We start from the raw sequence: 72,089 nt of genomic DNA, 5'->3' as shown, positions 1-72,089 counted from the left end.
GCTTAAAAGGTTTCTCCAGTAAAATGGGGTCTGAGCACTCCCGGCTGGTGTGGCCCAGTGAATTGAATGCTGGCCTACGAACCGAATAACTGGTTCCATTTCCAGTCAGGGCACATACCTGGGTTGCAGGCAAGATCCCCGGTAGGGGGCGTGCGAGGGACAACCACACATTGATGTTTCTCTCCCTCTCTCCCTCCCTTCCCCTCTCTCAAAAAATAATCTTAATTTAGCAAATGCATCATTTGTCAGTAAACAGCCAGTCTTGGAGACCTGTCCAGCCAAATGAACTTCCCTATGGAGTAATACAGTGGTCCCCAACCTTTCTGGGGGGGCAGAATGGGGGCGGGTAACAGGAGGCGGAGCTGAGGTAGGGTGGGGGCAGAATGCAGAGCTCACATCCGCTGTCCTTGCTCACTGCCCCTCGTCTCCTGATGACAGGGTGGGGGGTGGTATGGGATGGAGACAGGAGAGGGAGCTCAGGCAAGCTTCCTCATGGCCCCAGTCTCGAGAGGCTATAGACCAGTGCTGGTTCTCCACGCCGGGGGCTGGGAACCTCTGGAATAATACCCTCCTCCAACGTCCTAGCTGCAATCTGAGGTTACTTTGGGACCCAGAACATGTAAAATTCACTAATCTGTGTTAAATCCTACTTAGTAGGTTTTGGTATTACCGGTTTTTCTATTTCCAGATTATGAAAATGAGGCTCAGAAAATTTATTTGCTGGAGGTCAGATTGGAGGTAAGTGGCTAAACTGGGATTTCTCTGTCCATCTGACTAGAGGGCTTTATCCACTACATAGCAGGCCACCTACAAAAGCAGTCTGGAGTCCACACATATAATCTAGCTTGAGAGTTTAAAACTGAGGCAAAAATAAAATATTCCCATCGCCTATCTTTAAAATTAAGAACCAAGAATATAAAATGCCATTAAAATATTTTTTTTTAATTTAAAGGCAATTTCAATGCTCTGTGATGGCCAGTTAAGGAAGAGAGAGGCAGGAGGAGGTGGTGTGTGAGAGGGGAGACAGACAGACAGACGAAAACAGACACAGATCACGACACTGCCACCCTCCCACCTCTGACCCGACCTCAGGTTGGGGAGAGGAGCGTCATGTAGCTGGTCCAGAGTGGCTCCCTGACTGAGGTCGAGGACTGTGTCTTACTCTGCTCTGTACCCTCAGGGCCCAGGGCAGGCAGGCCTGGCACAGAGCGACATTAGTTAAGTGCATGTGGAATACATGGCTAGAGAGAGACGCTGGAGCAAACCAGATGAGTCGTGAAAAACAGAAGAGGGGAAAGGCAACTTCAGAACTGATGAGGCAGAATTGTGGAGAAGACACCAAGCCCATGGGACTTAGGGGATAAAATGATACAAAGACCCAGTAAAAATACCAACATAATTTAGGGAACTAAGCAAGATGATTCTAAAGTTCATATGAAAAACAAACAAATAAGAATAGACAGAAAATCTCTGGAGATGAAAAGATAAAGAGAATTGGTCCTATCAGCTGTTTTATTATATTATAAAACATCAATAATTAAAGCTATGATACTGGCAAAGATAGATTAAAAGTAGAGAATAGAAAGCCCAGAAATAGATCTCAATATCTATGGGGCTTTGGTAAATAATAAGGATGGCATTTCGAGCAATGAGAAAAAGAGGAACTAGTCAATAAATGGTGTTAGCTATCCGGGGGAAATAAAGTTGGATCCATTCTCACATTTTATACACAAGGAACAATTCCAAAAGGATCAAAGATTCAAATGTGTGATATACACCATAAAAGTACCAGGAGAAAACAGGACAGAAACCCTTTACAGTCTCAAATGGGGACGGACTTTCTTACTCTGAATCAAAATCCGGAAGGCCATAAACATGCACACAGGCACGCATCCAAAATCCGCAGGGCAAATATGCCTTGTGAGCAAGGTCAAAGGCAGATGCCAAACTGGGGGGCGGGGGGAGGGTGGAAACAGCACCCACACCACACACGAAGGCTAACTTTACTAATAGAGAAGACCAACAGCCAAACAGAAAACAATGGACAAAAATAATATGGACAATCCACAGAAAAGGAAATACAAATGGCTCTTAAACACAGAAAAAGCTGCTCAACCTCACTGGTAATGAGAGAAAACAAAAGAAAACTGTGCTGAAATGCCATTCACCTGCCCCTTGGCAAAGACCCAATGCCGATGACACCCTGTTGGGGCGTGTGGGGGTGCGGGCAGTCACAGTGTGCTGCTGGTCGGGATGTAAATCAGGACCAACCCCTACGCAGAGCCAGAGCGGTTTGGCAATTTACGTAAGCGAATTCAAAAGGACATTTGCATATATTCATTTCCTGCAGCACTATTTGTAATGGGAAAAGCCTTGGAAGAATCTAAGTGTACATCAGGAGGGACCCAGTTGACAAAATGTGATGTATCCACATAATGCAATATTTCAGTGAAAAATGAAACTGAAGATGCTTTCTATGTACAGATATGGGAGATTTTTATAAGTGCGAAAATCAAGAAGAACAGTTTCTATAAAGTGCTACCTTTGGTATAAAAAGGAGGAAATAGCTATATTTGCTTGCATACATATACAAACACATAAGACTCTCTAAAAGAATATATAAAGAATGAATAACAGAGGCCATCAGTTTGAAGGGGTGGGGCTGGGGGCAGGGCAGATGGGAAGGTGTCAGTGGCGGGTAAGCAAACTGCCTGGGGGCCAAATTGATGCCCACACCTTGTCTGTGTAAATAAAGTGTTATTGAAACAGAGCCATGCCCACCCGCTCCTTTCCCTAAGCTCTATAAAAACTCTGGCAATTACTCAAGCCTGCTCTTTCCCTACAATTTTTACTTCTGGCCCTTTATAGAAAATATTTGTCAACTCTGCTCTATAACACTTTATACATACATATAAATTTATGTATATGTATATGTGTATATATATAAATATATAATATATAACATGTATATATTATACACACACACAAACACACAACAGATTTAAAGAAGCTCTAAGTGTAGAAGGAAAGGCTCCTAGGGCAGGAGCAGGGTGAGGGGTGGGCAGGGGCTCAGGGGTCCTAACGGAGCCCTGCGGGAACGCTGGCTGCATTGCTCCCCAGCCATGAGGCCCTGTGGACCACTCGGTGGGAACTTTGGTTCCCGTGCTGTGGGGTAGGAACAGCCAGCTGCTAAAAGGGGCATAAAAATGAGAGAGGACTGAACATATAAAGAGTTTCTAGCATGGGCCTGGTGCCTAGCAGGTGCTCAGTAAACAGTAGCTGTTATTATTTTTCCCTTTAGGCCACTTATAGGTTCATCTGGTAATCTAACTACCATGTATAACATTGTTGTTGCGGGAAAATGTATCTCAAGTTCTTAACACTGGGAATACAGCCCAGGAACTTGAGGCTGTAAATCATACTTGGAGTCTCATGCTTCTCTATTTTTTAGTTTGGGCCAACAGGAGCAGAGATGGAGGCTCAGGAAGGGGAAGAGGCTCAAGGAATTGGAGGTGCCCACCCTGAGAGCAGGAGGCAAAGCCAGGTCAGAATTTGGCTAGGACACTAGACATGGACTTGGCAGAAGGGTGCCTATTTTCTGCTACTAGACTGGCCTCTTCCAGCTTGGCTTGAGCTCAGCAGGGAGGGAAAAGCTGCGATAACCCACCTCCCATGGAGCTCGGTAAAGCAAGTTCCTTTCCCACCAATACCAGGCTCCACTGCCAGAGACAGCACCCACAGCACAGGCGGAAGAGCAAGGCCTCCTGCCCCACAGAGGGCGCTCTGGGCTTTACAAAGCTTATGTCAACCCTGGAAACCCGACCCGAGGAGCTTCAGTGCAACTCCAGAGTCTGCAGATGAAGCAAAATTGCACCTCATCTCCTGCTTCGGCGCCCCAGGCCACTCAAGCCCCTCTACCTGACTCTGCCCAGGCCTCTCCTTGCCTGGATTGTGCTTTCTGCTCCTGACTTCCTGAAACCTTTTTTTTTTTTTTTCCTTCAAACATCACCTGTCTGGTGTCTCTCATGTTCCAACCCTGCTCTTAGCTAATACAGATGATCCGCAGTCAGAACCTGGACTAACTTTGGACAAATCATTTCCTTTTCCTGGGCCTCAGGTTCCTCAAGTTCTAAATGAACGGGAGCTGATCTAGATCCTCAAACTTCCCCACGACGCACGCAGCAGAGAGTGGAGAAGGAGCACCCACAAGCCTGGGGACTCAGCCTCAACCAGTTCCAGCTCCAGGTTCCTTGCAATCTTATTCTTTCATTTTTAAAGAATTCATATGACTGCATTCTACCCACTGATACATCTGTGTTACAACTTAAATGCAGTAGGTTCCCCTGTAAATCTTCAAGTAAACTCGATTCTCCTGGAAGTTAAATAATTGTGTTTATCCTAAGGTGGTATGTGATGTGACCACATACACTGAGAGCATAGTCCAGGGTGGGAGCCAGCGGGCTCTTTAAGGGTGCCCCTAGGACAGACGTGGGGAATAGGAATCCTTTCTAATGTGTCCCGGGTAACTCTGAGTTTTAACAGAGGATTCTAGATCTAGTGTCTTAACCCAGAGGGGTCATTCTAATGGTGGAGTTTTATTTTATTATTATTATTTGATCCTCACCTTAGGACACTTTTTCATTGCTTTTAGAGAGTAAGTAAGGGCGGGGGAGTGTGTGTAGGAGAGAGAGAGATGGATGTAAGAAACATCGACCGGTTGCCTTCTTATTTGTGCCCTGACCGGGACTGAACACACAGCCTGGGCGAGTGTCCAGACTGGAATCAAACCTGCGAGCCTTCAGTCTCTAACCAACTGAGCCACACTGGCCAGGCCTGGCCTAATGGTAGAGTTTTATTTTATTTTAAAAGGTTTTACTTATTTATTAACAGAGGGAAAGGGAGGGAGAAAGTGAGGGAGAGAAACATCAATGTGTGGTTGCCTATCATGAGCCCCCTACTGGGGACCTGGCCTGCAACCCAGGCACGTGCCCTGACTGGGAATCGAACCAGTAACCCTCTGGTTTGCAGTCTGGCACTCAATCCACTAAGCCACACCAACCGGAGCTAATGCTGGAATTTAGACATAACAGCAGGCTGACAGTGAAGAGAGGGACTGGAACATCTGTGCAATGAGCCTCATTCACTTTATATAGGCCACCTTCCGGTTATTCTAAGGCTAAAATAAGACCCATTAAACAGTCCCCATCACTAGCCTTCCTCGGGAAACACCTTTCCTCTTGGGTTATTTCCAAACTCCATGGAATATACCAGAGCAGGCTTAGCTGCCCTTTAAAATCAAGGATCAAGGTCCCATGCGGCTCGGTGTTGGACCCACAGACCCAGGAACTAGGAGATAGACAGACAGACAGATACACTTACCATAGAACCCAGCAGAAGCTCCCTGCAGGCTGGGACACTGAGTTCTGGCCCAGGCAGAAGCTCTGTGCTTATCACAAAGCCCTTGGACACCTTGAAAGGGACACCGTCGAGGGCACTCATCCTGTGGAGGAGTGTGGAGATGGGGGGCAGGCTGAGGTGGGCTGCCGGGTGGCAGGCAGAGAGCCCCGAGGACCAGGCTCGGGCCCCTCAGGCGGCCTCAGTGCTCAGAGACTTAGCTGGGTCCCACAGCCAAGGCAGAAAAGGCGAAGTGGCCAGTGCTGTTAAAAAAGAGTTTTTCACTTAAGCAATTGAGGGAGAAATATCAAATTACAAAAACACTTCCAAAAAAGGAAGGAAGGAATACTTCCTAACTCGTTTGACATTACCTTCATACCAAACTTGACAAGAAAATTAGAGGCCATCTCTCATGAACATAAATGAAAAAAAATCATAAATGAAAATGAACAAAAATAATTACGGATAGAAAACTACGACCAGGGTTGAGTTTATTACAGGAATGAGAGGTCGGCTTGACATTCCAAAATCAACCAATGGGAATAAAGATAAACATTAATAGAATTTAAAAAAATTATATAATTATCTCTCTCCACAGATGCAAAAAAAAAAGTGCTTGACAAAATTAATACCTATTCATGATTTAAAGAAACAACAGACTCTTTAAGCAACTTAGGAATTTCCTTAACCTAATAAAAATATCTCTAAATTATCTGAAGCAAACATCCCATTTAAAGTGAAAAGCTGGATGACATCCCCAAGATCAGGAATGAGGAGGTGAGGAGTCCCCACCATTTGTTCTGTTCAGCATTGCACTGGAGGTGCTGGCCTATGCAATAAGACAGGGGGATATAAAAGTATGAGGACTGGAAAGAAATAAATGAAGCCAACATTATGAATGGACAACATAACTACATGTAGAAAATTTAAAAAAGTCCTGTATGAATAAAACTCTTAGAATGAGTTCTTTTATGAAGGTTATTGGATACACAGGCAACACACAAGAATCAATTATGTATCTATACACAAATATCAAACCATGTCAATGTTATCTTTTAAAATTTCTATTAGAGATTGAAAAATTTTAAAGGTACCATTTATATTAGCATCAACTACCTAGGACTCAATATAGCATAAGATGTGTAAGACAAAAAATTATAAAATATTAGATTAAGTGGAGGGACATGCCATAACCATGAATGTAAAACTCACTCTTATAAAGATATCAACTCTTCCTGAATTGATTTACAGATCCCACATATCAAAATTCCATTAAATTTTTTGGTGTAAATTGGCAAACTAATTCTACAATTCAAATGAAATGTAAAGGGTGAAGAAAAGCCAAGACAATCTTTACAGAGAAGCAACGCAGTGGGAAGACTTATACTTTCTGATGTCAGGACTTACTTGAAAGGTACCGGAAGTGAGACAGAGTGGCCCTGACGGGAGCACTTCTGAAGGGCCAACAGACCAGAGGAGGGGGGCCGGAGACAGACCCCCCCACACACACACACAGACCCTTGATTTATGACCCTGCGGAGCACTAGGAAAATGAAGGTCTTCCAATAAATTGTTCTGGGTCAATTAGATATCCACCTAGAACATAAAAATCTTGACCTCTCACCTCACGTCATACACAAAAATCAATTCTAGCTAGACTGTAGATCTAAATATAAAAGGCATGAAAGGTAAAGAGGTAAAGCTTAAAGATAAAATTGGAGAATATATTCATGACTTTATAATAGGCAAACATTTTTAAAACAGATTACACAAAAGACTAACTGTAAAGGAAAATACTGGTAAATTGGGTTAAAGTTAAGACTGTCCCTTCATCAGAAGATACCATTAACAGAGTAAAAAAAAAAAAAATCACAGAGCAGGAGAAGAGATTTGCAGCACATGTAATTGACAAAGGATTCATATTCAGCATAAACAAATCAATAAGAAAAAGACCCAATAAAAAATAGGAAAAAAATTGTCACAGGCACTTCATAAAAGAGACTATCCACATAGCCAATAACCAGGTAAGTCATTTGACCATATTAGCCATTGGGGAAATGCAAAATAAAACAATGAGATATCACTACACATGGACATACATGCTCAAACAGTCAAAATTTAAAAAGCCTGACAGGATCAGGGTTTGGGAATGTGGGGACATCTGGAACTCTCGTGCACCGTGGGTGAGGAAGTCAGCAAGCGTCAGCCAACAGCGTCTCCCAACACCGAAATCCAGGAATGAAAAGTCATTCCCACACAGCTTCTGGGCCTTTTGGCTAAGATCAAGTACAGTATATTTTAGTTTAATAATTACAAGAGCAGGGATTTGATTTTTTAACAATTTTAAACAACATTAAATAAAGATTCTGTCGCCTTAAAAAACAAAACAACACTCATGCACAAGAATTCAAGCTCATGACTGCCTGTAATATACGTTTTAATCCCTTGTACAGTCCTCACCGCAGTTGGGTATTTTGCAAACAACCAGGGTTTACCAGGGAGCACCTCTGGCTTAATACCATCTGTCATCCCCACCAGGATGGTGCAAAGCCCTGCTGCTAGGGGTCACTGCGGTCATCCCCATGCCCACGTGTGAGCATCTTAGGTAATCTGAGTGTGGAGAGGTCAAATGAGGCCAGATGGGCAAATCCCTTAATTCCCGCATCTCCTCTGTAAACTCACTCTTGTTGGTGTCTTATTGTCTGTAAGACTCAAAAGACTGCTTCCCAGCACATCGGAGTGTCTCTGTGCTACAGGATCAGACAGGTCCCAGGGTAATCAGTGAGTGATCTGCCCCATCACCCAGTTCTTACAGTGGGCGTTGAGGAACAGGGCGTTGTAGGGAGCACAAGAAAGTTAGCAAATCTTGGCACTCTTGGATTTATCACTCAGATTTTCTGCCATCATTAGAATTTCGAGCTATGGGGAAGCACTGCAGTTTTACTGAGATCCAAGTGTGAACTGCCTGCCTGTGACCCAAAACCTGCATCCTGCATAGATATTCTCTACTCAGTTCTAACCTTGCTCCTGAAGCAATTTAAGAGTTTGAAGATTCTGGAAATACATCTCTTAAAAATAGCAAGGGCTACAGTGATCTAGTTAGAACATACTCTAAAATGATGATCACCTCTGCTAAGTACCAGGTGAGAAGTACATACCATTACATGACAATATTCTTTAGAGGAAGGTGAGTGTCCTAGAAGCTTCGGGAAATGTGGGCCTTGACCTGGACCCTGGAGGACAGGGAACAGCCTAGAAGCAGGGAAAAGGTGGGGTGAAGAGCATTAAGTCCAGGGAGGGAGCAACTTGAGCCAGGAAGCAGAGGCAGGGCAGAATGAGGGGGAGCTAAGTGGCTTGACTCAAGCAGGTAGTGCATGCTGGGAAACAGTCTGCACTGGGATAGAGCTGGGTGGGCCCTGAACATTAGGCTGGGTGCTGACTCCATTCAGCAGGCAGCGGAGAAAACCGAAAGGGCCCAAAGGGGTGGAGTGAGGGTGGAGGATGGGATTTAGGGACACCAGTCTGATGCTTTAGCGAGCAGCATAGTACAGGATCTCTCCAACACCAGTCCCTGGGTCTGTGCCCATTTGGCTGCGTCTGAGCCTGGGAACAAGGGGCAGAGTGGCTGGAGGTTATAGTAATCAGTTTACCAGGACCCCGGGCAATGACACTAGTATTATTTTTAAAGGTCTCCATAATAGTCTCTAAATGATTTCATGCTTGCCTAAAGCTTCACTAATCGCCAACGACTTACACATAAAATTCTCCAGTTCTCTTCTGAGATCAAACTTGTCAACACAACCAACTACAATGCATCTCCTCCAAGTCGTCTCAAGGGTGCTTCAAACACAACATATGCCAAGTGAACCCCTCATTTCCTCTCCCCTGAACTGCTCTCATCCCCTAAGATTCCTTATCTCAAGGAATGTTTCAGGTACACAAGCTTGGGACTCATCATGATACTTTCTCCCTCGCTGCCAACCACCTCAAATCCCTGCCGAGTTTTTTCCTTCGATCTCCGGAATCCAGGCATTTCATCTTACCTCCACTGCTGTCACCGGACTCCAAGCCCCCATTATCTCTCTCTCTCACTTGGACAACTGGTGTCCACGTATCCTCTCATGCCCTACTATTGTAATTCTGTTCCACGCACTGGGACAAAAGGGGTCATTTTGAAGCGGCAAACTAAGCCATTCCTCTGCTTAAAAGCCTCCCACGGTTCCCAGCTGCTCTCAGAAGCAAATCAAACTCCTGACAAGGGCTTCCCAAGCCCTGCGGTGACCGGCCCCTCCCCTCTCACCTGCCTTGCTCCAGCCATGTTGACCTTCAAAGCTTTGGTCTCTTGGCCTAACGCAGTACCCTTGCATATTCCAGATACTTGCTATGTTCTTCCTTGTCTCTTCCCCACAGTTAATAGTTGTTTATTCTTCAGAGCTCAGTTGAAACATCATTTCTTCAAAAAAAGTGAGTGGTCTCTGCCCTGGGCGGTGGCTACATTGGTTAGCACATCCTCCCACACACCAAAAAGTCGCATGTTTGATCCCTGCTTGGGGCATGAATGGTAGGCAACCAATCGATGTTGCCTGCCCTGCCCTCAAATCAATAAACATATAAGCCACTTAGAACAGTAGCTTTTCGGACTTTTTTTTTTTTACTGTGACCCACAGGATGAAATACATTTGACTTTGCGTCCTAGCATATATATAGGTAAATTGAATCATGACCATTCTTATCCCTACTATGTGATATATTTCTACTATTTGACCTAAATGCATTATGGAACACTCATTATGGAAAGAAGAAAAGGCCTGATTATCCCTATAGAACCATTATTTACCCTTCAAAGCACTCAGCATATTTTTTATGATTATTGGATTATCTCTCAAAATCTGTGCTAGGATGTATTTGGTATTTTGCTTGTTGTCATGGCCCCTTATATTTAGCAAACTATTTGAGCCTCAACAGCCACTTACTATTTGAACAATGAAAAATGTAAGTTGGTAACTAAGCACTTTTTCTTCTGGCACTAACCACGATTATAACAGACTCTAAAATTCCCTGCATGATCATTAGGGTTCTCTACTCTAGACCCTAACTCCAGGAAGGCAGAAACCCTGTTGGCTCCTCTCTCTGCCTCCAGCACTTAACATAGTACCGGGCAAACGGTAAATAAAAATCGTTCCCCAAGTACACCGTCCAAATCCAGGTACCTACATTCTGTCAAGCACCAGTGAATTACAGTTGAGATGTGTCTCCTGCTCTGCACACTATGTACTTTTACACCAATTGCCTCAGACTTCGATCTTCACTTCAGAGACTGTAGGAAAGCCAGTTTTTTCCAAAAGGCAAATGGAACCTACATCAGAAACAAAATCTTCATGGATAGCCAGATGTGGAGGTCAGGAACTACCCAAAAGTAAACATTTAATTATACGGAAGGAGTTTATTGGTTATAAGTATTTAAAAAAAATATTAAGTTGGAAATGCTTCATGTGATCTCTAGTCCTTAAGATCTGTATCACTGCTAATACTTCACAGCATTCACACTCTTGCTATATATTATGTATTGTATATTACACTTATTTGAATGGAACGAGACATAGTTTGTACTTACCTTGTAATTCCCAGGATAGCTGCCCTGTAGACGAAGCTCACAGAAGTGAGTGAATTGCCCCAGCAGATGGTATAGTCCCAGCTAAGCTTCTTGACTCGTCTTTGCACGCAGTCACATGGACGCAGAAACATGAATGGTTTTAGAGCGATTAAGTTGCTTGGCTTATAGCAAAGCGTTTGACGTCATAAACTCAGCCACTTGGGGTGAAATTGTACATCTCAATTCAAATGGACTTTCAACTCAAACTCTCAATTCCAGGTGCCTAATAGCCATACATGGCTACCATATCCAAGAGTAAAGCTCTAACAACTAAATTATAAGAAATATGAAAAAGAGGAGCATGCTGTCACGAGGACGCAATTAGCAACATCCAGACTGGGAAGTCAACAGGAAAAAATGACCTGATTTTTTCAAGTAACACATCACGTGGGAGAGAAGGAGTGCAAGAGAGCACAGGGGTAAGCGGGGCCTGTAGTGATCAGAAAATTACCAGACACATCAGCCAGCAATGCAGAGGCTGCAGCTAGGTCTTGATTTGAACGAAGCGTAAGACTCACACTTATGAGACAAGAAAATTGGAACACTGACTGGAATTTGGATGTTATTAAGGAGTTGATTCATTTGTGATAGGGCACTGTGGTTAAAATTTTAAAATATCGTTTAGAGCTATATATTGAAAAACTTGTGAAGTAATGTGGTATCTGCAATCTGCTTCAAAATAATCTGGAGTGCTAGGGTTACAGATGACACAAGACCAGCCGTGAGTGGACCATTATTTTAAGCCTGATGATGGGTGCATGGAGAAAACGTATTATTCTCTTTACTTCTGATGTTTGAAATTTTCCACTTATTTTAAAAGACTGAGGGATAAAATTACAATGACACTGTCCCTATTTTCAGGTGTATAATTTGTTAAAGATACCACCATATCTTTCTTTCTAAACTCAGGAAGTAGCAGTAATTGCTGCTGACACCACTATGCAAGGCAACGAACCAAGAAAAACCTTAAAAAACAAAAACCAGACAAAGATAACACTCACTTTATTAAGACTTTGCAAAAGTTGCCAGAGGAAGGGGAGAATGGTTGCTTCCCCCTGGCATTGAACGCCTTCTCCTTGGGTTGCACTGGCCGAGTTTTCCCGAGTCCCTGCTTCATGCTCCCCGGCCAGGCCGTCTGGACACCAAACATACAACATACAAGTTCTCTTTCATTTCTACTTTTCCTGCATCAGAGAGCAAATGGTGGAGAGTTATAACGAAAGGGCTATGTGAGGCTAATCACCTCGGATTTTCAAGTTCTAGGCTTAGACACACACTCGGGAGGCGAGCTGGCTCTCACGCCCCGTTAACTATGTCACACACACACTACATAGACAGCACAGTGCAAATTAAGCAAAGGGACAAAGGTGACAGGATCTCACACCCAACAGCTTCCAACTACACGACATCATTTCCAAAGCTGATGTGTCCTTTCCGTCTATCCAGAGTTGGATTCCACAAAGTCTGGTGCTGGAGATGCTGCTGTGGCAAAAGGTTTATGTGATAAATTTGAATTTTGGAGTGAAAAATGTGTTTCATCAACGTGAAAGTGTGTGCAGTGATCTGGAAGGCAGCAACAAATTGGGGGCAGAAGCTCAAACTAAAAAATAAAAATGATATTTATTTAGCTTTTTGTAAGTATAAATAACAATAAATGACAAAAGGCAAAACAAAACAAAGAGCTGACATGTTATATACCACTGACTGACTCCAGGCACAAGAGCATTTATAAATGAGCATAAAAAAATAAACTGCATTATTTTTATCTGCTTTCCCCCTAGCTTTAACTACCGAATAGGTGGACACTTCTGGAGCTTGGGTTCTTCAGAAAAGTCCGCTCCGTAGCCATACCAGCTCCTACTGAGTGCATGAGGTCGAGGTCTCACTCCCATAGGGAAATACATTTCTATCCTCGGGAATTCTGAACTAGACCTCTAGGAAGGAAAAAAGCAGTTCCTCTCATTAGGATCCTTCTAACATGGGGGAAAGGGCGCCGTCCTCCATGAAGACACCATCCAAATTCAGGCACTGCGCAGGTGTTCCTCGTTCCCCACGTGACTACCTGACTCAGCCACCAGCTGTTCTGCCAGCCCAGCCTGCAGCCTGCAGCCTCTCAAGGGGCACTGGAAGTGGTATCCGCAAAACCAAAGATAGAGCATTTGACCTTTCTTCCTGGAAGTCAGAGGGCTATTTGGATAGGAAGGGTATGGAGGTTTTGCATCAAGCTTGGCTTCAACTCAGCACTGGGGGAAGGGCTGCTACACTACGCTGTGCACACCTGTGTTAAAGTGGATGGCGTGTACTCACCCATCGCCACTCAAGGAAGTTCAGTGAACTAACCAGTCACTCTGGACCAAGCCCCTCAAAACAGAGGCAAATTCAGTGAACCAAGGCATGCGGTCGTAGCCCCAGTTTACCTAGGTCCTTTCCTAAAGAACCATATTATTCTCCCGATTCAAGAAGCACCACTGGCCAGGACAGAGCACAGGAGGAAAATGTAACTTCTGGGTAGGGCCACGCCATGCAGAGTCACAGGCTGATGTTCAGTCTATAGCACAAGAAGATGGCAGCATCACTAATATTTAGAGCTGGAAAGAGCGCTGCCTGGTCCACACTCCTGGGGCATCTTCACTACAGCAGCTTTACGGCAGTGGCCCAGATGTCGTTGCTAGGGAGCGGGGGAAGGACCCATCCTTGGGGAACGGAGCTGCCTTTAGGATGATCAGACGGCACCAGGTACTGATCCCAATCGTGCCTTAATAAGAACATGGTAAAAAAAACTATTTATTTCTGTTTTAGTCCAAGCAAGATGTTCAGCAACTAAGTATTCTATTTCGGGACTTACTGTTTCAATGAATGACTGATATACTAGTCCACGAAAAGAACTAGATTACTAGGAATTATGCAAAAGATGGTAATTCTTAAATATGCATATAAAAGGAAAGAAACTCCAAAGAACTTATAATCTTATAGACAACCAAATAATTAATACACAAGCAATCCTTATTATCTGCAGATTCCATATTCATAAATCTGCCTATTCACTCAAATTTAGTTGTGACCCCAAAGTCATTACCCATGGAGCTTCTGTGGTCACTTGCCAATATGCACAGAGCGGTGTAAAACCTGAGTCACCGACAGGCACGTTCCTACTGAGGCCAGACAAGGTGACACTTTGCCGTCTTGTTTTTATTTCTCACATTGTAAACCAGTGTCCTTTTTGCAATCTATTTAGTGCTATGTGGTTTTTTTTTGCATTTTGTGCTTTTTATTGATGATTTTGCTATTTAAAATACCCCCAAGTATAGTATTAAAGTGCTAACTGGCTTGAGAAGGCTGTGATACGCCTTATGGAGAATAAACGGATGTTAGATAAGTTACATTCAGGCATAAATTACGCTGTTAGCTATGAGTTCAATGTCGATCAGCAAGATATGTTAAATGAGGTGTCTTTAAAAATACATGTGCAACTCTGGCTGGTGTGGCTCAGTGGATTGAGCGCTGGCCTGTGAACCATAAGATCACTGGTTTGACTCCCAGTCAGGGCACACGCCTGGGTTGCAGGCCAGGTCCCGGGTTGGGGGCTTGTGAGGCAACTGACAGACGTTTCTCTCACACATCAATGTTTCTCTCCCTCTTTCTCCCTCCCTTCCCCTCTCTCTAAAAATAAACAAACAATCTTTTACAAAATCCACCTAAAACAATATGTGTTCATGGGTTGACAAAAACGTCGTGGCCAGAGGCTCACAAAAACCTCGCCCTTCACGTCCTTCGGGAGCAGCGGTTCAGCATCCTCTGCTTCAGTGTCAGGGTTTACAGAACGCAGTCCGTACAGGACTGACTGCACTTATGTTTAAAAGCTAAAACCTGTGTATTAGCCAGAAATACGTACACTTTTCCCAAAACACAAACTTGGTGTGCAAAAGAGCATCGTGGGGGCTTTGGAAGGAACTTCGAGATCACTTAGGTCAGTGATTTTCGAACTAGGATTTGAAGACTCTTAAGCCCCAAGTAGACGCCTTGAGGAGACGCCCAGAAACAACACAGTGCTTCCCATCAGTGACAGATTTAAGCTGCCGCGGGACCCATTCGCTCACTCTAACTACTCTACACACTGATCTGTCCAAAGGCTGCGTATGGACAGTATTACTGCTCAAGTCTGAGGGCCACATTGTGGTCCACCATCTTCATTTTACAGGGGAGGAAAGTGAGACCGTGAGAGCTGCAAAGTTTAGCTCTGCAGTAACTGCATATGCAGATGAGACTCTCGTTCCTAGGTCTCCTGACTTTGACCTGCAAGAACTCATAGGTCAGCAGCACGGGTCTTAAACAGTCTCCGCAGGCAAGTCTACAGGGAGGGTCGATTTAGCAGCAAAAGAGAACTAGAAAAAGAAAAATGCTCTGAGTCAACTAACAGCACAGCCTGGGAGACTACAAAAGGGAAGGTCACACCCTGAGTTTGTTTCTTCACCTGTGAAAACAGGGACATCTACATTCATTTCAAGGATGAAATAAGACTAAACAAGATGCCTGTGGCATCCCTAAAACCTGGAAACTTTATATAAACCCAAAGGAAACATGAAAAAACCAGACACAGCGTCACGGAGAGGCCCCTCTAACCTTATCTGGATGAGTGCCGGCAGGGAGTGCTCAGCCTGGAGGTAATACTGCCGGAAAGGCTGCAAGAGGTGAGCGAGTGGGAACTCATCTGCAAAAGAAAAGGCACAGTACCACATCAGCCTGCTTCCTGTTTGGACTCTATTTCCTAAGGCAAGATAACTGGGTCTTTGATGACAATATGACCAAATGTGTTTCATCTTTACCCACGATTTCCAGGATATAGTTTGGAATTGCAGATCTTGAAGGTGTCACTGCTGCACACCATGCTTAGCTCAGGTTGAGGTCAGCCACGGGGAAAAAGTCCATCTAGTGTTTTCCTTTTCTCCACTGATGACAGAGGAACTTACCTGGATTCCCAAATAACTTGGACTCAATTTCATGCTTCTGCTGTAAAATTTTCTCTTTTTCTTTCCTCTGTTTCTTTTCCAGCTCTCTTTTCCTCTCTTCCTCTTGTTCTCCTTCCAGCATAACTCTGAGGGCTCTCTCTTCAGCTTCATATAGTTCAGAGCGTTTTTTAATGAGTTTTCTCAGCCGCTGAAGATGATGCTCAAAAGTCTCATCTGCTGAGGCCGGAGGACAGACCCCTGGGCAAAAAGACCCAAATAGCACTTTAGTTACAACTTCTTCTTATCCTCAAATCTGTGTTCTTAGTAGCAGACTCAAAGTCCTACTTATAGAGTGAATTTGTAAATTCTAACCAATCTTCAAGGGTCAATTTGATCTCTAGTCTCCAATCAGTCTGACTCTACCCTGACTTCCCTTTTTCTAAGTCCTCTCTCCGGTGCCACTTAACCTTTGATTTTGTTTATTTCTAATGGTTTTGATCCTGCAGTTGGATAGTGGGCTCCCGTTTCCCACAGCTAATAAACACTCTCCCTCTGAGTGTGAGGTTCTGGGAGAGCACATGTGGTTGCTGAGGAAGAATTAACCTTAACCAACCACAATGACCTCACGGTCTGCTGCTGAGAGAAGGGTGACCGACTGTTGAAGTCAGCCCGGTTTTAGCATTTAAACCCCAGTGTCCTCAGAGACCTGGGATGGTTAGCCACCCTCATTTATCTGTGAGGTCAGCTAATAGTATAGCCACCATAGCTGGAGCCATAACTGGGAACACTTTAGGCTAGTGCCTAGGTGATATCCAAGAATTCTTACTAATTCTATGGGATAATGGCAATTGATGATGGCTTTTTTATTTAGGTGTTGTTTTTGTGCATGCATGTTGTTGTGCATCATAGAATCTCATAAGGAAAATTTTAAATTAAATGACCACTCGAGCAGATCACAGCTGTGTACTCACTGCCATAATGGCCCTGCAATACAAAAGCCGCTGAAGCTGCCAAGTGGCTCATCCTCGAGGGGTGGGCGTGTGGTCCATCCTGCTCATCTTTGAAGATTTTAAAGGAAAACATATTTATTATGGCAGCAGTTCAACAATGCCAGATACACGAGAGAAAAAGAATCCTAATCCCACTGACATGATCAAACATTTTGATTTCCCCATGTTGATTCTCCAGGCATTTTGCCCATAGATTAGCAACTTCATGGAGTTCAACGTACTGTGTAATTTCCACATCGTCACGTCAGTCTCCTACATTCTTTCCCTCTCTTTATAATTATCTAATGGCTCCATCCTGTTTCACCAAATCAGTGTATCTATCATAAATTTACTTAATAAACTCCTTCCTTCTGGACACTGGGGCTGTTCCAAAGGTCTTGTGATCATATAATGTTACAATGAACACTCTTGGGCATGTTACTTTTTTCCTTTGTATCGATTATTTGTACAACGTAATTCTCGAGAGTGGAAATTTTATGAATACTCCCAAGACTACCTGAGATCTAAGTATATTACTAAATTGTTTCTTTAAAAAGTTACACATTTACTCAGTACCTAACACTTGACACAAAGAAAGTGATAAATATTGATTCATTTAACAAACGATGTTCAACAGGGTTCTGGCACTAAATTTTCCATTTTGGCTGATGTGCGCTCTCCCCCAAGGCTAAGATTTCTCCAGATCAAGTTCTCAGGACCACTCTGCTTGACCAGGTTTCTGTTCTCTCATCCCCGCCAGAGATGGAGATGCAACAACTCAACTCCACCTTCTACTAAAAGCTGCTGGACTATTTCCAAATACAAAATACACATAAAATTCTTATGCACAGAGAAATTTAAGCTGTCATTATGTTGTCTGTAATAATTTCATGGCTTTAGTTTCTTTACTTAGAACAGGGATTAGCAAACTTTTTTTGCAAACAGCTACATTGCCAATACTTTAGGCTTGTGGGCCATATAGTCTCTCTGCAACCATAAAATGTGCCACTAAAATGTTGGAAATATGTGACACTCCGTCGGCCCCTAAGTGCTCCAGACCACAGGAGGCGCTGCGCCTGCTCCTGTCTCGGGCTGCCGGGCCTGTGCCACCCACCCGTAGCTCCCTCCCCCTTCCACGGATCACTCCTGGTTAACTTGACACATCTGCTCGGAAATGGCACTCCTCGCTCAGTCTTCCTCTTGACCCCAAGTGCTGACAAGGTCTGGATCTCCTCCACCTCCACCACTTACTCCTGCGGTTCCAGCAGCTCCTAGGTAACAGCCGCCTTTACTCCCCTTCTGCTACCTACACCTTGGGGCCTCATTCAGTCTTCGGACCTTGGCATAATCAGAAAAAACTTTCCCCCCTGAAATCTGAAATCCGATTAATCTCTCCTCTGACAATTTTCTACCCTTCCAGTCTTCTCACCTTCTTCTCCCACCTCATGTATGAGATCCCACCCATTTTCCAATTGTTCTCTCCAAAACTTGTGGTCATCCACAAAGCAAAACCCCAGCAGCCCAGTGCTCCGTGCTCATGTGTGAGCGGAAGTTCTCCTGGAAGAAGCCATCTCATCATGCGACCGGAGCCAGCGTACAGCATACGGCATCTCCCTGCAACCGCACTCCTGCGGGTCTCTGTGTGACTGTCACTCATTCCTCACAGCAGCTAGTCCAAAGATCTCTGAAAGCCCTGCTTCTTTACTGACTCTAAGAGCAAACCATCTAACCTACTTCCCAGAGAAGACAGGCCACCAGGCAGGAAAATGTCTTAACTTCCTCCTCCCGATTTCACTCATCTGCATTGCTACCCATCCTTGTCTCCATTTTCATTCTGGTGGAAGATGGGTCCTTCACCAGTTAAGTTAATTTTCCACCTGGGATCCGAATCTCACTACCTCCTGCAAGATCTTGAGCCATCGACTATTCCTCTGCTCCTCTTTGACCCTTTTCCCTCTGTTCACTCCTTGGCTCAGCATTTAAACATGCAAGTTCCTCCCATAACCCTAAGATGCCTCCCTCTCCCACCCCCACACATGTACACACACTGCCAGGTGCTGCCCTTGCACCCTTCTTCCTACAGGCAAACCTTCGTAAGCTGACCTCACTGTTGGCGTGTCTTCTGTCCTACTCCTGCTCTAATCCACACTAGTCAGGCTTCCACTCCTTCCAGTCCACTGAAAAGCCCCAGGCATAAGTCATGACTGATCTGCGGGGTACTAATTCCCAGGGGTATTTCTCACTTCTTATCACTCTATAATAAAAATAAGATGGAACACGTATACAGCATTTACTATGTGCCAGGACCATTTCAAGCACTCTACTCATGGTTCCTAATCTAATCATCACAACCACCCATGGGCAGGCACCATCACTACTCCCTTCTTATAGATGAGGAAACCAAGGCACACAGTTTAAGTAAACAAGCCAAGACTGCTCAGTCTCTCCAAGCGTTTGCCACTTTGCAGAAGGAGGCAGCAGGTCTACCTTCTCCTCCTCTCTCTGACCTCCCTCGATCTCTTTTGTGGCAGCATTCCCTTTATTCATCTTGATTTTAACATTCCCCTGGATTTTGCCCTTTTGGCTCTCATCCCTTACTGCGCACCCTCCTTTCAGTCTGTTTACATGTTGATGAGCCCTCATCCAGGATGTCCCACAGCCACTTCAAACTCAAGAGGTCCCCAGCTGAACTCATTAATCCAAATCCTCCTCCTCTTCCTGTTTCCCTGGTAGTTAGAATGGTATCATCATGCACTCGACAGATTAAGTGAGAACTGGAAGTCATTTTCCCCTTTAGCTCCCACGTGTTGAGTTCCCCGAGTTACTTATTTATATGTACACACACACAAGTATACTCTATTCATATCTCTTAAATCTGTTTACTTTTCTCCAACTCACCTCTGGCCTTTAGCTCACCCTATCTCTGCCCAGGCTGCAACAGCCTCATCCTGTCTCTCTTGCTAAATGTTCCCAACCTTTCTTTGCTCTGCTGGCCCTGGTCTTTGTCACCATCTCACACTCCGCTTAAAATCTCCCAGTGGTTCCCCTCAGGTTTAAAGCGCAGGGGAGAAGTCTAGCCCAGCCCGTAAGACACTTAGTGATGTGGCCCTACTTACACACCCAGCCTCATTTTCTCAGCACTTACGTGGAGGTGCATACACTCTGAAAAGAGGAGTTAGAAAGCCTCTGATTTTCTTTTAAAACACACAGTATAGCCGGATGCAGTGACCAAACACTTCCACATTCAGTCAGCTAATGCCACAGAACCTGCTTGTTTGTACAGATCCCAATTTCCTCTACAATTGCCTTTACTTTGGGCCAAATAGAGGGAGACTAATAGTGAGAAATTATGCTGGTAAATTCAACTGGCAAAGTATCACTGGCCCTTGCCTCATGGAGGACACGGAACAGGGGAGCATGAGACAGCAGCCCTCAGGTTTCGCAGTCTCATAGGGAAGAGATGTGCACAGACACAGCAGACGATGCACGGATGCCCCGGGGAACCATCTGACTCTGAGGCCTGAATCCGAGTCAGCCACTCTACAGGCTGGCACGCAGAAGCTCGTCACTTAGCGAGTGAACGAACCTAGCTAAACGTACAATGGTCACAACTCAACACAACTTTATTAAGGGTCTGAATCACAGTTTTCACTTACAGTTTAAGCCACACAGAGGAGTTCATTTGATAGTGTGGTGTTTGTATACTCTCAAACATCCCTGGTGAATGCCAATGGCTTTACAACCTACTAAGTAAGGCAGCATGTGGCCTGAACTAGGTTCAGGTGAGAAGGAGCAGGAGGTCACCTCAGCCCAGGGCAGAAGGGATGGTGGATGTTGCGTCTAAATTTGGCTTTGAAGCATACAGAGAGCTTAACATAGCAAAGATGGGGCTGGAGGCCTCTAGCCGAATAGATTAGCAAGAGCAAGGGTCTGCACAGGCAAAGGGAAGGCACAATTGGAGAACTCCAGAGGCAAGAGGGGACCACTGAGGCTTCCTGAGTCCAAAGGTGACATGCAGATAAAGGGGGTGGGGGAGGACCCATGCGGTCTGCAGGGTACTCACTCCCTGCCCGGTCTGGCCATTCTCACCTCTTCAAATATCCACGTTTCAGGTTTGAAATGTATCTGAAGGCACATACAAAGTTTTCAACACCTTCTGAAGCATCAGGTAAGACTAGGATAGGCCGGCTTTCACCTTGGCAGGTGGGTAAAGTTGACCAGCATGACAACCTCACTCGGAAAAGTGTGGCCAGGACTGCCTGGGGTGGGAAGGACGAGTCAAAGGGAAGACAGTGCAGCGGGTCCCACACCTGCCTCTCTCTTCAACCTTGGCTGCCAAGAGCTAAACACCTTCTGAGGTTTCCTGTTTCAAAGCTTCTGAGGCACCGCTGACATGCTGTTACCCTACTGGGTGACAATAATGAAGTATCAAGCATTTTCCTTCAAAAGTTGGGGGGAGGGCAAACGCTATGGTAAAAGAAAGGGAAGAAACAGTGGAACGAGGGAAGAAATGCAGGTAGACATGCAAATATCCACGGTTACCTTTCCTCGCTGCAGCCTCTTTCCTGAGTTTCCTCAGTTTCTCCAAGGCCCGAAGAATGTCCACCATTCTTTTGGTGTCTGCTTGTTTTTTCCTCACTTCAGATAAGACACCATCAGCAGCGGCTTTAAGTTCCTGTTCCTGGAGGAGACAGAGAGCCCATGACAACAGCTGCCCAGCAGCGAGATTTCAGAGGCTCAGACAGTCCTGGTGTTAAAAAGGACTCTACCGGCTCTGGCTGGTGTGGCTCAGTAGACTGAGTGCGGGCCTGTGAAACAAAGGGTCGCCAGTTCGATTCCTAGTCAGGGCACATGCCTGGGTTGCAGGCCAGGTCCCCAGTTGGGGGCGTGCAAGGGACAACCACACATAGATGTTTCTCTCCCTCTCTCCTTCCATTCTCATCTCTCAAAAAATAAATAAAAAATTTTTAAAAAGGGACTCTACAGGATCTATATTCCAATTCCTTGCACTTGCACAACACAGCCCTCTATCCCGGTATTGTCAAAGGACTATCCTCTCTGTAGCTTCCAAGTGGGTGTTAGTCTTTATTTCTTCCTCAGAGTTTCTCAAAATCTGGCCCAAGGACCATCTGCATTCAACTTACCTTGTTAAGTTGTGGCTCTCATTAAAAATGCAGACACGTGGACACTAAGGTTGAGGCTAGCAAGGAAGATAAGGAACGGGGTTGGAAAGGCCCAGCTCTCCATAATGCTCAGTGACGACCTTTAAAAAACTCCACTACCAAGGATCTCTTCGACATGACCACCTTTCAAACACCTGAAGACATGTCCCACTTTTCTTAAGTTGATTCACATGTACACTAAGTAATTCTGGTTCCTCAAGCCACCACCCAAGGGACTCTGTCTCCAACACCCACACCATATATGGTAGGGAAGATCTTCTACCCAAGGCTCTTTTCCACCAGGCACGTCAGCACCTGCAATCCCGCCATTTCCGCTCTACCGCGCCGCTGCAGTCCTCTCTGCGCACTTCTCCGTCTGCCGGAGCCACACCCATTGCTCTCACTTGGCTTTGACATTTCCTTCAAGACTCAGTTCAGTTGTCACTTTATCATCTAAGCCTTCCCTGATACCTTCCCCAAAGAATTAGATATTCCTTTTCTGGGCTGTTACAGTGCCTGCCATTGAAATCTTAACACAGAATACAATGCAGACATGACCCCCACGGGGCTCTAAGCCCCTCGAGGACAAGCATTATGTCTTATTTATCTCTATCCCCAGCCCCCAGCACTGGGTACTTATTAAATGTCGGAACTGACCCAAACTCCCTTAGACTAAGGGAGCATTCTTCTTAAAAGCACTGATGTTCTTTGGAGCTTGAAGCCAAAGCTGGCCATCTAGACACCTCAGGGGGGGAGTTACATCATACTCTAGGGCAGTAGCAGGCACCAGGAGGAGGAAGAGGGAACACTAGCTGGTAGTGCAGAGTGGCGGATGGTGCAGGGTGCCTAGAAGCACTCAAAAGTAGTGACAATGTCTTAAACAACTATCTGACCATTTCCAGTTTCAGCCTAGCCCCCCTTAAGAGTTTGAGGTCAACAGGCTTTGGAATCACATGACCTGGGCTCAAATTAGGAGTGAAACTGCTATAAACCAGTTGTGTGATTGTTGGCAGGTTAACCTCCCTATACTTTAATTCCCTAATCTGTAAAATTAGGATAATATTAGGTTGGCCAAAATGTTCATGTTTTTTTTTCTTTTTTCTGTAAGATGGCTCTAGTAGTGCTTAGTTGTCTTTAACTTCATTCAGAATAATTTTGTTAGAGCACAGGTGGCAAACACAAGGCCTACGGCCCTCCGCCTTGTTTTATCCGCCCAGCACCTTGTTTCCACCCAGCCACAGTGCCGAGATCTCGAGTAACTGTTAAGGAGTAGTTACATTTACACAGTCCTAAAGTTACATTCGGCCTTTTGAAGGCAACCTCGGGGCTGATGTGGTCCCTGGGGAAAATGAGTTTGACACCCCTGTTGTTAGGCTGTATACATGTGACAGCTGTTCTACCAGCGTGCATTAAAAAAAAAACAACTATCTAAATTGGTGAATTTTTATATAGTCATTTTAATATTGAAGATGGAAGAAAATATGCAATGTTTTCAATATATTATGCTGTATTATTTCAAGAAAGGTAAAAAGGCAACTGAAACACACAAAAAAGAAAGATTTGTGCATTGTAGGGAAGGTGCTGGGACTGATTAAACGTGTCAAAAGTGGTTTGTGAAGTTTCATGCTGTATTTCTCGCTAGTTGATGCTCTATGATTGGGTAGACCAGTTTCAGTGATCAACTCGAGACATTCACTGAGAACAATCAGCGTTCTACCACGCAGGACATAGCTGACTCAAAATACCCAAATCAATAAACTTATAGTGAAAATGAAAAATGTGTCTTATTTTACAGAAAAAAATTAAACAAACTTTTTGTCCAATCCAATACCACCTCAGGGTTGTTACAAGTTTTCAAGATCTGGTGTATGTAACAACGTTAGCACACTGCCCATTATACATATCAAGTGCTGAAAAATACCATTGTTGAAACTCAGCATGTGTGATTCAGCACTTGTAAACACAGGCATCCTGGGGAAATCATCACTATTGACCCATCAACCAATTAGGGTATATGTTCCTTGCGGAAAAGCCCCAAGTACTCTATATTTTGTATTCTTAAAATCGTGTAGGTCCCACAGGCTTGTTAGTCCTGTACTGTTGGTGTCAGAATGTCAGAACGTTGGCGCAGGAGTTCTGTCATCCCAGCAACGCCACTGAGTAATCTACTTTGTTCACAGTGCTTGGCAGTGCACCTGAAGCATTTGTGTTGTGTACTATACACCATTAACACGTAATCGGTGCGGAGATATAAGGTCAGAAAGGCAAGCTATCTTTCTACTTTACAAATGAGGAAAAAGACTCCGCCCTGAGGAATGGCAGTGCAAAGCCTCACGACCTTTCGCGTTCCAAACACCACTGTCCTTATCCCCGTGCGCAACGCTGCTCTTACCCGCTTCTTCTCCTCCACTTCCTGCACACACTTGACTCTCCAGCGGTCAATCTCCTGCTCGCGCTCCGCAGCTCGCGCAGCCTCTGACTCCCGCTCGGCCTCGCGTTCCCTGGCCCTCTCACGGAGCCGCAGCCGGCGGCGCCGGACCCTCTCCAGCCTCCGCCGTGCCTCGCCCACAAAGGCGGCCTGGGTCAGCAACTGCAGTCGCTCAGACAGTTCGGCGCGCAGCGGCGCCGCCTGGGCGTGCAGCAGGGCCCAGGTAGCGCCGTCGGCCTCGGCCTCGCGCAGGGCTTGGCCCAGGTCTCGCAGCCGCCGCACCAGGCGCAGAGCCCCGCGTAACTTTGCACGCACTTCGCCCAGGCTGGGCCCGCCGGGCGTGCGCGGGGGCACGGGGCAGCCAGCCCGCCGAGGCGTTCCGAAGACCGCCTCTAACCACTGCCGGTCGCGCAGGCGCTGCAGGAACGCGTCCCCAAGCACGTCGGGCGGCGGTGCATCAGGCCAGCGTGGGCTCCAGGGCGGCCCGGGGCCTGGAGGCGGCGGCCGCGGGCGCTCGCCGGCATCGATCCCCAGGAAGGGCCGGCACTGGGGAGGCGGCGGAGGCAGCGGCGGTGGAGGCACTTGGTAGAAGGCGCCGCTGCCACGAGAGGCTTCCCCAGGGGCCCGGGGCTGCAGAGCCAGCGGGGGCTGGAGGAAGGGAGAGGAGGCCCCCGGAAAGGGGCCGGGCCGCTGGGGAAGAGGCGGCGGGAAAGCGGGGGAGGGCAGCGGCGGTGGCGGACAGCCGAAGGGAGCGGGAGGCAGCGGCTGCGGAGGTGGTGGGCCGGGGCGACCTGGGGTGAAGAACGGCGGCAGAGCCATGGCTACCACCAGAGGATTCTGAGAAGTGACAGGAACCTGAGTGGTTTTCCGAAAGTCTTCCGGGAGGAAGTGACGTACACCACGCGCGACGACAAGGTGACGCGCTAGGCGCAAGGGTGGACATTCAGTCTGCTGATTGAGCGTTTTAAGTGTGGAGACCTTTGCTTTGCAGACGAGGAGACTAACGGATACAGTTCCTGTCCTTGGAACTACCAGTCTAGTAAAGAAAACATATTAAACCCTGGCTGGTTGTAGCTCAGTGGACTGAGCGCGAGCTGTGAACCAAAGGGTCCCCGGTTGGATTCCCAATCAGGGCACATGCCTGGGTTGTGGGCCAGGTCCCCAGTACAAAGCACATCAGAGGCAACCACACACCGATGTTTCTCTCTTTCTCTTCCCCTCTCTCTATAAATAAAATCTTAAAAAAAAAAAAGAAAGCACATTAATCAAGTAATTATGCAAACAAATGTAAAAGTGCTGAGGTGAATGTAAGTAATACCAAAGAGGAAAACACGGGGCGAGAAGAGCTTGTAGAAGAATTTGACTGTCAGAAAAGCTGGGGAAGGTTGTCCTGTGGATTTATGCTTCATCTGAGGAGTTCAATAAGTAGGAGTTAAATAGAAGAGAGGGAAGCACCGTTCATATGGGAACAGCATGTGCAAAAGCGCCCTAGCAGGTAAGAGTAGGTTTGGAGGGGAAACCGAAAGAATGAACGCCAGCGCGGAGGGAGCACAGAAAGTCTGAAGGGAGCCTGGTGATCCCGGGAGGTGGACAGCGATTATAGTGTTCTGGATCTCATATCTTAAGGAACAATGGGAAAGCACTGGGGTGTTTTAAGCAGGAGGGGAAGGTAAATCATGCTAGTGATTTAAAAAAAAATTAAACTCAGATCATTATAGATTCATATGAAGTTGTAAGAAATAATATACTACTCTTCACCCAGTTTCTCCAAATGGTAATATCTTGCAAAACTGTAGTGCAGTATCACAATCTGGATGTTGACATTGATACAGTGAAGATACAGAATATTTATTTCATCGCTTCCAGGATCCCTAATTTGCCCTTTTATAGCGACACCCACTTCTTTTCTTGAACCGCTGGCAACCACTAATCTGCTCTCATTTCTGTAAGTCCTGTCCTTTCAAAAATGTTATATAAATGGAATAATAACCTTTCATGACTACCTATTTTCACTGAGTATACTCCTCTGGAGATTCACCCAGGTGGTTGTACTAATAGCATTCCTTTTATTGCAATAAAAGTGTGCAAAAGAAAAAGTGTGAGTAAAATTAAAAACCACACGTTGTTTATAATCATTTTGTTGAAAGATGTTTCCACTTTGGGGTTGTTTCCATTTGGGGCTATGAGGAATAAAGCTGCTATAAACGTTTTGTATACAGGTTTTCCTGTGAACATAAACCTTCGTTTCTCTGGAATAAATGCCCATGAGTGCAATTGCTTGGTCATATGACAGTTGCATGTTTAGTTTTTAAAGAAACTGCCAATTTTTTTCCCAGAGAGGCTGCACTAGTTTACATTACCACCAGCGATATGAGTAATCCAGTTTCTCTGCATTCTCCCACTTTGGGATGTTACTATTCTTTTTAGACATCTTGATAGGTATGCAGAGCTCTCATTGTGGTTTTAATTTTCACTTCCTTAATGACTGATTATGTTGAACACCCTTTCATATGCTTATTTACCATCTGTATATCTTCACTGAAATGTCTGTCTTGCCCATTTTCTTTTTTTTTTTTTACTGTTGAGAGTTCTTTATATATATCCTACATGCTTTGCAAATATTTTCTCCACTTATAGCTTGTCTTTTCATCCTCTTAACAGGACTGTGTGTGTGTGGAGCAAAAGTTCTTAATTTTGATGAAGTCCAACTTACCAGTTTTTTCCCTTTTATGGATCATGCTTTTGGAGTCAGGTGTTAAGAACTCTTCACTTAGTCCTAGATCCTTAAATTCCCCTGTACTTTTCCTATAAGTTTTATAGGTTTACATTTAGGTCTGGGATTAATTTTGAGTGCATTTTTGTATAAGGGTGAAACTTAGGCCAAGGTTCTTCCCCCACCCCACTTTGGATGGCATTAATTGTTCTAGCATCATATAATTAGATCTCTATTTTTTAAAGCAAAGGTAATGGATGCCTCTTGGGTAAGAGCCCAGCTCTATACCATGAAAAGACCCAAAGGGAGCCTGACCCCACTTCCCAAGGGACCTCATGTTTCTCAGAACTCTTTGTAATAGTCTACATAATATTTACTTCTATCTTACATGTTAAGTAATTACATAATACTCTATATAACTTTTACCATTTGTTGAATGTTCTTTTCCTAATTTGAACTACCATTTCCAATACTGAATTCCTATGTATATTTGGGGTCTATTTCTAGACTTTATATGCTTTTCCTTTGGTCTCTGTTCATTCATACACTGGTGCACACAAATTCATAAAGCTTTATATATAACTTTTTTTTAAATGGCAAAGGCAGTACCTCCTCTTTCTTCTTTGAGTGTGTTGATTGAGCAGAGAGGCTCTTGAACCAATCTACCTGGACTTAAATCCTGACTGTTACTACTTGTGTGACCTTGGGAAAGCTCCTTAACCACTGGGCTTCAGTTTCATCTGTAAGAAGGGTGAACAGAATCTGCCTAAGTGGTTGCATTAAATGAACACAGAGTAAGCAGTATATGAGTACACATTCTCATTTTGCTTGTTTACCATTCCTGCCTACTTTTCCCTATGAACTTTAGAACCTACTTGTCAATTTTAATTTAAAACCTTATTGGTATTTTATTGGAACATTAAATGTATAAATTAATGTAGGGATAAGACATCTCCATAACACTGAGTTTCCCCATTGAAGAACATGGGATATCCCTTTTCATCAGATTTTCAAAAACAGCTACCCACCCACTCTTCCACTTCCCACTGCTGTCACCTTAGTCCGACCCATCACCACCACCTGGGAGGCCCCACTACACTAGTGGCCCCAAACGTCCAATTCAATCCTTGCTTCTTTATAGTCTCTTCACTTACACTGCAACCACAATGGTCTTTCAAAGCTAAGTCAAATTATGACATTTCTCTGTGCAAAACCTTCCAATAACTCATCACTTTGAATCAAAGCCTGGGAAGGAATTAGAAACAGCAAAGCCAACTTTTAGTTTACTGTGGAGGAATTGGGAGTTCAAGGGAGTTGTATTTTGTTTGCACACTGATAACTGACTTGAAAAACAGGAGGAAAGTGATGAGGTCGGAGATATAAAGGGCGAGTGCCGAAGGGATGTCCAGGAGCTTCGAGTCACGCTTCCCTCCGTTTTCCTCAGAGCCTCCTCTTCCCAACAACCCAAAAACACACCCAAGAGTGTCCAACTTTTCTATTTAAAACTCTTTTAATGCCCTACTACTTTCTGCATAAAAATTACAAGTCAACCTAGTATACATGATACTCTTATTTGTTTGAAAATGTATGGGGCACCAAATAAATATATGAAGCACTTTGGTAGGTGCTGTTATACTTAACGAAACAGGCACGGTCTTCACCGTGTGTAGTAGGAAAGGCAAACAAGTGGAAAATAAACTTGGGGTGTTTGCTATAGGACAGGAAAGTGTCTAGATGCTGCTGGGAATGATTCCGAAGGAGACAATGTAGTAGAGATACAGACAAAAGAAATAAAGGTCTAGAGAGATGATGGGATCCCCTTTAATGATGTTCAGTTTTGGTAAAAGGGATTCTTCAGTTTTAGCAGGAGAAAAAAAGGTTGGGTCCTAAAAGCAGGTAGATTTACAGATTTGATGATGGGAAGGTGACTTCCATCTTCTGATGGTTTTCAGTAAAATATGAAGCAAAGTCTTCAGCTGAATGGGGAGGGACAGAATATATTAAATGGTCGCCTCAGAGCAGTAGGGGAAGTCACACTTGCCTATTTCTCAAGTCCTCAAACTCCCTAGTCGTTGTTTCCAATCTCTGTTATTTTCATTATTCCTTTCTGGAAAAGTCCTGCTTGCTCTTCTAGATCCATCTGAGCCACTGCCTTCTGTGCGACCACACTTGTTTACCTCACTTCCATTACTATAATGCGCTGATGTTTGTGTCTGCTTGTCCTTCTAGACTCGTAAGTTTCTTGAAAAGCTTGGTTTGTGTCCGTAGTGTGGGGCCCATGCAAGATATTTATGTAAGGATTTTGAATAAATATTTAACATAAACCTTAATAACGGACTTTTTGTTTACAGAATTTATAACCAGGAGAATTTATTAGCAGGATATAAAAGTGCCAAGGATTAACCAAACATTAGGATAAAGCAGCTCCCAGTATCTGTGTCCTTTTAAAAATGGCACTGCATTATGGACACACCACCACACGGCATTTAGTCCTTTTGTTTTATTCAAATGCTGAAACATAAGTGTCAAGATAAAAATTGTAGTTATACTCAGTTGAGTTTGATTTAAAAACATCAATTATGTTTTGTTAACAACTTCCAAACCAAAGTTAGTTGTTGTGACTAAAACGTCTCCCAGTCCATTCCTGGAGGATTACCCTTAATTTATTTAGTAGCTACCTCGATTTTCACTCTACAAAAGGGAAATAATGGTGCTGTAAGAGAGAGATAATGAACAGGTATAATAGGAAAGGCTTCCTGAGAAACACTTTAACCGTTACTAGGGAGACTCAGAAAGATACCTGTTTCTGTTCTATTGTAGCAACTGGGCTTAAACACTTGGCAAATGTGAACTCCTGGTCCTACTCCAACCATGAACAGGTACCTCACATCCCTGACTATACCCCAGAAAGTCCAACTCTTCATCAACAGCACTGAGAATATGCTGATGGCTGTAAAGTTCTCTTCCTAACAAAGGGGGTAAAAGGAAAACTCAAGAGTCTAGAAACCAAAAAGTAAAAATGAATACCTCAATGTATTTAGATTTAAACAACTCCAAATACGTTTGAACTGAATGAATAGTATAGAAAATTGTATCAACATTACAAGAGAAAAAGCTTAAAAGTTACCCGAATATTTTAATATTTATGGAAACAAATATTTTCATTTTTAAGTCCCCCAAATTTTCCCCACTGCTTAATTTTATACAGGGTGGGGTAAAAGTAGGTTTACAGTTGTGAGTACACAAAACACAAGAGTTTATTCTTGTATTATTATTTATTAATGATTATTATTTTCCATAGGAACAGTAAACCTTTTGCCCCACTCTATAATGCAGATTAACAATTTATATTTTAGTGTGAACACATTAACTTATGCTGACAGCAAAGCGCAGTTTTCTTTAATGTTCTAGGAAGCCAAAGAATTAGACCAATATCCAGCACAAAAAAAAACCAAAATAAAACAAGACAAAAAACTAGCTCAGTACTTTAGGCAAATGCACAACATCAGGACATTTTATTCAGTGCAGCGCACGGCTGTGACTATGACTGCTGCTGCATGCTACTCTTAGGGTTAGATGTCATCTTTTTCTGAAGATTGAAGGCAGACTTCAATTCCATCTGCTCACTCATGGCATTAAAATGCATTAAAGACAGCAAATAAATCAGACAAGTCAGCAAGAGAACGGCCCTTTTTAGAGTACCAACTGGAAAATTAGTGTCATGCATTAGCAGGTGAGACTAAGAATACCTCACTTCCATCACTATTATGAAATACTTGGATAGGTGCTTCATAATAACAATGGAATATTATGAATACTGGAATAAAGCTAAAGGAATTATTAAAATGTGGTTCTTCAGGGTACTTTTTCCATGAAAATTTTAACTACTTGGGAACTTGATATTTTCAGGAAAGAAATATGGGTAAAAAAGACTAAACTAAAGAATAGTATCTCAATCTTCAATTTTAAAGAATTTATTTTCCCATTTGTAGAGTAACATTATTGTAAAATCCACAGTTATTGTAACATCTGCTTGCTTAAAAGAACTCCTAAGAATTTTGTTTAAGCATATTTTTTAAAAAACTGAACCAAAATAATGTACACTTTATCTCTGAACACTGTGTAAAAGTCCACAGAGTGTCCTCCTCTGTACCAATCAACGTGATGTTACCTAATACCCATGATCTGATTTTTATCCTAAAGACTTCTGACCACGTATGATATCCAAGACAGACCCAATGCTTTAATGTCAGACTACAGGGACAGTCACGATCCTAAACATGAGAAGGAAAAGCTTCATATACAGGACAAAAGTCTGACAGTTTAGCTGTTTGCAGCGTCTGCTTGGCGAGGCCATCCTTCTTCTTCAACTCCAGAATCATACTCCTCTTCAGAGGATTCCTTTGTTGGAGCCCTAAAATGAAAAGCCATCAGGATTATTTTTAAGTAAAAATGAGGGGTACCCATGATTTCTAGACTGAAAAAATTAATCCACCTTGCTAAAAATGCCATAAAAATACTAAGAGCACTCTTAATATTAAGATTGCTTAGTGGTGAAATACGGGAAAGATTTAGACCATACAACCAAGAGTTGTAAGTAATTTTCCTAACATTTTCCCTAACAGATGTGTTACTGAAATAAACAGACAACAGGGCTTCAATTCTTAAGGCTTAAAAAATCCATTTCTCCAGCAAAAAGTTAAAATCTATTATTTCAACTCAACTGCTTAACTTTTAACATAAGTCTATGGTAAAGAAGATGACAGCTTCCAACCAAACCTGACTTGACTCAGACTAATCAGAATTATGATTGGACCACAATTGCTTTAGATAGTAATGTCATAAAAAAACTACAGATTGTCTGAATGACAAAAGTTGTTCAGAATCAATCAACTGTCTCCTAAATTATCTTAGAAGATAAGCAAACAGAAGACATGTCTTATGAAAGTTAAAACAGAAGCCTAAATTCTGTACGGGTAACATTAATGTGAAACACTGTATAATAAATATTTATTGATCAGGTCAATAAACTATATCCTGCAGGCCCATCACCTGTTTTTGTAAAGAAAGACTTACTGGAAGACAGACACACTCATTTATAGATTGTGTATGGTTGCTTTCATGCTATGAGGAAGTGTGGGTAGTTGCAATACAGACTGTATGGCTCCAAAATGCTTATCTAGCCCTTAAAAAGAAAGTCTGTTGACCCAGGAGTAGATCAACAGTGAAAGAAGTATCAAATCTGTCAACTGATACAATACAAATGAGAGAATAATTATGTCCACAAAGTTTTGGTCTTGTGAAAGACATAAAACAAGTCATTCACAAATTAGTAGAATTAGCAGTAAAGTTCATTTAAATCTTTTCATTTGGATTACTTGTGTATCTCTTTCAATCTTCATTAGGGGAAAAAGTAGAGGCCAATTTTGAAACTCAGTTTTCAAAAGACTCACAAATTATTATTTATAAATCAAAATTAGAACATTTTTCTACAGAAAATTCATGATTACTGCTTCCCTTATGAATATAAGGATTTTTACGATAAACCACTAGTACTACAGAGCTGATCTTAAATTTTAGATCATTCTAGCTTGACAGTACACTTTACCGGATGTATCCTGGTTCCTTTTTTCCTTCTACTACTTCTTTGTCAACCTCCACACACACAATATCAGAATTAGGGACTTCAAACATTGGTTCTAATAAAAGCTTTTCCTAAAAAGATAAAAAATAATGAATGACATGGAAAACTGAGGTTACACACAACATACTTGTATTCTACCAGCTACAAATCAAAGTCATTAACTCAACAAATAGTATGGAATCCCTATTATGTACCACAAACTGAATGTTGCAAAAGTCAGCATAAAAGCTTTTATATTCTTCATATTAAAACAGTTTATAACTAAATTCAGAAAAAAGTCATTCTATAAGGGAAGGCTATTTGTCTGTACTTCTCTGCCTGTTTTTGGATTTGGATGTTTTTCAAAACCATTCCTGGCATATTCTCTGACTGAGGAGGTCAACTGGTAATCCTTACTTTGAAAAATGATTTCATCCTAAATCATCTCTATGAGGCTCTTTAATTCTGACTATGACTTCAAACAAGCATTTGTCTCAAGTGCTTCAATAGATCTAAAATTGCTTACTAAGGAAAACTAGTTTCACCTACAGGTAGGGGCTGGATTATATTCTACCTTAAGGAAAATACTGGTTGAGTACATCAGATTTCCTAGAAAAAGTCAATGCTATCACCTACTCTTCTAGTTTGCATGTTTATATAAATCTGTCCTTAAACAGCAGCACCTGAAGTGTAGGCCTTATTAAAGAGTATAATTTCAAACTGTCCCACTGAGATGAGAGAAGTAATATTTAGCAGTGAAATCCTTAAGAGAAAATAAGAACATGACCTTGCTTTGGGAGCACGTAGAGAAATAGTGACTCACTGTACAGCCAGACCTTGCAGGTAGGGAGAGAACTCATGGAAGAGAGTGGGCTGTGGCTAAAACTACACTGGATTTCTCAGACTTGTTACAAAATAAAAAATAGTGAGTTCATACCATACTAAAAATTTTAGGAGTACAGTGTCACAGTATCTGCAAGTTAATTTCAAGCAAACAACAAAAATGAGGATTTCATTGGGTCTGAGAAGGCACTCTGGGGCTCAATCAAAAGGCCTGTGTAGAATTTTTGGTAATTTTCTCTCCCTTGATCCTGTTTTTTTTCTATTTCATCGATCATATTATGTGTGTCCTTTGTTGCAAACACTTTTTAGAAAGAAAAACATAATCTACTGTGGCAAAAAAAAAAATCACAAGAACACCTGATCAATTCTTTGGATATATTTCCAAAGAAAAAACATGAAGGCCTAATATTCCCTCCACTCAGGTGAAGAAGTAATCTAGTTTTTGCAATAACGAGATCAACTTACCATTATGGACCGAAGACCTCGTGCACCTGTTTTTCGTTCCAGTGCCAGTCTGGCTATGGCTTTCAAAGCATCCTCTGTAACGTTCAGCTCACACTAACAATACATTTAAAATAAATGAGAACTTAAATAATACTTAATGATATTTTCCTAATATAACCATATAGCATTTGATCTATCAACTATTACTACCTACTACCATTACTGGTCTGTTTAGAACCAAAAGGAACCGATGCCCTGACTTCACAGTTAAAAGAGCGCCAGAAGGGTAAGTGCACTGATTCACGAATACTTGGAAATACGGGGCCAGAATCTTGACTGACTCTATCTATCCCCTTTCAGAATAAAGCACTTTTAGACTATCAGTTTCTTACTAGAAAACATACATTTTAAAGAGTGTTACTAACTTCCTCATCCTATAGAACAAAGGTAAAATGTTAGACAAGTCTTTCTAATTTATCACACTTTCATAATAGAGTTCAAATTATTGAGAATTTAATATACCAAAAAGAAAATCAAAGTACTTTGGAATATCATATTTCACAAAATATTAGTACTAAACAACTTTTGGTTATTAATTTCTGCCTTTAGAAAATATAAATTTTAAGTGAGGTATTTCTCTCTCATAGTTTTCTAGAATCTTGCCTTCAAGAACCACTTGTTTCTATCAATTAACCTGTAAGAAGGTATCAATTTATGAATAACAAGTTTATCCTTAATCCTTGAAGAACCTTTTTTCTAGATTAACATGGACTTTCCAGGACTTCACTCAACAATCACTGAACCCCTATGTACTTATATATTAGAGAATGAATGACGAACCAGACGCCCTCTTTGCCCTCAGGGGACTTGGTCTACTGGAAGGTGACAAGGAAGCCAACTACTATTTTTGTCACAGCACGTGCATATCATGCTAAGGGAACACCAAAGCAGGGGCATCTAAATAAGACCAGGGGAGCACTGAAGAATTTTAGGAGGGGAGTAAAATAATTAGCTTTATGTTTATTCATTCAATAAACATTTATTAAGAACTTAATATCTGTTTGTTGGGCACTGTGCTCAGTAATTTAACATAATCCACTCTGGAAGTAAAGTGGAAGATAATGATGGTGGTGATGGTCAGAGACACATCTGAGACAGGGAGACTGACCAATTAGGAACCAATGAATGGGTGAGGTCAGGAATGATAAAAGAGCTTGAGCTGAGGTAGTGGCAATGGCAATAGAGAGAAGACTAATCTTTAGAGACACCAAGTTCATAAAACCCAAAAACATCTGCTATCTGATTGGCTCTGGGGGCTTGAGTGACCTCCAGGTGACTGGCTGCAGAGAAGTTGATGTGGGAGTTAATACAACTTTATAGAAAAAAGTATATAAGAGTATAAGCAGTATATCAGAATAAAAGCATTTAGAGTATCAATGCTGAAAGGACAATCCTGTGTGTCTGACTTGAAGGGTGGAGAGTAGACTACTGAAATAATACATATGTATCTTGGGATTTTTAATGAAGATTTTAATTAAGAAAACACAAGGTGGGGAGGGGTGGGTGGGTGGGGTGGGCTGGGAGTAAAAGACAGAAAACTGTACTTGAACAATTAAAGTAAAATTGAAAAAAAGAAAATACAAAGCCAACTCCCAAATGTCTAATATAACAAAATGTACATTCCCTGATTCCTAGATCCATATTTAGTGAGGAATAGTCTGGTATTCCACATTAGCAGGACTTTTTTTTTGTTTTATGTCTTATGCTAAAAAACAAAAAAACCCATAAATGGACAAAGTATGAAAAATCAAAATCTCACCTTATCCATGCTGAATAACGCCTGGTACTGGGGGATAACAGCATTACGTGGCTCAGTTAGTATTTGTACAAGTGTTTTCTCATCGAGGCTGTGCAAAGGAACTACCACAGGCAACCGCCCCACGAACTCAGGAATCATGCCGAATTCAATGAGATCTCTGGCTTCTACGTGACGTAATAATCTATCTTTCTCTTCGATGTCTTGGTGAGTGTTTGATTCGTCACTTAGATTGGCAAGGTCAGCAGCAGCTGCAGCCCTTCTGCCTTTTCCCAGATTAGCTGGTGTTCCAAATCCCAGATACTGCCAAAGAACAGATGGATGTGATAAATAACGGATGAAGTTACAATGTACTAAGTTCTCTGCATGTACATCTCATGTGATCTTTGTAACATAAAGTCCTATTACCATTCACATTTTACAATGAAGCAAACAGGCCTAGAGAGGTTAAGTACCTAATACCTTGGACAGACCCTCAGTGGTGTAACTGGTAAAGGCAGGATTTGAACTCAGGTCTATCTGCCTTCAGAATTCAGAACCTAGCCCCTATATAACAACCAACTTTCAAAGAATAATTTCTAGAAAAAGCAGACAAGTAAAAACTATAAAAAGTCCCTTAGACTTTTATAGAAGTCCCTAGAACTCAGATAATGATGCTGCAGGGTTTTTCTGAGACCTCTGAATTAGTGTGGTTTCCAAACTGTGTAAAAACTGTGACAATGGAGACAGTAATTACTGTGTAGCCAAGTTAACTTTGTAATACTGTAAACAGAACTACTGCCTATGAAACAAGCAGCCTTACAAAGAATTATCCACCAGTATCTTAAGTCACTGCTAACCTATGATTTAGGGTTACACATATCAACCTATCAATCAGAATAATTTAAGATTAGATTTTATAAAGAACATATAAGGATAACATCAAACAAGAATGCAAACTGCCGCAAAAGGTTGGATATCTAAGGTGTATGGACCTTGCTTCAGTCAATATAAAAGAACTATACTCTAGGCAACTATCAGAAAGTTTAATTTTGATATGTCATACAGCTTTTCTCAAAAGTATAAGCACATGCTGTGTGAGAAAACAGCTTAAGTTAAAAATCAGTTCCTGTGATTCTCTAAGCTGTGTACATGGACCTTAGTGTATTGGAAAGCAAAATGCCTTTTAATAATTTAAGCACTTATTAAGCATATGTTATACATATGCATTTATAGTAATAAATATATATTTATTATATAAGTACAAATATTAAGCATTATAATAAAACACTGGGGATACAAATCTGAACACAGCTCCTACCCTACAAGAATTTGTTTAGAGAACACATGAAGGTGTCATTACAGTGTCACAGGTGCAATAAAGCACAACTGTCCAGGAACAGTGACAGTGGAAAGGAGGAAAAGAGGCACATCCAGGGCATGAGGGTAGGCTGTGATCCAGAAAGCCTTCATAGAGGACCTTCCTAATCATTTAACAGACTGAGTCTTGAAGGATGAACACGTGCTTGCCAACGAGACTGAGGTGGCGCAGAGCACGATCTAGCGGGGTGCCCACCCTGCGGCCCCTGGGTGCTTTCGGGCCAACACAAAACTGTAAATGTACTCAAAACATTATGAGATTTTTTTGTGATTACGTGTTGCAATGTATTTAATGCGTGGCCCAAGACAACTCTTCTTCTTCAAGTGTGGCCCAGAGACGCCAAAAGGTTGGACAGCCCTGATTCTAAAGGAATAAAACTGAGGCCTACAAGCACTTTGATATGGTAGGAATATATTACTATTGTACCCAGGGCTTTCAATGAAGGTTGATAAAACAGTAGCCACATGCATGTGTTTAATCCTCCATAAAATCACTGTTGAAGATTCTTATGCCTGCCTCCTTTTCATAAAGGATCTATGTGACAAACTATTTTTTAAAATATTTTATTTATTTATCTTTAGAGGGGAAGGGAAGGAGAGAGGGAGAGAAACATCAATGTGTGGTTGCCTCTTGTGAGTCCCCTGCTGGGAACTGGCCTGCAACCCAGGCATGTGCCCTGACGGGGAACTGAACCTCGACTGTGTGGTTCACAGGCCCACACTCAATCCACTGAGCTACACCAGCCAGGGAGACAAACTATTTTTTTAATCTTTATCTCTCCTGAAGACCACATATGCCCTAAACCTTCTTTCTATGTTTCCTACCTCTTTTCTCACATTATTTTTTAAAGATTAATTAATTAATTAATTAATTCATTCATTTAGAGGGGCGGGGAGAAAGAGAGGGAAAGAAACATCAGTGTGTGGTTGCCTGTTGTGTGCACATCCACAACTGGGGACCTGGCCCACGACTCCGGCATGTGCCCTGATGAGGAATCGAACCAGCGACCCTTTGTTCGCAGGCTGGCACTCCAGCCAGGGCTCTTACATTATATTTTACTATTCTTTTCTATATGTTTCCAACTTCAAATTCTTGTTCAAATTATTAATTATAAATAAATATCAGAACATCCCTGCCTATGGTCACAGAATTTCAAATATAAAGTCTTTCTCTCTTCCTTTGACACACACACAGAGAAATAACTTCTTTCTAATTTGTTAGGCTAATTTATTCAGAATTTCAGAAGCAAGCCCCCCAACAAATTAATAACATGAAAAATAAAAATATAACCCTACCCATGCTGAATAAGGCCTGGTACTGAGGAGTAATAGCATCACAGGGCTCTCTCTGTCACTATATGTTCAAGAGTTTTCTCCTTTAGCCCATGCAGAGGAGTTACACTGCCAGGTTACCAGCCTGTAGTAACCACACCACACTACCGTGGTTACCACCATGGGTACCACCACACTACTAGCAGCACTGCATTTTTACTACTACTAAGCCTGCTACTGCAACTAGTGCATGAAAAGCCAAGGAGAGAAACTTAAAGCAAATGGTAACAGCAGAGAGTTGATCTATGATATATTCATTTAGGAAGCATACCATGTTATGTAAAAGGGATCATTTGTGGCTAGACATTATGTAAAACACAAAAACATGAAAAATGCAGGTCTTTTGGGCTTCTATGTTGATATTATATTTTATTACGATCAACCAACAAATAGGTTCTGGGCATATACCTTGATGATATGAAGAAATATGTTTCAGTTAAAATCAAGGTTTATAAAAATGCTTAAGAAACATCTGTAAAACTATGTGGGATTCACAACCCTTCCTCCAATCCCCAAACTGCTTCCTTCCATTTGGGAACGTCAGCGGTGATCTACGGGCAGGGGCAGGGGAGACAAGCTCCTCATTGGACTTCAGTGAACTGAGCAAGAATGAACAGAAATTTTACTGTTATAGCACCTACCTCAAATAATAAAATAACTCCTTAAATAAAACATAAAATTGAAATAATCGTTATACTTTAAAAATGCCCATATAGAGGTGATATTTAGAAATCTTCTAATTTACTATTCTGAAATTAAAAAGAAAAAAAACTAGAAATATGTTTTTGGTATGCTCTGAGAAAACCTAACTCTTGAAAACTCACAATTAGCAGCCAGCAGATATGAGAATAGAAACTGAGTGTCCATCCTCTGTGACTTCAAATGCTCTCTACCCCAGGAACCCCTCAGAAAAACTCACCTTTTCATTTTTCCTCCGGCTGATGATTCTGTCTAAACCATTGAAAGCACCAGATGCAACAAACAGGATGTTTGTTGTATCAACTTGTACTGTTTCTCCACGTAGCTTGCGGGAATTCTTTTCTGGAACATTGACTATTGTGCCTTCTAGTAGTTTTAGTAAGCCCTAAATAAAGAATGAATGACTGACTTATAACATCATCTTATAAGTGTATTATTTATTTTACTTTAGATAGTGGAATTTAATGGGAAAATAATAATGTGGTTATGGTCAATGAGCATAACTAAAGAAAACTCCCATATTTCTACAACTAAGTTATACTATCACATTAATAATTCCTAAATTTAGGTGGAATAGTTATAGGGCTCCTGATGCATTCAGGAAATAGTCAACTGAGAGGTTGTTTTTGATGGTACAGACGTAATTCCAACATAAAGATAGAGCTATGACTCTATGAGATGGTACCCAATCATTGCGAGAACACTGAGAGTTGGAAAAAAGTTAAAGATTTGTCTTCTGTATAAATATTCTACTCCTAGTATTAAACTTTGAGAGCATCTATATTTTGAGATGCCTTTATACAAACAATTTATCCAGTATATTTTCTTATTGCGACTGTACTTCTCTATGTCTTTGTCAACAAAAGAAAGCAATTTTCCTTATCCTGTAGTTTAGGTCATAATTAGTTACTAGTAAAAGGTTTAACTAAACAATGTACCATTTGGACTTTAATTATGACTCTACAAGGAATGAAACACTATTTTATCCCATTTTCTAACTAAGTGAAAAGAATAAGATACATGTACATAGTTCATTGTGTCTAGTTAGAACCAGAACTTGAAGAATCCTCTAGAAATGTTTTAACTAGGCCCTTGAGCATAAAACAAACAAAAACTACATTTCATTTTTTCCTGTTCTTTAAAATAATTTTAATATCTTTAAAAAGGTCATTTGGTATTTAAAATTGCCAATAAGCTTTCTCTTAGGATCTGAACTACTTTAAAATGGTATGTGGAGTTTGGGGGTGGGAAAAATAAACAAACAGAATCTAATTAAATATGAAACCAAACGTACAATATTGGGAGGCTGATGTATTCCCTTCCTTTTAGTGGGCTTGAACAAAATATTCAACTGCTTACTTGCTGAACGCCTTCTCCACCTACATCCCGTAACTGATGAATGCCTGGCACACTGCCAATCTTATCTACTTCATCCAGAAAGACAATTCCTATAATTTAAGGAGGAGTTTATTTATAATATGAAAAAGATACACACAAGATAGTTAACCTCAGCTTCAAAAGACTAGGCAGCCAGAGAGCCAAGTTATTTGATCTTTCACACTTCACTTATTCAATGGCTTAATGTGATTAAAAGAAAACAAAAACCCAAAACACTGCACTCTCCCACTCATCATTTTGTGCATATGTTTTGTAATTTATTTTATACAATATCACTTGGGTACGATAATCAATTGTCTGACAATAGTTATTCACCCCACTAACGTTTCTGGTTCTTGATTCTAGGAGTCTCATAGAGGTATATTGTAAAAGCAGGAGGTACATGCAGAGCGATACTAGCAAAACTTTGGCTCTTTCTCAACTATTGCTATATTATCTTAAAATATGTCTTGAAGGATTTGACAGGAAGTGCAAGCAAGCTCTTCACGTAAACAAGGACAGTTGACAGATGGAGAAAGGAGAAATGCAGTATCTATGACACCCTAGAGGTCAATAAACATCTGTTCTGGATTCATCCTGTATGCTCCTGCCCTTGCTCTTGTCCTTGCACCCTTCTCCTCCCCACCCCAGTATTAGGAGTCTAGAGGAGAGTCAGAACAGCAAACACGATGACAGTATTAAGGATCTAATGGAATAATAATTCAGTTTTCACCCAAGTAATCATCTAGTGACAGTAAGGCAAAACAAACTTGGTGGTCCTTAGTATACTAGAAAATGTTTAGCATGGCTACATTTATATAATTACAGTTTACTCCTTGATTCAAAATAATATTAGCTCTTAATAATAGAATGCTTTCTCAATAGCCTACTGAGGGACAGACAAGCAGCTATGCTGAAAACATACCTTGCTGTGCTTTTTCTACATTGTAATTGGCATCTTGGAGCAGTTTGGCAATCACAGATTCAATATCTTCACCTACATATCCAGCCTGAGTCAAAGTCGTACAGTCACAGATAGCAAAAGGGACATCAAGGCATTTAGCTAGAGTTTGTGCCAGCAGAGTTTTACCTACAAATAGAAACAGAAACTAAAAATATGTTGACATACAAATTCTCTACAAAAATACTAAATAAATTTGAATAGCATATAATTAAAAAAATCACTGTTGCATCTTTCTCCACTTTTATTCCGATCTAATGGTATATTACTTTTATTATCCCTGTTGTTAGAAACTGGCCTAAAGGGCAATATCAATGCCTCGAATCCAGCTTGAAGCCTATGCAGAATCCTGATAATGTATGCATAAGATTGGCCTTGGATTCTCTTCTCAAGATCCAGGATCTCCCAATCATAAAACACGGGTTACAGAATTATTTATATTCTATTTTTTAAATGAGTAGTACAATTTTTTCAGGAAGTTATTTACCTGACCCAGTTGGTCCAAGCAGCAAAATATTACTCTTTTCAAGTTTTATGTCATCATGGGAGGAATCCAAGACTTCACCCCCTCGTTTTTCCTGAGGCATTTGTTGGTTCACCTGCTGCTGCACTGACGCCCCCAAAGCGTTACCGTGCGGACTGATCCCAGCAATCTGAAGCAATTCTGAAAGAGTGCCACAGGGATTACTAGAGCTTCACTGCATTTTACTTGACAATACGCCCGTTAAAACCTTATATCTAAAACCAATCACCTATTTACAAAAATTTAAATATTTTGGCAATCTGTCTTACCTAAAAAGACAGAAAATTTCCATCTAGTTGACAAACGTAAAAGACAAAAATTTTTCAGGAAAACTCGAATAAAGGAAATAGATTCCATTTATCCTCCCCTCCCTATTTGTGTAAACCTATATGAAGGATAGGCAGTATAATAGAAAAAGAATAATGGTAGGACTCAGAAAGCTTTGGTTTTGATCCTTGTCTTATCTCTAAACAGCTATATGATTTGGAGCAAGTCATGGGAACCTTAGTGCTGTTTCCAAATTTATAAAATGGCAATAACTCCTGTCCTATCCAATTCAAACACATGGCTGGAAGGTATAAGAACAAAGTGCAATTGATTTAGAGGTACTTTGGAAGACAAAGGTGTGTATATATATATATATTTTTTTTCAGGACAAAAGAAGCATGGCTATAGAGAAAGACAAAAGCATGGAACTGAGAAACAGGAGAACTTGGTCCCAGCCTCGGTTCTGCTGCTATGTTGAATCACTTTACTTGACCTGCTTCCTTACCACGAAATGAAGGTACTGAGACTTACAACCTCCAGTCTCTGCGACATCTAAGAGTGATTCTGTGAGTCCACCAGAGAAATCAAGTATGGTGAGACTCACTATCCCCTGGCGCTATCTGAATCTGATTTTATACAATGTTCACTGGATCTTTCTAGTCCCTTTGTTAAAAATACAATACTTCACTAGACAAGACTGACATTGCTGGTGAACTATCAGCTTATCAGCAGATGCCTAGAATAAAAACGAAATAAAATTTTATTCTCACTCTCCCTTGGCTGAGGAAAGAATCCCAATAGTATTTTCAATTGTCCAGACTAGTAACTAGTGAGGCACATGATGCATGTATTTAACTTACTCAGTGATTTAAGTTGAAAAAGGGATAATTTAAATAGTACGAAACAGATGGGGTTAATCATTATATTTCATGAAAGTGTGCTGCAGAAAGCTGGAGAGAACTCTCCCGTTCTCTGCATTGGTCTCGGTCCCCGCCCACCTCACTGCACCAGCAGCTCTTTGCAAATGAGCAGGGCTAAGAACAGGCAGGCTGGCACAATGGTTAGCTGCGCAAAACTCATCAGCTGTATAAATTACTTAAATTTTCTTGAGTAATTTCTGGACAAATTTCTTAAAATTTCTGTGCTTCAGTTTTGTCATCTGTAAAATGAGGGTGAAAATAAAGTTTCTGTGTTACAGGTGTTGGGAAGATTAAGTGAGTTAATATATATAAAACACAACAGTGTCTGGCAGATACCTTTATAAGTGTCATAGAATAATTTGCTATTAGCATTGCTATTTCATTAGTGTTTAAGTATTTCTATGATATAGCCCTTAAAAGCAAACCAACTACTGAGTTGGCCAAAAAGTTCATTTGGTTTTTTCCATCTGTTGACTTCAGTAGCATTTAGTTGTCTCTAACTTCATCTGAAACAATTTTATTAGACTGTATTGTACAGCTGTCTTACCTGTGTGCATTAAAAAAAATCATCAAAACTAGTGAATTTTTGTGTAGCCATTTTATTTATTTTTATTTAATTATTGTTCAAGTACAGTTTTCTGTCTTGTATAGCCATTTTAATATTGAAGATGAAAGAAAATACACATGTTCAGCATATTATGCTTTATAATTTCAAGAAAGGTAAAAATGCAGCTGAAATGCAAGAAAAGACCTGTGCAGCATATAGAGGAGGTGCCCTGACTGATCGACCGTGTCAGAAGTGGTTTGTTAAGTTCGTGTTGCAGACTTTTTGATGGATGATGCTCCACAGTCAGGCAGACCAGTGGAAGTTGACAGTGATCAAATTGAGACGTTAATTGAGAACAATCAACATTCCACCACATGAGAGATAGCCAACATACTCAAAATATGCAAATCAGTAAAGTTATTAGTGAAAATGAAATGTCTTTACTTTATGGAAAAAACCATATGGACTTCTTCGCCAACCCCATATTTCGTCTGGTGCTCCACTTAAGAAAACATATGTTCCAATGATGGAAGGAAAAAAAAACAGTCTTTTCTTATTTTTTTTTGGGGGGGGGCAGGGGTTCTTTTTGTACAAGGAAATGAACAAGCTCCTCAATAAGACCTGGGTAATGTCCCAGTACCAACTGCCTGTCACTTTGTTCCAAATACAGATCACAAATTTTTATGGCCCAGGGTACTTCTACTGTCAGCCATCAGGCTCATTATATAGTATGCTGATCTCTGACATGTGATTTCTAAAGGAACTTTCAAGAATATTTTGATTATATATGTCTTTGGCCTAATGCCTTAACTTACAACCAACTATACATAAAAATAAATTCTATTTAAGCTTTCAAAATACTAATTTCTAAGTCAATCAATACATATAATTATAAATTGCTTTTACCTAAGTTGGTAAATACTATCACTTGTTAACCTTTAAATTATATTAAATCATTACGCGTATCATATATTTTTTCAAAATATTCACTGTAGACTTTACTACTAGTTTCACAAGTGATCTGCCTAAATTTATTAATATAATATTGACAGCATATTTGATTATATTTTTAGATTAGAAAATATTTATTATACATGCAGTTAAAGTATAGTATTTACATCTTACATTCTTATATGTAATCTAATTCTACCATACTTACTTGTTTCTTAATTTTATCATGCATGGTATAATTATTATTTTCACATGATTTAAAAATAACTAGAGATAATATAATTTTATTACATATAATAAATCTCATGCCAGAGTTGATAACCTAGTTATGTTCTCATGACACATTCTATATATAGAGAGAGTACACTTCAAACAGTAGATATATAATATTGCTTGGTTCAAAGGCAAAATTGAAGTATCAAATCTGTAAATGAAAAATATCAAACTGGTTTATCATTTACTTGTACTTGTTACTTTAACTACTGAAACAAAAGGCCACATAACTCTTTTTATGATGCTTCTGGAGCCTTCACCCTCTGTGCAGCAATTATATCCATCTCCAAAAGAATGGACACAAGACATCGGAATGACCACTATCCTGGATGCACCAGGTCCTTCCACACCCTCCGTCAGACCTGATGCTCAGAGGGACAATCCCAGGCTGGAAACACTGAGTTGGGGCTTATTCATAATTTGCAAGCTTACTCTAAGCTTCACATACACCAAAAAATAAACTGTGGTTTCTGGCAAAGAGTTGCTGGAAGAAAATGTGTCTCCCTCAAAATTTCCGTCACTTATAATTATGCAGACCAACTCTAATTGTAAGGCAAAAAGAAAAAAAGTTATAAAGTGGCAAGCTATACATTTTTACAAATACAACCCGTTATATGTAGGTCTATATTTAAAGAGAAAAACTATATATAATACCTTTTATCTCTCTACATTATGCTTTACAAAATACCACAACAGAAAAAAAAATATCTGAAATAACCTAACACATACAAACTACACAAATTATGAAAAACTGTTCCAAAATTTTATATACCATGTGTGGTAAACACGTTTAGATAACATACGACATCTTTCTTGGTAATACAAAAGCAAATACAAGTCCCCATTACTACTGCTGACGTACTTGGCTGAGGTGTATGTATCTCAAAAGGAAGAATGGTCACAGAGGAGGGCCTGAGGTCACTTACTTGTAAATCTGTACTCATCCTCCCGTCTTCTTATTTCTAACTCTAAGAAAGAGGATGAAAATATTATATATTTGTTTAGGGGAATAAACAAGGATATCCCAGTTCTTGTCTCTTCTCAATATACTTAAAGAATGTGTTCATTAACTTTTTTAGCTTTTCAAAACATTATGAAAGAATCATATGCTGAATCCTTTCCACATTAAAAACACCCAAATATAATTAATTAATGATGGCTGTCCAGTTGCTAATATTCACAGTTGTCAAATACAAAAGTGGTATCTATTTTAAGAATAGTAATAATTTAAGTCTTCAATAAGAGTTTAAACCCCTCATACTATAAAGACCACATTACCATTTGTTTTTCTAGAACTAGGACAGCTTAATTATTGACTTGTTGACTAGGAAAAGATCATTTTGCTCTTTGACTAGGCAGTGCTACTTGGACCTTATCAAAATGAAGGTTCCAAGTCTTCCATTAGTTATTATGACTTACACTTTCTAAAAATAGAGTAACTGATACTACTACATAACTGCTTTGCAGTAAGTTTAACAAGTGAACAAGTGTCTTTATTGAGCCAGTTATATATTTAGTAGATGTTAAAAGTAATCAAAAGATGTTTTATAAACCTAAGTATTTAGCAGAAGCCCCTCAAGTTGTAAAACGACAGCTGTGGGCCTAAGTAAGAAATCGGGGCTCCATGGCCAACAGCAACAACAAAACTTAAAATTTACATTTTACTCTATTCAGTGTTTTTATAAAACCATTCTATTATTATAACACAAATTATTATCGTCCATGGTAACTTGTGGTTACATAGTGTATTGGTTATGTTAGAACCTAACATCAATAGGAATTATATTGATACTTTGAATCATTTACAAATTTGCCCCTAACCTTGAGCCCTGCAGCTGGGGCCCAAAAGGAAAGGAAAGAGGAAAAGAGTGCTATCCACGTTCTGCAAGAGTTACCTACCCACGCACATGACTTAGAAGAAATTCCGTATCCTGAACGCACCAGAGCACTCAGGGTCACGCAGAGCACTTGCACTGAGGGTCATGGGGAACTGGCTGTGAGAGGTCTATAATTTCAAGATGATGTCTCAATCTCTACCCCAGTGACTCTCAAACATTTTTCACTGAGACCCTTGGTAAGAAATACCTTTACCTCTGTGACGCGGAACCCATGCACATATAACTAAAAGCAGAAGTTTTAAGAAACAATACTTAACTATAGTTAATGTACTCTGGTATTTTCTATTCACATCTATTAACTTTTTTAAAAAATGCTGTTGGAAACATACCAAAATCGTTTCATAATTTACTAAAGAAAAGTGACCTGCACTTTGAAAAATGCTGTACTATGCTAAAAGCACTTTAAGACAAAAGCTAGAAGTTGCAATAAAGATTACTTCTAGGCACAGTAATCTCTATTTTGGACAATTATCAAAACACTAACCTCTAGGTGTTAATGATGTCTGCTTCTCAACCTCTGCTTGCTGCCTCAGGTTAGCTGGGATATTATTATATATTCTCTTATAATGATTGTACACAGCAACTGAAAGCACCTTCTTAGCAAATGACTGGCCAACAACATACTTGTCGAGGTAGTTATAAATCTGAAAAATAATTAGGTATGAATAATTTCATATCAGCTATCATAAAAACATACACAGTAAAAAGTTATATACTAAACATATTTGCTTCCAGTTTTAATTTGAATAAAGACTCATCAAAAACAAAATGCCAAAGGCATGACACATTGTACAGCAATGATTTAAGGCCCCAAACCCGAAATGTACAAAACCACAACATATTTGTTCTCTGGCCTAACAAAGTATCACTGTCCTTTTCCAGTGCTACTACTGCCAGTTCCAGTTCTATAAACAATGCCATTGATGCTTTTTTAAAAGTTAACATTAAACACACTTAGAGTACCTATACATGCCACCAGGAGTCTAAAGGTATCATCATTAGTGTAATTCACCAAAATTAATCCTTTCTACACCTCTGTCAATCATATGAATAATATTCTTCACAAAGACAATGTATTATAAAATTACCTTTTTCATAAATAGACATTGTATAATCAAAAGCCATTATAGTACCAGTAACTATGTATTTTAATTCTCGCAGACATTTAGCTTTTTTCTCAGATATTAACTTTAAAGGTACTTATTTACCTACATGGCAATATAAAAACTTTATTCTTAGAAGAAATTAAAGCTCTATTCAATACTTGGATACTGCCAGCAGCTTGGAACCTGGGGTAAATTCCTTCAGCTTTCAGTAAATAGAAATTAACTGTTGATATTCACCAACTGTGGAAAACAGTTAAGTTGCCTAATTATTTTCTAGAATTTTGGCTTGGATGTCTAAAGTCTACACAAATTGCTGAAGAATATAAAGCTTAGTAGCTGTATTTTCTATTACATTATTTATTTTTACACTACAAATTCTTTAGTTCTTGACCATATGCATTTTATTATGGTTTTAAAAAATCTTCCTCCTCACAAATTACACTCATGAATTATTAAATCTGCATAGCACACTTGGATGAAGAGTGGTATCTAAACAGAGTAGAAGGAAGCTACACTGAGGCAGAGGGTGAGAAATAACCAGAGTACAAACATCTGAACACGGCCAGAACACAGGGCACACTGCCCAGGAGCAGGGCTCCCTGTTCTCAGAAAGTACACACCAAGCACCCACCCACTGGGACTGGTTGTAAACTGCTGTGTTTCATACAGCCAAATCACATCTGTCTGAGACTCCTGGAAAGAGCCCATACCACAAAGGCCATGTACTACCCAGCAGAGTGCCAGCAGACTGGCCGTGAACAACTCACTTCCATTGTTAGCCTGAGGCTGTTTTACCATAAAGCAGACCAAATTAATGGGGAGAGGCAGGGATTGCAGGCTGATGTTATTTAGGTGCTCAAACTAACAAAAATAAATCCATAGTTGCTCTATTCTAAGGTTATCATTTTAGATTAATTTAGTAGTAATACTATTTTAATAATCATCTAACGACCTTTCATTGCTACTGAATATATTAATCATTACATGAGGAAAAAAGCAATGGACTCTATACCTGAATTCCAAGTATCAAATATCAAAAACAATTTAGCCAGATACAGTCCATATTAATTACTTACAATATGTGTTTAGATACTAATATTAGGGTCCAATATAAACTGCAGAGAGGGAAAGCAATGACATATTTTCTAGATAAAATGCCTGTAAGACTGGGCTGAGACTCCATACCTTCTTCGGGGGAGGAGGTGGTTTCTGTTGGAATGCCAATTTTACCGCTTCTGCTGCTGATTCAGGTTCTTTAATTATGCTCTTCTTTGAGTCAGCTTCAGACAGTACAACAAAAAAGTGATGACATTTTTCACACTTCACAAAACGGGTGGATGCTGTAAAAGAAAAGAAAGGTCAGCAGAGAAAAAAATAAATGATTCAAATACTATTTCACCTCAGAGACTAACTGCAAATGAAAACTATGTACTTTACAAAAAGTAGGCTTGTAGTTCACTCCACTAGCCACAACAAACAGCCTACTTTACATCTAAGAGAAATGATAAAGACAGATGAGTTCACCAAAGTATATTTTCTTCATTTCCACTAGGTTCTTTCACTTTATGATGTAACTCATTAAGAGAAAAGATTGACTGAAAGTCTTTCAACTTCTCAAACACTGAAGTTAATTTTTAAAACTACCATGATAAGAATATTAAATAAGTGTTTATTGAAATATGTGAAAGAGTAAAATACAAGTACATTCATCTATTTCCCCAACATTTTATTATGAACAATTTCAAGCATACACAGAAGTTAAAAGAGAGAAATCTATTTTAATCCCTAAAAATATAAAATAGTATATTCTTTAGTTTCTTTTCAAACCTATGAGCATTTTATAAAACCTTAACTTGGTAAAAAGATAAAATTATTTCATACCTTCCTTATTCTGCCTTTAATACTTCCACTAATTTCTATTGCTTTGACCTAAAAACCACCAAGAAACTAACAAAGTAACAACACAGTCATATTTACTTAAAGATAATCATAGCTTTTGAAAACAACACAAGGGCAATTAAAAATGAGGGTTAAAAATGGTTTCTCACCCTGCTGGTGTGGCTCAGTGGATTGGGCACTGGCCTGCAAACCAAAAAGTTGCCAGTTTGATTTCCAGTCAAAGCACATGCCTGGGTGACAGGCCAGGTCAGGTCCCCAGTGGGGGGCGCACTAGAGGCCACCACACATTGATGTTTCTCTATCTCTCTTTCTCCCTCCCTTCCCCTCTCTCATAAATAAATAAAATCTTTAATAAAATAAAAATAAAAAAATAAACTAGGGAGTGCCTACCTAAAGAAAATACCAAGCTATTCCAAGTACTTTCAACTACCCTAAGCCCAAATACATTGTCACCATTTTCCATCAATGGAAAAGAGTCAATGCCTTTATTTTATGATGCACCAGCTTACAATTGTTAGTGATGGTAAACAGGGCAATGATTGAAGGGCAGAAAAACCTCTGACTTAGTTAAGGCTGTACGACAAGAAAATCTGGCCCAAGAACACACAAAATATTTTTCTAAGGAAATTAGGTCAAAGGAAAAGAGATTAAATATGAACAAACTACATCCCTCTTTGCTTACTGTTGAAAGGTTGCTTAAATTCTACTTGAATATTTGCAATACAATTTTACACTGAAACATATTCAACATATACCCAAGCTCAAAGATTCAATTTATTTCTCAAAATGCTATTAAAAAGAAAAACATTGACATGGCTGGTGTAGCTCTGTGGATTGAACACTGGAGTGGGAACCAAAGGGTCACCTGTTTGTTCCCAGTCAGGGCACACGCCTGGGTTGCAGGCCAGGTCCCCAGTAGGGGGCACGTGAGAGGCAACCATACATTGATGTTTCTCTCCCTCTCTTTCTCCCCCTCTTCCCCTCTCTCTAAAATAAATAAATAAAATCCTTAAGTAAAATAAAATAAAAAGTAATTTTTAAAAAAGAAAAGCATTGCAATGCATATTTTTACTCCTAAAAATTAAGAACAAAAATCTAATTTTGGTAAGTTAGAGGGGACAAATAACCCTCTTTATTTCTTTTAAACCTTTTTTCTTTAAATGATTACAAGTATCCAGTATTCCTTCATATACAGAATACTGATCCCAATAAGCAAGCTTGTATAGTATGCCAACAATGGAGACACTACCTTAGTAAAAGCTTTTCTAAGAGATTTGTTTAAATGAATGTTTTTCATAATTTTAAACAAGTTTCAGGGTCTAACATAAACTCTCCAAACCACTGCAGAAAGTTTAATTCCTGCCCTACAAGACACGTAAGTACAGCAAGGCTTCAAAAACTATTATGTAGATAAAAATAAAAACAACTAAAGGCTCTAACAAATTAAAGTGGGGAGACCATTCATGTTTGACAAATTATTTTTTTAATTGGCTAAAGAATAGTATATCTTAGTCATTATAATTAAAACTTTCTTAGATATTATTCTTATTTCGATTTCTGATTATTTTCTATACATTCATAATGGTATCTACAAAATGATATTTCAACAAAGTTAATCAGGTGTAATTCCACAATAAGAAAACATAAAAATTACTACAATATACTTGTAAGATTGAAAACAGCAAGATTCATGAGCTAAAAACAGTTTATACATCCAGGAAAAAACGACAATGAAAGTTATATGAAATTCAAATTTTGATCTCCATATACAAAGCTGTCCTGAAACACAGCCATCCTCATTCCTTTATACTGTCTGTGGTTGCTTTTGCACTACAGTGACAAATGAGAAGAGCTACAACAAAGACCATATGGCCCACAAACCCTAAAATATCTACTGTTTGGACTTTTATAGCAAAAGTTTGCTGACTTCTGCTATACAGTATTTAAAGAACACACACACAAAAAAACCCAGTTAAGGACTAGACCGATATGTATTAACATACATAGCTCTCAAAATATGCTGAGTTGGAAGGAAAAAAGCAATTTGCAACAATGTGAACAATATGAATGACACCATTTATGCTTTAAAAAAGTTTTGTTGATGAAGATATACTACAGAAATATATCTTTAGCTTTATCTGTAATGCTCTACTTTTTCATAAAGGGGGATATATACATGTATTTCTCAGGTAACTAAAAATAATTAAAAATGACAAAAAAAGTAGACAATTACCTAAACAGGCCATTCACAAAAGAACTACACATGGCCAAAAGCACATACAAAGATGTTTATGAATAACTAAATAAATACTGATTCAACAAAACTGAATAACCTGAAATCAAACAAAACACTTTAGAGCTAGGATGACCTAATTTTCAATGAGTAGACACAGAAAATCCACTGCATTCAAAAGAGATGCATTCTGAAGAGACTTTCATTATGTGGCAATAAAACCAGAGGAGAAGGGCCTAGTCTCACTGCAGGGCCTGTTACTCCTCAGCAGTCAAGATCCAGAGGACAGGGACATCTGGGAACCTTCTGAGCCCAGCAGTGTCTGTCTGACTCAGCAGATGTGTGCCCACCAAATTAGGTGTAAGTATGTAATCTTTGTGTGTGTGTGTGTGTGTGTGTATTTAAGTATGTAATCTTTGCCCTTTACTCTTTTCTTCCAGAGCCCCCTCCTCCATTCAAACTCTCAAAGGAAACAGACCACCTCACTGCTGAGTTGACTAGTGTATGGTGTTTTCCACACTTGGTCTCACTTACATTTGCATATTCTAGAATCCTGCCCAACAGCTACAGAATCTCAATCTCTAGGAAGGGAGGGAATCTATGGTTAACAATCACCCTCAGCATTCACTTAATCATTGTTAAACAACACTGCAGTGACCTGGCAGGTTTTAAAAACAATGCATAAAAGAAAAAATAAACTTTATCTCAAGAGAACCTAGTTTAAACCTAATGAATTCCAGTTGGTAGAAATGTATGGGATAGGGACTTCTGAATAGCAATTCTTCACTGCTCTGTGTCACCTTGGACAAGTTACTTAAATGTGCTCAATTTCAGCTTCTTCACTGATAAAAATTAGAATATTCTGTCCTGATAAAAATAAAATTGTCAGAATAAATTACATATACGGGCACCAAATGTTAGTTCCTTTCCTTTTCTATTCTAAGAAATTATTCCTTCGGTCTAGAAAGGTTGAAACTTTCTCTAGAAAAAATAAGGGAAATTTTTCTTGATTAAAATACATAAAACACTGCCATTATGAACTAAGCAATTCTCAGATTTAGAACTTTATTATATCATACCAAGTTTTGTTAACAGCAAATGTTATTTAGAAGTTATCTTCTAGTTCTATCATTTTCATTTTCTGTTGCAATCCAAATTAATATTCATCAGACTTATTTTTCTCTTTGATCTATTACTAGGTAAAAATCACAAGTGAAACTTCTAACAATTCTAGCTATAGAACAGAACTATTGGGTGGGCCAAAAACTTTTAGTTTTTTTCCCTACAATGCCTCTCATGGCACTTAGTTGTGTTTAACTTAATTCGAAAGAATTCTGTTAGATTGTATTGTGACAGTTGTCACATCAGCATGCACTTAAAACAAATTTTTTTTACTATTGTTCAAGTACAGTTGTCTCCATTTTCCACCCACCACTCCCCTCTACCCCACTCATCCCCCCTCCCACCCTTGTTCCTACCCCACTGTGGCTTTGTCCATGTGTCCTTTAAACATGTTCCTTGATGACCCTTCCCCTTTTTGGCCCTGTTATCCCCTCCTTCCTACCCTCTGGTTACTGTCAGTTTGTTCTTTATTTCAATGTCTCCGGTTATATTTTGCTTGCTTGTTTGTTTTGTTGATTAGGTTCCACTTATAGGTGAGATCATATGGTATTTGTCTTTTACTACCTGGCTTATTTCACTTAGCATAATGCTCTCCAAATCCATCCATCAGCATGTGTTTTTTTAAAAAACTTATCAAAATTGGCAAATTTTTCTGCAGCCACTTTAATATTGGAGATAGAAGATATGTGACATTTTCGGCATATTATACTTTGTGGTTTGCAAAGTTTCTTGGTACTATTAACTTTTTGGCCAAACGATTCTTTGCTGTGGAGCTGTCTTCTGCATTGGAAGACATTTAGCAGCACCCCTGGCCTCTACCCGCTAGAAGCCGATGGCAAGAGATAGCCAATATACTCAAAATATCTAAATCAATAGTTACTGGTGAAAATGAAAAATGTGTCTTTTATTTTACAGAAAAAACTAAATGGCCTTTTTGGCCAATCCAATACTTAAAAAAAACCTTTCCAAAACTATAAAAACATGCTACATGTAGTATTTTTTCAAAGAGTGGCCAATTAATGTTACTAGTAAATGTAAAACTAACTGAAGTCTCAGTATCTGGTTTATAATACAGAGAATCCTCTCCAGCTGATCATCAGAAACTGAAACGTCTACCAAACCTTACCACCAACCTTTTCGTCATTGACATGGGAGTATACTGTAATTTACTCTTAAATTATTACCATTAACTCTAATCACATAGGAAACTAGTTATTTGCTTCTTTAAACAAAGTATCTGTAGTAACATCTCTGCATTTCAGAGTTACACTAACAGCAAAAGTAGGACTATGGACTTCTTCCTCCTCTTAGTGTCTGAATCATTAATGATTATCAGACATTTTCTAGAATTGAGAGCATAGCTCCTCTGGTAAGTTCTCAGAGAAGGAAATATCTTACTATTTGAATGACTGACCTCTCCAGTTTTATGAGAAGATCAATAGGTGTGTGAAGAATGGAATAATAAATACAGATTAGCCCTAGCTGGTGCGTGTGGCTCAGTGGATGGAGTGCTGGCCTGTGAACAAAAGGGTCGCTGGTTCAATTCCCAGTCAGGGTACATGCCTGGGTTGCAGGCCAGGGCCCCAGTTGTGGGCCTGCGAGAAACAACCAATGGATGTATCTCTCACACATCGATGTTTCTCTCCCTGCCTCCCTTCCCCTCTCTCTAGAAAATATAATCTTAAAAAAAATAAATACAGAATAAATAATCCTTGGTTTCTCTATAGCTTAATGGTCACATGCTTGAAAACTCACAAAATTTGACCCTGTGACCTCTCGTTCCCTCTGCTCTCCCCCACCCCCAATCTGCTCTGCCACACTGTGCTCTGAAGAGACACCTGCCAAGTGGCTTTGCTGGGCTCTTGGAGCATGCCACTGCCTGCATCAAATCAAGGGGTCTGCGTGGGCAGTGGTCCACGACCTGTATAGTACCTATGATTACACAGTTCTACCCATGGAGAAAACCCTTGCGAAAACTGACACTCATACAGGTATTCATTCTCAGTGCTATGGAGGAGTAGCTCTGTGTTCTAGCATGGCTGCAAAACACTTCATAGATATAGGAGCTAGTATCATAAATAAAGATTACAGAAGAAATATTGTTGTTGTACTGTTTAATTTTGGCAAAAAAAAGCTTGAAGTAAAAAAGGGTGACCAAACACAACTCATGTGCGCTCTGATTTTTTATCCAAAAATAGAGGAAGTTCAACATCTGGACAACACTGAAAGAGGTTCAGAAGATTTCGGTCCCACTGTAAATAATGAAAATTGATGCCAAGAATAGAAAAATGAAAAAATGTACTTTTTTCTTAAAAATAAAGTTTTTCTTTACTGTTTTGCACTTCTGTAAAGTTAATAGCTTTAGTTTCTAAAAATATTTGGTTCTCTTGTATCAAGGAAAGGGTACTCTGTTGGGATCACACAGAACTTTACTTTCTTGTGTGTGTCTACATTCGACTGTTATAAAAATCTGCAGGATAACTTAATATAGTTTCCTTTTCAATCAAATGTACATCAATTACAGATTCTCCCCGCCCCAGAACTATATTGTTTAATTCACTAAATGCTACCCCTCAACAACTTATTTTTTGATTACTCTGTAAATCACAAGCAAAGCCTTTAATTCAATAAATTTGAATTCTTTCAGAGATACAAATTATTATACAAACCTAACTAAAAGACCATAAAAAGTTAAAATTAAAAGACTTCACAAAATCCAAATTTAAAATAAACATACGTAAGCAAAATAAAGAAGTAGTTTTCTTAAATTATCTCTTATACCAGAGTGCAAAACATTACTAGTCCTGGAGATGTTTAGTATCTGGTGAACATAAGAGAGAATCATGTATGGTCAGGAAGAAAATAATCCTGGTTTACATAACTTCTATATTTCTATACACTGAACAGCTCACAGGAAAAGTAGAGAAAATGAACAACAGCAGAAGCAATACTTACACACAAAGGTCTCTACGTGTGTGCACAAGTCGCCACATTTAGGACAGCGCAGCTGGTTTCCACCTTTCCCAGAATTCCCAGAACCCGATTTTTTACTGCTTCCCTCACTCACTGATTTCTAATGTTTATAGAGAAGGAAAAAAAGAGAGTGTCAATTTTTACTTTCAGGCAACCACTTCATATGTAAATCTGAATAGAAACAATATAGTTTATAATTAATCTTTTAATCTTTACAATTTCTGGAATAGAATTATTCATATAATTTATATCTCTACTATTGCTGGCACATGTAGGTATATGCCAGCATGTATAATAACAACCTTCTTTCAATGACTCAGTAAGAACTAGGTGAAGAAATTACTGTAAGTAAAAAACTACATTCAATTCAATGAAACTTCCAATTCAATGAAACTGAATTGGAAGTCATCATCATGGCAAGTAGCAACTCTAACCTTTCTTGAACTTAACTTTTTTCATCTCTAAAATGAAGTTATCACCTACTTCAGGAAGTCACTGTTAAGAGAGCACTGAGTGAATATGAGAGCACTGAGCATTTGTCTCGCATATTAACTCAAATGTCAGTCAAATTCACATAATAAAAAAAAATCTGATAATTCACTGACCCAATACAATCACCAATCATCTACTTGCTAGCTACAGAGTAGCCCAGCACTGTCATAGAGCTAGCCGAGATTTATAAGTGGAGGATTTAGTGGGGTTTACACTAAATATATTATGAGTTATAAAAGGTGTGTGAAAGGAGGAAATGATGGCTATTCCTAAAATTCAACCCTAGACTGACTACATGGTTTATTTAAGCTTCTTTACCACTTTGGGATGTTATGTTTTTTATTTTTTAATTCTCATCCAAGGGTATATTTATTGATTTGAGAGAGAGAAAGAAAAACATCAGTGTGAGAGAGAAATATCAATCAGTTGCCTCCCATCCGCACCCCAACTGGGGATCGAACCTGCAACCTAGGTACGTGTCCTGACCAGGACAATCCTTTGGTACACAGGATGACACTCCAACCAAATGAACCATCTGGCCAGGGTGTTAAAATTTTTAATTACAGCTTACTAAGTGCAATGCTTATTAAACTGTTTCATAGTTCAAACTGAAACACAAAATGAAATTACATAAAATTCTTCAGATCATTTTATATATTTCACATTTCCCACGGAAAACATAAACAGTGGGATACTGAGTACTATTATTATATTTAATTGTTTAAAGGAGGGACCTCAAGTATGTGTACAAATGCCAATAAAGATAAAATACCTTATTTCCATCTCCAGAACCATCTTTACTTATCCCGTCTTTTGAGGCTAAGTATGCTGGTGTTTCTGTAAAGGTTCTAAAAGGAACTCTTCGTAGAATCTGAGTTTCAAAGGTCCCAAGCCTTCCTAAAACGAGTATATGAACCCGACCACAAGAAATACCTGAAAATATGGTAAAATGTATTAGTCCATACATTAAATATTAACATTTTCAATAAATCCCCTGGAAACAAAAATCCCTTAAGCATAAGAGACTGCAAAAGCTGTAATTCTCACAGTAGCAGCACCAATTGGTAAAGAAAATAGTGATATCATCAGAAGCAAAGCCCGCTCAAAAACGGGCCAGATTTGGACCTTGGACAGATTCCAGGTCAATAAAGATGTTTTTTCCCCCCAGGCCTATCCTTTAGAAGTGAGGAAAGATCATCAAGGTCATAATAATGAGTGACTCTTTCAAAGTTTGAAATAAGTAATTCATCATTGGCCTCACTTGTAGGGGGAAAAGGCTATTTATGTCCTGTATTCTTATTCTTCTTACATATTATTTCTACCAATGAGAATAAGCAATTGACATGAATCCTTATCTGTCTCTTTGGTTATACTGGAGTAATATCTGCAACAGGAGAAAGAAACATCAAATGTTCTTTAAAAAGTTAATGTGCTGTTCATTAAAACGTTTTGATTTCAATCCTACAGAAAGTATAATTCAGTAAATACTGTGTAACCGCCATTCACCATTCTGCTTTCAAAGATTTTTAACCTTCTAATATAAAGTTAAAATTCCTTTAAAAGAATGTAGATTATTATTTAGTAAACTTTTTCTGTAAAGGATGAGAGTAGTAAACATTTTCAGCTTGGAGGCCATGTAGTCTCAGTCCCAACTATTCTGCCTCTAACAGGAAAGTAAATGTAAATAATGTAAACCAATGGATATGACTAGATTTGGTCCAGGGAGTCACTGTTTGCTAACCCCTGGTTTTTCTCATATAAATACAAAATAAACCCCTAAATAAATTACAGGCAATGGCAAAAGCGCCATACTGCATACAGTGAGGCAGCATTGACCAAGCTGGTCTTTAAAAGTGTTCTCTACACAAGAAAATTGAATGGTTCCAGGTAAAATTCCATAGATTTCAGTACTGTAAGAAAACCCAGAACCCTGCATAAGCTAACATACATTAATGAATCACCAGGAAAGACTTTTCCCACCAGTTTACCAGAGTGCTGTTAGGAGGAAATAAGGTAAGCAACAAAAGGGGTGTGTGTGTTATTAGTATTTTAATAAATTTAAGAAAATGGATTTGCCTTCCTCATTTTATTCCTTGCAAAATTCTCAACTCAGGCTTTAAATTTTTATTTCTACACCTGTTAAAACTTTTAAGAGATCACGCACATTGGTAAGTATTGCATCCAAAGGCAAAAACTGGTTTACACATACCTCCTTCAAACAAGTCAAAAACAACTTTGTTATAACTGGTTTTATTAATTTCAATTTTCCAACAGTGTATAATATTAGAACAACTAGTTTCTTTAGTCATTTATTACCCTAGGCCAGCGATTTTCAACTGGTATGCCAAAAGAATTTAAAAATATTCAACACCTAAAAAAAAAAGCAGTTATCTGAATATTTAGTTAGAGGCACTGACCTCTTCTCGCTTAGACTGTCAAATTTAAAAAATGACAACAGCCAACACAACAATAGCAGTCCTGTGTAAATGCCATCTTGAACCACAAATATATAGGCCATATAATATAACTGCACCTTATTGGTCATGTTGCATAATAAGGTTGTATCTGATTGGTTAATTCTTGGTACCAGAAATCCTTATATACAAGTACAAGCATCTCATTTTTAAAAAAGTCACTTTGGAGGGAAAAAGGTAAGTAATTACTTTCATTTTAATAACTCAATCAAAATTATACTTACTTTTTTGTCAGATTAGTAAAAAACATTTTTTGGTGTGCCACAGAATTTTACTAATTAGTTTGTATGTGGCATAAGATAAAAAGGTTGAAAATCACTGCCCTAGGACATCACCTGCTCCACAAAGTACAAAAATGAATCCACCAAACTTCTCAGAAAAGATACAAATAAGAAACAAATTGTCTCATCTCTAAATAAATTCACAAAAAATACCAAAAAAGGTTTAAGGATTAGGACACCTCAGTACTTAATCCATAAACTGTAAAATTTTGCTTAACACTATTAAGCATAAATATTTAGGGGGGAAAATAACTACATTTGATGATTTTAAGTAACGTTTTCAAGACATTTCAAATTTTCTCAAGTATAACATTTCTGCTTTTTGCAGTAAATGACAACGGCCATTATTCGCTCATTAGAGATTTAAGGTAGTTCATAAATTTTTTAGTTTTATTTATTTTTAGAGAGAGGGGAAGGGAGGAGGAGGAGAGAAACATCAATGTGTGGTTTTCTCTTGTGTGTCCCCTACCAGGGACCTGGCCCATAACCCAGGCATGTGCCCTGACTGGGAATCCAACTGGTGACCCCTTGGTTTGCAGGTTGGCGCTCAATCCACTGAGCCACACCAGCCAGGTCAATAGTTCATAAATTTTAAGCTAAACATTAATGTTTTTCCAAGAACATATATGATTTAAAAACTACAACAATATAAAAAGCCAGTCTAAAAAAATTAATGGGGGAGGGGGACAGATGAAATCATGAATGCAGACAGTTAATGAACATTGAGGTTGGGTGGAGGTTATTTGGTGGTTCATTGTTCTATTTTGTGTGTGTTTGAAAACATTCATAATAAGAATATGAAAGGCAGTAAAATAAAATTATAATCTATGTAACACATATAACGTTTTAATTAGGCCATTACAATGTATTCACAAAGAAAACTATAATTATAACAAAATTATGTGAGGCTGTTTGAACTTGGATGTTTGGAACAAAATAATACTGAATTATCACATACTGTACATTATTTCCCACTTATAATAAAATACATCTTTTAAAACAGTATTTAACAATTTATAATATCTAATATTACAAAATAAGCTGAAAGGAAATTATCTTTGGGAATTTAAGAGAAATAAAAATTACAAACATAATCCTTTTAAAGTCTACTTAAATAGAAATGAAAATAAGCCCTCCCCCTTAAATACCTTGTCAAGTTAACAGATGAGACCAATGCAATCTTCAGTCACCACAGAAAATACTATCTAAAAAACATGTTTGTATCATTTAAACTTCTAAATATAAGAATTTCTTTGCTGGTCCTAATGGTATGGTACTGTAGTGCTGTTTTAGCTTTCTACAATCTATGGTCTAGTCTATACCAACAAGACGCCATAAATAACCTGTGGTTCTCAAACTTGAGCACACATCAGAATCACAGAGAGGGCTTAAGGCACAGATCGCTGGGCCCACCCCTAGAGTCTTTGATTTCATAGATCTGATTTCTAACTAGTTCCCAGGTGATGCTGATGCTGATGCTGCTGGTCTGGGGACCACACTTTTTAAACCACTGTAAACCACAATTTAAATAACCAGTCACTCAACACTCAGTAAATCTTTACAGAAATCATTGCAGCAAAATAATCAGGAATTTTAACTTTCTGTGCCATGAACCCCTTTGGCAGTGTGGTGAAGCCTATGGACAGGCCCCTTGTCAGAATGTTTTTAAATGTAAAAAATAAAATACATAAGAAAACCAATTATACTAGTTATCAAAATATTTTTTAAATATTCTTGTTTACTAACAGTTAATTAAGATCTAACAGCTCTTTTAGTAACTATCATGATTTCAAAAGTATGAAACGTATAAATATTTTGAGATATGGGCAACTGTACTGTGACATAAAAACATTTGTGATTTTGACTGGTAACAAATTCATAAATACTGCTACCACTGTGGTTTATTCCCTACATTTAGAATTGAAGGACATGCTGTTATTTCACATCAAGTTTAGTGAAATAAAGTTCACAGAACCTCTGCATTCTATTCCTAGACCTCTTTGGTTGCCTGTAAACCACAAATGAAAAAACCCTAAAAGCTGAAAAGGGAAGTATTTCTCTCAAGTGTATTTTGAAAGACTACTTGGCAGCAATGATAGGAGACAGTTAAAAGCTAAACCACTTACGAAACTTCTGTCTTACAGATAAAGCTTTCTGAGCTTCAGAGCAACTGTTTAAAAAAAAAAAACATTGGAATAAGGTAAACTTACTTGGGGGCTATTCAAAATTAGGAGTTATTCAACTTTTATATACTTGACTGCCTATATTCAATCTTGAATTAAGCATTCTCCAAAAACATACAAATGGTTCAGTTTAAACAATAAACTAATCTTTAATTTATATTTTAGAAATAGAGTAAAAGAACTAATGAAAACTTTTAAATTATCTATTTACAGTAATAATATGTAAGCATGTAACAATTGATGAAATGGCAAATCAAGGTAAATGCTTGCTTAAACACTTGGCCTCTAACCCCTAACAAAAATCGGGAAAAAATTCAAAACTCACAAATAAAACCAGCAACTTAGTACATGCTTATTGCTTTTATTAGCCTCAAAATTTCATTTTGTGCTGAGGTTATTGCTTCAAGAATTTGGAATACTTCTTAACAAAGAAAAATAACATCACTCCTATGATAGCTTTCTTCCTTCAAAGAAAGGTTAAACATGTTTTATAAAAATTAAACATGTTTTATAGGTTTTCACTAAGGCTAGTCTGCTGCTCTGAAGATGAATATGCCAAGAAAAGAGAAATGATGATTAAAAAATAGTTTGCAACAAAGATGCTTTATCGTTTCACTTTGCCTTATGTAAATTGTACTGAATTTAACTGCAGAGAGAGAATTAAAATTAAAGTCTAAGCACACAGTATATAACTATAGGTTACATGTATAACTATAGGTTACTAGGCACAGTATATAACTGTAGGTAAAAATTATAGGTGACATGTTTGAGTATCTTCACATCATGACATCCTGATGAGGTGACACCTTTTAAACAGATAAAGACAGAAAACACGTGATCCCTCAATTCTCACAGCCAAATTCAAACCAAATATTGTCATTCTGGAATCAAGCACTTCTGAACAGACATATTTGGAAAGCAAACTGTTACACATAAAAAGCACATTTTAAAGTATATACATTAAAATTGAAAAATACCAGCAACTTGGGTAAATTTTTTTTTTACATTTCTACTCTACTACAGGTTTCATAGTCAAAGCAACTAATGAGGAAAAACACATTAAATTAGGAATACATAGCCCATCAAGAAAAGAAAGTAAATCCAGTCTAGTATGACAATTTACCAAGTAATTTTTCAAACTACATACAAAATTTTTAAAGTTTAACATGACAGACCAATGGAAATAAACATTGTACTTCACAGGAGTGCTGAAATATCCCCTTTTATTCTTAATTCATTTTACAATTTGTTAGAAGACTATTTTGATCAAGTTCTTTTGTTTTTACTAATGTTGTTGAAATTTTTATTATTTTTATTTTTTTTCCATCACCATTTATCCCCCACACACCCTCTTCCACCTCCAGCCATCCCCTTTCTGCCACAATGTTTAAATTCTTTACTGTACATGAAAATAATATACTAAATAAAGTTCAATTCTGATTTTTCTATCTTTTGCCTTCCTTCCTCTTTCCAGGAATATTAAATAAAAATAATCCTCCTGGAGTTTTTTAAATCCTTAAAGTAAATAGCTCTGTATTTTTGTAGACTAAATTTTAGAGTTTCCATTATGGAAGATAAACATTTTATGTAATCGAATCTTGGGAAAAGTCTTAAAACAATGTAAAAACCACTTTGCTGTTTGTCATGTAAAAATGTTAAATTTTATAATGATCTTGAATACAAACATACTTTATTCACTCCCAGAAACAATGTTATTCTTTGTCAACTATACTAAATTTAAACTTGAAGGTGACGACTTGTTCACCACTCTATCTCCAGCACCAAAACAGAACCTGGCACACAGTTGGCCCTCAACTAAACATCTGTCACTTTCAAGTGCCTGCAACTCAAATTCCTGGAATAGGGAGATCAACTTGTTCAGGTTTAACAAGGTCTTGGGACTAAATTCACTCCGTTACATTTATATATCATTTTTTAAAAAGTGCTTCTGCCCACATTTTCATTTACTTCCTCCGTGAAATAAACTGTCAGAAAATGTACCGTATTAAACAATAAAAAATGTGTAAGTAACCTAAAATTTAGGAAAAGGAGACTTTTTTATTTATCCAAGAGTCATAAGCTGACAAACCAAAATACAACGAATTTGTCTAGAAAAGTTATCATAACAGGATCTAGCCTCGTAATCTATTTACAGATTTGGGGAAGAGAAAAAAATGGTTTGATTTCCGGAACCTCCTGGCCGGAGTGCCACTTTCACGGCTCCTAATAAACAGAAAAGACAGGTAAACCAGCGCCACCCTTAAGAAACTATCTGGGACTGTCAAGTTGGGAAAATCACCACCTGAGACAATTCGGTTCTTAAAACAATTCCTATTAAGAACCTCTCCAATCTCCCGGCAGCTTCACTGCGGGGCACGGAAGGTTTCCGGGCGCCGGGAAGTATTCTGATACCCGTTTCTGCTCTGTCCCAGCGTCAGCGGCCGCACAATAACAGTGACACCGCGGAACGCGCGCGGCCTGCGTCCGGGACTAGGCTCGGCACCCTGCGAGGCCCCGACAGTGGCAGCCCCTTACCGGAGCCCTTATGAGCTCCCCACGGGCCCGAGGGGAACCCGCTCGCGCTCCGGAAGAGGAAGAGCAGTCTCTGGAGGAGATCTGAGTAGGGGCTGGGGACATTTTTAAGGAAATGGAAGAACATGATGTGCCTTTCAGGGTTTCTACGAAGTGGCCACATTCCGGCCCTAAAGTCCGGAGACCTGAAAGTGCGCGGGCGGGGGAGCACTAGGTTTTACTTCAAAACTGAGAAACAGCGGCTCAGGGCTTGGCAGAGCCCCAGTCCGAGGGGCAGGGGCGGGGGGATGCCAGGCGAAGCGCCGCGCATCCCTCACATACTCGCAGTGGGGTAGGCCTCTGGCTCTCCCCGGGGTCCCCACCGCCAGCCGCTACACTCCAGGCCCCGTGGCTCAGGCGAGGTACTACTTCGTTACCTCTCTGCGCGGAGGTGAGCGAGGAAGTGATGAGCCGCGCGGCAACAGCCCCGCAACTACATGCGCCGCAGCCAGACATCTCCGCGGGGCCTAGGTTGGGGCTTCGGCCCCTACTGTCCTCCGAGTCTCAGTGGCTCGACTCCTACTGGCAGGGCGCGCCGACCAGGGTCCGGAGCCGCTCGCCGACCCTAGGGTCCAGGGCTAAGTTCACCCGTCTGCCCGCCAGGCCTTCGTGTTCCTAGAGGCCACTGCTGTCCACCCCACACAGAAGACACCTAACCCCTCACCCTCCCTCTCCTTCTCCTCCTCCCCCATCCCCCTACCCCCGCCCTCAGTACCCGCCTACTGGGCGCCGAGAGCGTGCGCGCGCCTGCGTCCTAGGTCTAGGATGGGGGCGTTGGCACCTGCTGCGTGTTTGTACGTGAAACACAGACAAGTGGAGACGGGAAGGGGGCGGAGACCTAGGGGCCAAATGAGCACCACAGTGGCTGGCCCTAACTGCGGGAACTACAAGTCCCGAGATGCAATTCTTCCGGAATCCCCATTTACCCTAGTCCGGAAAAGTACGGGCTAGGAACAGGGTCTAACCAAGCCGGGAATTGTAGTCTCCACCCGTCGCGGTAAAGTCCTCGTTTGGTCATTTTCAGTTGGTGTATGGGAAGATGAAAGTGGGGCCCGCGGCTTAACCGCCCCGCTAGACGCAATAAAATGAATTCCTTCGGGACTCCACATCGTGGCTCCTTATTTGCCTTACTTTCCTCCGTTGTTACATGGAAGTGGTATTTTTACCTAGTCCCCCTAGCAACAACTGTTGGATGACAGCTCTCTGTGTTTTCGAGCTAGTGGTGATAACTTAGCAGTGGTTGCTAGTCCCTGGCTGCTTAACAGTCCGTTATCGGTTCCCTAAACCTTGACCACACCCTGGTAAACCGTTCCTTCAATAACTTTTGTTACCTATTGAGTCCTCTATCTGCATGACTGCCTCCTCTCTTGGACGGCTAAACAGATGCCTCTGTACAAGGTGGAGGATAGTAACAGATTAATCAGGATCTTTTCCCATCTGAGTTGGTGCCAGACTGAGTATTTGAGTTTTAAAATTCTGATTAAGAAGCCCAGAGAAATGACCAGGTGAGCTTGGATGCTTCTAGTTCTGTGCTTGAGGGAGGGAGTTAGGCAAGCTAGAGTCAAGACTAGGTCACACAAGTCATTTAGCCTTCATCAGTCTATTTTTTTTTAATATATATCTGTTACAGAGAGGGGCCGGGAAGGAGAAAGAGAGGAAGAGAAATATCCATATGTGCTTGCCTCTCACACACCCCTTACTAGAGACTTGGCTGGCAACCCAGGCGTGTGCCTTTGTTGGGGGAAATTGATAGCTATTTTAAAATATAGCACAGCAATTAGGGGACTGTTTTTTACAGCCCGGATGTTTAACAGCCCAGTGATTTACCTTGTTTCTTCTAGTTTATCGCCTACATACCAGAGATAGTGAAGCGCTCTGCTTTCTGCTTCTGTAAATTATCTCCTGCTTTAGTCTGAAGGACAGGCCTCCCCCTCACTCTATCCCCCCGGCCCCGCTCTATAAAATGTCTGCTTTCCCTTTGTTCTGGGCTCAGAATTTGGAGACTGATTCCTCTGAGCCTGTGCACATTAATAAACCTTATATTCCAGAAACCCTCGGTGTCTGGTTGCTTCATTTTCCTGCAACACCTTGACTGATAATTGAACCAGAGACCCTTTGGTTCGCAGGCCTACACTCAATCCACTGAGCTAAATCAGCCAAAACCTTCATCAATCTTGGATGAGAGAAGTGTGGCTTCTAGTTCCATGGGTCTGGCCATGAGAAGGGGCATTGGCTTTGGCCCAGGCGGTGTGTGTTGTATTTTTTTCTCTCTTGGAGAGCTGACTGCTGGGTACTTACTCAGTTTAAAATGGCAGACACCAGAACAGAACCCATGTCTTTGTCAGCTGCCTCCACTAATAAAACTTTGAGAAAGGAGAGGCTCTAAGGTTCTCTCAATTCAGTGTTTTCAAATTGTGTTCTTAGAATCCATCAGAAGCCATAGCTCTGGGTGGGGGTGAGGGGACCAAGAGGGTGGACCTCCCCTGTCTCCTCCTCTGTGCCACTCCAAAATCAAACAGAGAAGCTCTGCTTTTATCTCTTTCATGTACTGGGGTTTTGTTTGAAAATTGAGTTCTTCTGCTTTAAAACAATGTTTCAAAACCATTGATTCCAGGACAAACCTCTCCTTTTAGCAGTGACCCGGGCAGGTGACATGAACCCTAACAGCCAGTGTAAATATTCATCCCACCCTACCTTCGATTTTGATCTCATGCACATTTCCTTCTTATTATATAAATAAAGGAGTCGTTTGCCAAAATATGTAAGTTGCTGTAAAGCAAGCTGAATAAATGCTTGGTAAAGCATTTGGTAAAGTCAAGGCTCACCTGGGGGCACTCATGGAGCTTTCTCTTCTTTGTCTATTTTGATCTTTTTTTTAATTCTCACCCAAGGATATGTTTGCTTTAGAGGGAGAGGAAGGAAGGGTTGGGGGCAGAGAGAGAGACATCAGTGAGTTGCAACCCATGTGCTCCCCAACTGGTAATTGAACCCGAAACCTAGGTTTCAACCCCAGCCCTGACTGCAATCTTTCAGCATATGGATTGATGTTCCAACCAATTACCTGGCCAGGGCTATTCTAAAATCTTGACTTCTCTTTCAGTCAACAACTATTTATTGAGCACCAGTTATATGCTGGGCACTGAGGAAATAACATTGAGCCAAAAAATATTGCCCTCATGAAGCTTCCATCCTAGTGGGGAAATATAAGACAGTAAGTAAAAAAATATGTATATGCCACTGGTATGATGACATAGGAATATCCTTATATTGTTATGTAATGTGTCCTATGTTATTCCCAGGACAACTGAGCATTTCATTTTATTTATGGGCTGATGTTTTCTATGTTGGGTCTGCATCCCAAATGAACTTTTTGAAAGCAGCTCATAGTTCAAGTATGTCATTTTTATTACATACTTGGACTGAATATTCAGTAGAAATTAAAAAGTACTTCATGAAATACTAATCTTGCAACAATACTTTTGTTTAGCAGAAGCCTGGGATGGTATTTTCAGAAAATCCTACATATAATCAAAGGAAATTATAATTGACAAAGAGGTGAGTGTTAATAGACACAAATTCCACAAATTTATACAGTAGTTAATCTAACTGACTGAGTGACCCAGAAGGAATTCCAAGGAGACTCCTGATTAGCAGAGTATAGACTTTGCCCTAGAAAGTACAAAACAAGGGAGGCTGTACACAACTATTTAACTTTTTCTCAATAATGTGAGCAAGGGTCATGTGGCTGTGGCATCGGACTGGCGATGATTGCACCATACAGGCAATGTGATTTCAGTCATCTCAATGCATTACCCTAAAACTCTGCTCTTTGGGTCAGAATGTACCTGGATTATGAGGACAGCCCCCAGCAGGCATGGATTGGGACACCAACTTTGCTCTAGGCTCTTTGTTGGTATAAGTCTTCAAATTGGGGAACTTGTACCGTGGGGATATACCAAGACTTAACCTGTGGTATTGGAGCACAGACAGGTGTTAAGCTCAAATAAAATATCTGTATTGGAAAGGGTTGGAATGTCAAGGAGCATGTTCCATTTCACAGTGTACATTTCCTGATCTGAAATTCACAGGTTGGGACAGTGTCCCAGCCCCAGGGTGTAGCCAGGTAGCAATGAGTTGGAGTAGAACTTGGCCTCTGTGCACCCCAGGACCCTTCTCTGTCAGTTGGACCTTCATGGATAACCTCAGGCCAGGTTCCTTTGTCAAAAAAGTGATGGCAAATACCTGTAGTCACCTCTTATCAGCTCTTTGAAACAAACTACTTTCATATCACACCTACTTTCAGCTCTGTTCTGACAGGTTAATGATGTTTAAAATAAGAAAATCGGTTGCAGTTTTTCGGCTCAAATAGTTTCTAGGACCTGACTTCTTATCCTGAGTTATTTACCTTTTGTGAACAACATAGCCGCAGACACATAACTTTACATGTCTCCATTTTACATAAAAGTTTTTTTTTCCTTCTGTACTTGATTCTACCTCTCAGGGCTGTGAACGTTGAGTTGCTAAGTGAAAAATATTTTATAGGTTAGAGTTGGGAAGTTATCCAGTTTAGCACTGGATTTTCAGATGGGGAAACAACATATAAAAAAGGTCATGCAATGAGTCAGAGATAGAAAGAAAAGTAAAGTCCAAGCCTCCTGATTTTAATGCTGTGTTTTTTAATCTTTTCCTTTTTAACCTAAGACTCTTTCTGATAAACATAAAAATGTTTATCAGAACTACCCTGGCTGATTTCAGAAATTATAACCTCTCATGACTAAAACTGAGTAAAAAGATCTGGAGACCATAAGCCACCTAGGAGACCATAAGCTATCTACCTTGTACGGCACTGCCTCTGTCCCCTTTCAACCTCACCTTGCTTGACCCTGGGCAGATGACTGGTGAGCCAAGGATGGGTAAGATTCCTGAAAAGATTCCTGACCTAAGACAGGCATGATTGTGAAGAGGCCCTCAGGGAAGGACTTGGGGGGCTATAGAAAAAGGGAGTGATAGACCCTCACCCCTTGGCTTTGACGAAGCCTGAGTCCTCATTCTGTCTGCAGGAAGTCTCCTAATCTCTAAGCTACCTTACTTCCCTAGCCTGACTTAAGCCTGAATCAATGCCAGAGGTGGGTTCAGCCCTGCGCTGGAAAAGGTTCTCTGGGGAGATCGGGCCTAAGAAAGAATGCATAAAATCCTATGAAATCTACTTTGTTAATACCCTCAATTTAAATGATAAGGGTCCAAGCAGGAAGTGAATTTGTTCCTCAAAGTTTTATGGCCTTTTAACTATCTGACCCTGACTCAGAATAGGCCCTCAGAGTTGTTTGAATGTTATCTAGTGTTTAATAATTTCTGCCTGACAATGATTGATGAGCTTTACATATACACCTGTATTCCTATGCAAATTAAACCCAAAAAATGCCCATTGAGGAACAGGCTCCTGGCCCTTTTCCTTTGATTGGCCACCTTTCCAGCCCAAGCAGATCAGGTCGCGGTAGACTTATTCTCATCCGTGGTGGACGGGGTGCTCTGCGGCCAAAGCTCCCCCACACTTCCCCACCAGAGATTCTGGTACAGCCTCCCAAAGAGCCATCATTCTGTTGGGAATCACTGAATCTTCTGAATAAAGGCATTTCTTATTCATCACTGAACACTGATCCTTCAGATGAGTGGATATTGATTCTGCCAGACACAGGAATTCAACGTTTATATTTTAAAAGATAAGAACTAAAAAGTGGGCTTATATTTACAGAGAGTATGAGACTCAAAATAATACAACATTGTATAGGACTATAGAGTGCTTTCACTCTATTCTCATCTGATTCTCACGACAAAGGGTGTTTTGTTATTATCTACATTCCAGTTTTGCAGCATAGAAAACAAGACACAGAGGGTTTAAGTGACTTTTCCAAGGTCATGTCAGAACCAGGGCTCACACCTTAATCACTACTGTTTTCATTACTTCCCTGTGTCCTCCTTCCAAAGCTTGTATGATCTGTAGAATCTTCCTACCCATAAATATCTCATATCAAGGGGTAAAAAGCTGCCATTCCGCTAAGGCAGTGACCCACCCCTCCACTCCCATCCTCCCTTAAGAGTGACCTCAATTGTTTATTAAAATAACAAGGTCTGTCCAGAAGGTATCCAGCCATATAATGTGAAAGATAGAGACATTTATTGAAGAAGATACAATGTACAGGAAACAGTGTATATAGGACAATGACATCTCAGTCCCCTTCAAAGTAGGCACCTTGGGACCTTACACAGTTCTCCCACTCACCGTCAGCTGCCCCGTCATATTTTCCTGACTCTCATTGATGGTCTGAAATCTCTTCCCTTTCAACAGTGACTTTAGTTTTGGGGTAAGCCAAAAGTTGCAGGGCACCAAATCTAAGCTGTAGTGGGGCTGAGTCACCTGGGTAATTTGATGTTTTATCAAAAAAACTGTAGTAGACATGGTACATGAATGGGTGCACTGTTGTGATGAAGCTGTCCACAGCTGCAGCCTTCTGAATCATTCAAATAGTTTCCAAGGGTGAATGTTCAAGCTTAACACCAAATCTGATGCAGATTCATTTCTCTACTCATTCAGTCATTTTGAATGCAACAGCCACACAGTACACGTGCTCACTCACAGCAGTATCTCCCGCCCCCACTGACTGGTACAGTGACATTGTCATTGTTCACACAGGCTCATTCAAGTCCACTCTCCTTGGCTGCCAGGTTATGTGGATGTGACCCAAACCATTCTCATTATATTAACAATGGCTGGACTTTTTCCAGACAGACTTCATCATAAACCTAGGCCACTTCACTAAAAGTTCTGATAAAATAATCTGGAGTGGGCTCAGGGATTTATTTTTTTACTGCTAGAATACTAGAATCAGAAGATGCTAAGGTGTATTTGCAGAAATGAATAATGTAAATTTCGACTTTGGTAGTAGAGTATTTCTAGAAGTCTCTTTTTTAGGCTTCTTCCAATTACCACCACTTTGTCCCTCAGGTTGCCACTGCTCAGCCTTGGTATTGTAGGGAAACCAAGGGTCTACTACAGGGTGCTAGTCATCCTCCTGGGCCTGTCCTTGGGGGCTTGTGGTGACTTCAGATAGCACAAGTCTCCCCTGATGGCGCAGTTCTTCATCCTGATGACCAGGGAGATGGCCAGCAGATGGCATTAACTCCCTGTGGCTTCCCTCTTTGAATGGAGGGGAGAGGAAGGGAAGTGTTCTCAAAGCTGATGTTTGGAAACTTTGGCGTATCATATTTTGAAGACAGTGCTAGGAAATGCTTGTTTCTAAAGGGCAGTGGTAGCAGGACTGGTGTGTGGATCCCAGCTGAGTCATTTACCAGCTGTGTGACTTCTCGCAAATTACTTCATAACCTGTTTTTTCAGCTATAAATTGGGTGTTCTCCTAGAGTTAATGTGAAGAATAAATGATTCTTTGATCCATAGTACATAGTAAGTGTTTCATAAGTAATAAAAGATCTTTTTTTAGTGTAATGTGTAATTTTTGGATTTCCTTTTATGCCTATAATTTTTTTTTTAGTTGTGATTCTTAGCCAGCTTGTTGATAACCTCACCCTACTCATTATACCTTAGCACTGTAAGGAACCTCTTCAACTTCCAATGAAAAACT

General features: G+C 40.1%; 3 protein-coding genes and 1 long non-coding RNA gene across 5 annotated transcripts in view; 1 reads left to right on the top strand and 3 right to left on the bottom strand.

The window, feature by feature from the left end:
- The window catches only part of UBAP1L (ubiquitin associated protein 1 like), a 20,021-nt gene extending 8,840 nt beyond the window's left edge, over nt 1–11,181 (bottom strand). The window contains 2 exon segments of the mRNA XM_037155774.2: nt 5,380–5,500; nt 11,009–11,181. Coding sequence (XP_037011669.2) covers nt 5,380–5,500; nt 11,009–11,139 — 252 coding nt within the window. The 5' untranslated portion in view covers nt 11,140–11,181.
- LOC119057096 (uncharacterized) lies at nt 685–4,223 on the top strand. The gene is made up of 3 exons (XR_005083997.2): nt 685–738; nt 3,452–3,544; nt 3,714–4,223. It is a non-coding gene; the product is annotated as an uncharacterized LOC119057096 (long non-coding RNA).
- Nucleotides 11,182–12,648: 1,467 nt separating the features above from the next.
- On the bottom strand, nt 12,649–25,447 carry PDCD7 (programmed cell death 7). Its single transcript, XM_037155727.2, has 5 exons — nt 24,537–25,447; nt 21,525–21,663; nt 16,015–16,251; nt 15,668–15,755; nt 12,649–13,802 (listed from the first exon to the last, which is right to left on the bottom strand). The coding sequence occupies exons 1-5, from the start codon at nt 25,389–25,391 to the stop codon at nt 13,679–13,681; spliced, it is 1,443 nt and encodes a 480-aa protein (XP_037011622.2). The 5' UTR covers nt 25,392–25,447; the 3' UTR covers nt 12,649–13,678.
- A 3,637-nt stretch (nt 25,448–29,084) lies between these two features.
- CLPX (caseinolytic mitochondrial matrix peptidase chaperone subunit X) lies at nt 29,085–65,128 on the bottom strand. Of its 2 annotated transcripts, XM_037155612.2 has the most exons (14): nt 64,830–65,128; nt 57,716–57,876; nt 56,434–56,551; nt 49,410–49,564; nt 47,603–47,762; nt 46,147–46,188; nt 42,227–42,403; nt 41,704–41,868; nt 40,761–40,849; nt 39,622–39,786; nt 36,015–36,314; nt 34,217–34,309; nt 32,894–33,000; nt 29,085–31,699 (listed from the first exon to the last, which is right to left on the bottom strand). In XM_037155612.2, the coding sequence occupies exons 1-14, from the start codon at nt 64,906–64,908 to the stop codon at nt 31,609–31,611; spliced, it is 1,902 nt and encodes a 633-aa protein (XP_037011507.1). In that variant the 5' UTR covers nt 64,909–65,128; the 3' UTR covers nt 29,085–31,608. The 2 variants fall into 2 exon arrangements, with proteins under 2 accessions (XP_037011507.1, XP_053526015.1); XM_053670040.1 differs by lacking the exon at nt 46,147–46,188.
- Between the last annotated feature and the right edge of the window lie 6,961 nt (nt 65,129–72,089).

The sequence above is a fragment of the Artibeus jamaicensis genome, unplaced genomic scaffold (genome assembly GCF_021234435.1).
Source record: "Artibeus jamaicensis isolate MK-2021 breed Jamaican fruit bat unplaced genomic scaffold, CSHL_Jam_final contig_548, whole genome shotgun sequence".
Classification (NCBI taxonomy): Eukaryota; Metazoa; Chordata; class Mammalia; order Chiroptera; family Phyllostomidae; genus Artibeus; species Artibeus jamaicensis.
The sequence above is the reverse complement of the archived record's forward strand: the minus strand, read 5'-3'. Positions and strand labels throughout refer to the sequence as shown.

Coding starts and splice junctions, on each gene's coding strand:
- CLPX (XM_037155612.2), bottom strand. CDS start 64,908: ATGTCTGGCTGCGGCGCATGTAGTTGCGGGGCTGTTGCCGCGCGGCTC. Junction 42,404..46,146: donor GGATGAGTACAGATTTACAA/GTAAGTGACCTC, acceptor GCACTCTTTCAG/AATTGCTTCAGATTGCTGGG. Junction 36,315..39,621: donor GCCGGAGGAAAAATGAAAAG/GTGAGTTTTTCT, acceptor GTTCTTTGGCAG/TATCTGGGATTTGGAACACC.
- PDCD7 (XM_037155727.2), bottom strand. CDS start 25,391: ATGGCTCTGCCGCCGTTCTTCACCCCAGGTCGCCCCGGCCCACCACCT. Junction 21,664..24,536: donor AAGTGGAGGAGAAGAAGCGG/GTAAGAGCAGCG, acceptor TGTCTCCTCCAG/GAACAGGAACTTAAAGCCGC. Junction 16,252..21,524: donor AGAGGCTGCAGCGAGGAAAG/GTAACCGTGGAT, acceptor CTTTTTGCCCAG/GGGTCTGTCCTCCGGCCTCA.